This window comes from Nelumbo nucifera, chromosome 8, assembly GCF_055504915.1.
Source record: "Nelumbo nucifera cultivar China Antique chromosome 8, China Antique-T2T, whole genome shotgun sequence".
Lineage (NCBI taxonomy): Eukaryota > Viridiplantae > Streptophyta > Magnoliopsida > Proteales > Nelumbonaceae > Nelumbo > Nelumbo nucifera.
Window position 1 is genome coordinate 52,200,556 of NC_142656.1, and position 72,089 is coordinate 52,272,644.

The 72,089-nt window shown below is 36.9% G+C and overlaps 5 protein-coding genes and 1 pseudogene across 6 annotated transcripts in view; 3 read left to right on the forward strand and 3 right to left on the reverse strand.

Moving 5' to 3' along the window:
- The first annotated feature begins 5,235 nt into the window (after window positions 1-5,235).
- Window positions 5,236-7,886, forward strand: LOC104601567 (phospholipase A2-alpha-like). The gene is made up of 4 exons (XM_010264946.3): window positions 5,236-5,589; window positions 5,681-5,723; window positions 6,266-6,391; window positions 7,523-7,886. Exons 1-4 carry the CDS (start codon window positions 5,461-5,463, stop codon window positions 7,696-7,698), a joined length of 474 nt encoding a protein of 157 aa, XP_010263248.1. The 5' UTR covers window positions 5,236-5,460; the 3' UTR covers window positions 7,699-7,886.
- A 12,830-nt stretch (window positions 7,887-20,716) lies between these two features.
- LOC104601568 (reticulon-like protein B22) lies at window positions 20,717-30,357 on the forward strand. Its single transcript, XM_010264947.3, has 4 exons — window positions 20,717-20,958; window positions 22,635-22,776; window positions 25,011-25,080; window positions 30,066-30,357. The coding sequence occupies exons 1-4, from the start codon at window positions 20,777-20,779 to the stop codon at window positions 30,179-30,181; spliced, it is 510 nt and encodes a 169-aa protein (XP_010263249.1). The 5' UTR covers window positions 20,717-20,776; the 3' UTR covers window positions 30,182-30,357.
- Window positions 30,358-37,885: 7,528 nt separating this feature from the next.
- LOC104601569 (bZIP transcription factor RISBZ4-like) lies at window positions 37,886-43,054 on the reverse strand. Of its 2 annotated transcripts, none has more exons than XM_010264949.3 (6): window positions 42,659-43,054; window positions 39,594-39,714; window positions 39,144-39,318; window positions 38,978-39,053; window positions 38,737-38,862; window positions 37,886-38,550 (listed from the first exon to the last, which is right to left on the reverse strand). In XM_010264949.3, exons 1-6 carry the CDS (start codon window positions 42,971-42,973, stop codon window positions 38,221-38,223), a joined length of 1,143 nt encoding a protein of 380 aa, XP_010263251.1. In that variant the 5' UTR covers window positions 42,974-43,054; the 3' UTR covers window positions 37,886-38,220. The 2 variants fall into 2 exon arrangements, with proteins under 2 accessions (XP_010263251.1, XP_010263250.1); XM_010264948.3 differs by having other exon boundaries at window positions 39,144-39,354; window positions 42,659-43,031.
- A 20,186-nt stretch (window positions 43,055-63,240) lies between these two features.
- Window positions 63,241-69,105, reverse strand: LOC104601570 (F-box protein At5g07610-like). Its single transcript, XM_010264950.3, has one exon. It carries the CDS (start codon window positions 67,676-67,678, stop codon window positions 66,758-66,760), a length of 921 nt encoding a protein of 306 aa, XP_010263252.1. The 5' UTR covers window positions 67,679-69,105; the 3' UTR covers window positions 63,241-66,757.
- Window positions 63,540-65,177, forward strand: LOC104601679 (pentatricopeptide repeat-containing protein At2g29760, chloroplastic pseudogene; annotated as a pseudogene).
- A 1,684-nt stretch (window positions 69,106-70,789) lies between the features above and the next one.
- Window positions 70,790-72,089, reverse strand: part of LOC104601571 (F-box protein At5g07610-like) — a 1,548-nt gene continuing 248 nt past the window's right edge. The window contains exon 1 of the mRNA XM_010264951.3: window positions 70,790-72,089. This exon is cut by the window's right edge and continues 248 nt beyond it. Within this exon, the coding sequence (XP_010263253.1) occupies window positions 70,869-72,089 (1,221 nt within the window). The 3' untranslated portion in view covers window positions 70,790-70,868.

Genomic DNA, 72,089 nt, shown 5'->3' on the forward strand with positions numbered 1-72,089 from the left:
TTTTTCTACCATAAATGTTTTCAACCCGCTATTGACCTGGCTGGTCGGGCTATTCGAATTATTACCCAGTTAAGATTCCCAGTCCGGTTCAGTCAAGACCCATCAGATGATCAAAAAATGTTGACTTGGTCAAGAACTGTTCGACCCAGCTGGTTCAACTGTTGACCTGTTCGATCCGATCACCGAGTCACAAGTTGCACTCAATGTATGCAAACTTTCGGAAGCCATAACCAAGGTTTAAAATTTCAATACAATTTGCCCAATACGGGGCGTATCGTATCGTATTGTATCTTTGAAAAACAGATACGGGATACGCATAGAAATCAAGCGTCTCATCTTTTTTCATGTGTATCGGACCCGTATCGAGGCGTATTGGGGCTTATCCGGGGTGTATCGGGGCATATCGATAACATATCAACGAAAAATATATGCCAAAAACTGAAAAAAAAAATAAAAAGGAAAAGCAAGGTTCTTTTCTCTGAAATGACTTTAAAACTCCAAACCTCATTCCTAGAATGCTAGATTTACAAAAAATTGCAAGAAATAATTGTGAATTGTTTTTTTTTTTTTTGAAAATTTTTCAAAATTTGAAAAAATATGGCAAAAATAGGTAAGTTTTTTCAAATATTTATAATATCTTGTGATTATTTTTTCTTGAATGTTTAAATTTATGTTGATCTACATTTCTTACATTCAAAATCATAATTTATTTTTGTGTTATTAATAAATTTATGAAACTTTCATGAAGATATTTGGGGAAAATATAAATTAATAAAAAATTTAAAAAGTGTAATTTTTCTCTACCTATAAAGACTAAATATTTTTTAGATCTATGGATTTATCTATTATATCCATAGAGTAATTGAAATTTCTTCTTTAGTATTTTTTATTTTTTATATTTTTAGAATTAAAAAATAAATAATAATTAATTATATTTTATCATTTAATCATAATAATTGAATATATTATAATTCTATGGATGATCTATCAGATCCACAAACCAATTGCAATTTCTTATTTAATAATTATTTTTTATTTTTAGAATAAAAAAATAAATAATTAATTATATTTTATCATTTGATCACAATGACTGAATATATTATAATTCTATGAATGATCTATTAAATCCATAAAGAAATTGAAATTTCTTCTTTAATAACTATTTTTTAATATATTATATAATGTTTTATTAATTTTTATAAATTTTGGAAATAAAATAGTAAATAATTATTAATTCTATTTTCACTTAGAAGTTGTACCAATGCATGTTTTGTGATTGGATAGGAGAGTTGGGATTTTTGATTTTTCCCATCCCATAAAACATTAAAAATTAAGAATTATAATTTATAAATTATAGTTAAGCATAGGATTTTTAATGAAATTATAATTAAGTACAATGTATTTCTTCATAAAACCATTAAAATATATTAATTTAATGTATATACACCTCATTGAGGTCTTATATTTAGTATTATTGATGTATTTTTTGAAGCAATGAGAGATCCATCATATGGATGGCCAAACCCTACAGAAAGGTTGGGTGAAATTTCAAAATTTCTCTCTCTCCCATGTGGTAATAGCATTCCCTGTTTTAGAAAACTACATTTTCAAGGATCAATCTTGAAACCAAACCAGACCAAATCTGAAACCAAAAGGGAGTAGAGGGATATACCTGATACGAAGTAATAGTAAACCCCCAATAAAGGTGTTCACGCCCAAGGAGAATACCGAAGACTGTTTCCACCGAAGATGACACGGTGTGAGGTGAAGTAGAATCAGTAGGACGATTCTTCAACAAGAACCAAATTCTTTAGCAAGAATATGATGGAGGGCAGGTGAGCACGGCTTTAGATTGCCTCTTTTACCCAAAGGCAATATCAAGAACTGTTTTTGATCACTCCCATTGGTGGAGATCGAACTGGTAAAGCGGCAAGAACAGGAGAGAATAAGAGCAGAAGACAAGTGCAATCAAACTGTGTTGTCTCTCTCTCTATAATTCAGCAGACTGTGAGATGATTTGGAGGTTTGCCCTACTCTTCTATTTATATCCTTAAAGAGAGGTTCTCCTAATCTCATTAGGAGTTTCCTAATCCAAATCTTATATTTGGATCTAGACTCTCTTTAAGAGATAAGGATAATCCCTTATCTTATGTACAAATAAAGACCAGTCTTCCTAATCTAATTAAGAGTTTCTTGACCCAAATCTTCATTTGGATCTGAACTCTTTGAGAGGATAGGGATAATCCCTTATCCTATTATCTGATCCAAATCCCAGAACCGCCCCTTATTTAATTAATCTTATTAAGCCAGTTCAAATGGGCTTTAGGCCCATTAAGTCTATGTGTTCACTTAACCTCTTAATTTGCTGCCTAGTTGGCTATCCTTGTATGGCGTGGGACCCAAACATTGATCTACACATCAACCACATGGTGTCAGCCCAACCTCTTTTACAAGGCCTAGCCGAATTCACTGTAGGAGACAGTGAACCCCTGAGTCCATCACCATGGGCTCTTAATGGGCCCAAGAACTGTGGGCCCAAGAACTGTGGGCAGATGCAAGATTAGCCCATCAAGAAAAGTGGGTGAAGAGGAAGCATATCAGAAGCAGAAGCAAAATCTCGAGTAGACGGCACAGACAACAAGAAAAGTGGTAGCTGATTTGGAGGAAGGAGGAGGAGGAGGAGGCAACAACAAGGAATACTATGGAGGTTGAAGGGATTCTTCCTTTTTCATAATAGGTTAGATTGGAGGGGTTTTTTGTCCAAAAAGAAAAATGGAAACTAAATAGTAGAATGGGAATCGCATTCTAGAGGAGGGGTCGGGAATGGCCATTCCTCCACATTCCACCTACTCAGTCCCATTCCCGTCGACCAAACATTCAAAAACAGAATGACCCATTCCCGATTCCAGAGTCCTATTCCCTCGAACCAAACAGACCCTAAGTAATTCATTCCAATTCAAGCTCAACCTTGAAGTAGCCAACCAAAGATCTTTAAGAAGAACAAGGCCATTTCTGACAAGTTAGGGAGGTAGTTACGGGAAAAACTTTAGCTGTTTGGGGCCAACAGCAGAGAATTTTTGGGAATATCACATTATCATGAGAATCTCATGGGTAAATTAATAATTGCATATTAATTTATTTTTATTAAAAGCTAAAGCATGGGCATGAATAGGTTAATTGCCTAGAACATGCCCAGCCCAGAAACTGTCTCAACAGCCTATGCTGACCCTTAGTTACCTACGATGATGGCTATACATGAAAGTCGGCTTTTTAGCTCAAGGAAGCATTTTTGCCGCTTTCCTGAATTTTCACCAATCAAAGGCTTGATGATTTTCTACTCACTTTTTCTATCCATTCTTTGTCCTCTCAAATAAGTGTTTATTAAAGAAAAAGACTATCAAATGCCCAATATAAAATATGTATTTATTTTAAGTTCTTGAAAAGGTTAGGTGTCAAATGCCAATAAGTGCTTATTTTTAACTTAAGCACTCCCAAACATGGCCTAAATCCCTTATTGTTTCACCTAAATAGTAAAGCCTATGTTATTATATATAATAATAACTCATAATATGTTCATAGTATATATTACACAATATAAATAAAATTATTATTTAAAATATATTATCTGATCAAAAATATTATTTATTGATATAAAATATATCTATATTCTAATTCATAGCATTATTTGATATAATATTAAACATTATAGTATCATATAAAAAATTTCTCAAACCAAATATATTATACTGTTCTTTTTATTTCTAATATGGCAGAAAACTTTAATTGTTTCAGCACCTGTACGTAAGTGATCTGTAATAAATTGAAGGGGCAAAATGAGCCAATCGAAAGTAAGAAGGAAATGATTTAAGCGTCCACAATTTAACAATGGATATGCACCGAACAGAATGGATGATGATGATGACGATTCCTAGCTATTCTATTTTCAGCCAGAAATAGAATTTCTTTCAAGTAAAAAATAGGAAAACATAGCAGAACGAAATCCAAACCAAACATGCCCTTTTTAGAGTCACAAAGTAGTTTTCAATGTGAAGATGAGAATTATTCATAACTAAATTCAAGTTTTCCCTAAAAAACAAGTTTGGAACAAAGACTATTGCTTGCGAAAATCTTAGCTAGGTTTGAACTTGTCAAAACAGATTCATAAGACAAACCATTCATTGCTTTTGATTTGTAAACACCAAACACCACTCGTATAGCTCAGATATATATTTTTTTTGGTTTTGGATACAAAACTTGAAATCGCCACAGAGAGGGGTTTACTAATCGGATCAAACCAGAGCTTCCATCTATTCCTGTCATGTCAACAACTGATTTATTCGACGATCCAATCTGCCCATTGGGCAAGAGACCCTCTTCCTGTCACTGCTACTTAGGTTGTGTTTGGTAGCAGTACTGTTAAACGTTTTGGATTGATCAATATAATATAAATTGGTGAGGAATATATGTTTTCACATCACATACAATCGTCAATTCAACTAAATCAATTCATCTGTGCAACGTTTATGGGTTGAAACAGTATTTTGTATTATTGATTAACACAAAACTTTTCAGGTAGCTAAAAACAGCAATGCTACATAAGTTTTACATCGATTTTCAAAATGTAACAGTCGTTATATATACGGTTCAGTGTGAAACGTCATCAGTGAATGGCCCAGAACCACCACCTCTTCCAAACGTTTTTTACACTGATGACGTTTTTCACCTCTTCCAATCGCAGCTTTATGTTCATTAACAAAGTTAATGGCCCAGAACCACCACCTCTGTGAATGGCTTAACTGTAATCGTAATCAAAATTTACAGAAAAGATGGGACTACTCACGCTCACCATTGCTGGTCTAAGATAGCTCCCTCACCTTTCTGCAGTCGATATGACAGAGTTTCCATTAATTGCTTCACTGACCGTCCAGAAGATTGAGGCAACGTTAGACCATCAAGCGAATAACTACAGTTGTCTGAAATCTGAATCTTCATATTGGGCAGGCAAGATTCAACAACTCCCCCAGAGACGAAGCTCACACACTCACAAAGATGTCCCAAGTGAGTCTCATTTAAATCTGTTAGGTAAGATGTACCATTAATTAATTGTTTTTCCTTCCTCATTGATGAATGAGTGAGCGGCTATTGAATGAGCTGATCAGTTGGTTCAGAGGATTTTTCTCATTTCCATGGAGCCCAGAACTACTCCAGTTTCATCTTCTTTATGAGACGGTTTTGTAGGTAGAATGAGCAATGGATAGGGATAGAAACCATATAAAGCTCCAAAACAGGAAGAATTAATCCTCACCTTTCTATCCAGATCGACTACCCACAAAAGTCTCAGCCGTCTCAGCCCACTTTCACCTAGCTTTTCTCTATAACCTGAGCTTCCAATCAGAACCCAGCTTCATTCGCAGACTGTACAGAAGCAGTTTCTTCCTTCTCTTTGGCTTCTGAATCAAAATGGCTGGTGACCAGCAGCCATTGAAGTCAGTTCATCATCTCCTCTTCTGTTCCCTCCTTGTTCTTCACTTCTCTGCAAAGGGCATTCATGGACTTAATATCGGCGTTGAACCGTCAGATTCATCTGGGGTTTGTTCTTCTTCAAATCTTCTTAATGTTTTTATTAAAATGCTCGTAATGTTTCTTGTCCCCTTGATTTCGTTCTTTTAATTTTCTACAGGGCCAAAGATGCAGTAAAAGATGTGAATCAGAGTTCTGTACAGGTAATCTTTTAAGTTTTTTGGAGGCAGTAGTTGTAATTGACATTCTTTATATGAGTATTTTTGGAGTTAAATATAACAGTTTTTTTTTTTAAATGGAGCGGTTAGTCTCCGTTTGGATGATCTTTTGCTTTCGAGATTTGGGCCATAGGAATTGGGAAGCAAAAAATGTGCCAAAAAGTGTTTTGAGCATTTTGTGAGAGTTGCATTTATCTATATGCCCAAGTCAAAACACTTTAAGCCTCGAAACAAAAGTGTTTTAATTATATTGTGCTGTTGGGCTCTAAAAGCATATCTTCTGAAGCTTATCCAAACACAACTTCAGTTAATAATGACTGTTGATTATATTCCGTATTATTTATGCAAACGACGCTGGGTTTGGCTTCATAGAAACGAAGAGATCAGATATAAAAAGCTTAATTTCCTCAATTTTCTGTTCTCTCAGATATATTTTCTATCAAACGAAACACAGCCTGAATGTTTTATAGTTTGCCGTTTGCTAATGCTTTTGTTTCTGTCTCTCTTTGACTTTGGGTGCATGGCAGTTCCTCCATTTCTACGATATGGGAAGTACTGTGGACTTTTGTACAGTGGGTGCCCAGGGGAGCAGCCATGTGACGAGCTTGACGCTTGTTGTATGAAGCACGATGACTGCATTGGAATTAGAAACAGTGAGTTCAGCTCAGGCATCAAAAGTAACTTCTTAATACTAAAATTTTATTAATATTGAGAAATGATCTTACTGTAACAAATTTTTTCTTTGGGAAGATAATATTTAGTTTTGATTAAATGGTGAGGAAAAAGTTTGGCCAATGGCAAAGTGAGTCTCATGATAAATTACTTTACCTAATTAAATGGTATTCATCTCTTATCTGGGAGCTAATACTCATCTCTCGTAGTAAATCATTTATTTTTTCATTTAAGAGGAAAATTGTTAAAATATCATAAAATAAGATTGTCCCTTTTAATAATTTGATTTTATGGGTAAAAATGCCAAAAACAAAAATACATAGGCTCAGTTTGGAAGGAGTACAAATGCAAATTTATAAAGTGCAAAACCTTGTATTTTGTGTTATTTTGTATGCATTTGCACTTTACATATTTCTATTTGTATTCCTTCCAAACTGAGCCTTAGGAAACACAGTGCACTTCTCATTTAATGCCTTCCCCAAAGAAAAATGAATAGGGCGATACAGAGTCTATCCTCAACATAAAATCAATTTTGACTGGGACTTTATGATCTTGAAGCTACGTAGAAAGGTAGGGAACGTTGATTGGAGTAAATGCATGGAAGACCAAATGTAAATGTAAATGGGCCTGTATTTACACTGGTGTAAATGCATGGAAGACCAAATGTCAAATTAAAATGAAGGCAAGATGAGGGAACGTTGATTGGAGTGAAATAAAAAATAAAACATAACCCTAATTTTTATATGAGAGAAAATTAAAGGTAGGAAGAAGGTGGTGCAAATTTTACATGACTTTTCAGAATACAAAATTTGTACTACCAAGGAATACAACGGACAAAAAGTATAAATTTTTAGGTAAGAGTGCAAATCATAGTTACAAACAAATGAGTGCAACTCTTTCTAAAATGGGTGCAATTAAAATTTTTATCCCATTAAGATTTGCACTACAAATAAATAGAGATTGTTTAGACTCCCCAAACCTATGCCATGACAATAACATGGGAAGGTCCTAAGACCGTAGAAGTTATATGGCAAACTTCATTTATCAGAGTATAAATAATTTTCAATTTCTCTCTCTAACAATTTTGTGTTATGGGTTGGAATTGGTGTCAGATAACTACCTAAGCCAAACTTGCAGCGAAGAATTAATCAACTGTGTAAACCAAGCCAAATATTCAAGAACGCTTACGTTCGTGGGAAACAAATGCTCGGTTGAAGAGGTGGCTGATGTTATTACTGTTACAATCCAAACTGCTTTGTTGGCTGGAAGGTTTCTTAATGATCCTTGATGCATCAAGTTAGGCCAGTTGGCAATTGGGTTGAACGAGAAAGAGTACTTCCATGGGTTGGGGGGTCAAAAACTGATATTATTTATTGTTGTTTTCTTCTTAGATTTGGAGACTTAGAGGCTGTTATTTCCCATGCAACTTTTCCAGTTTTCTACCAAAAAAATAAAAAATAAAAAGATTGTTGGAAACGTTTACTCTCTTCAACAACCCCAAACTATTGTCAATAAATATCAAGTACTTGATATGGTACAGGTAACAGGCGACCATACTTCTTCTCTTTCATGCTTTTATTTGATTATTTATATTTATATTTTTTTGAGAATCATAACAGTAAGTTTTATAAATTATAATGATAATAGCAGTTTACAAGATATAAAGCAAGCATGAATCCACTTGATTCATATCATAATTAGGTTCCAACCTCCCTCCCATAAATGCTCTCATCTCTTTTACTCTTGCTCCAATAAACCATTAATCACAAAAAAAGTACGTTCCTTTGGCCTTGTAGAGGTTCTGCAACTAATGTTGCGTTTTGAACCGATGCAAATCCCGGTTTAGAGTAAATTTGCACTCTGGTTCACTTTTTCTTGTGTTTGGCAATATTACATTTTTGCATTGATAAATGATAGACCAATACATATTTACATTAATAAAAGGATGTAAAAGTACATTAATAAAAAAGAAGTAAATTTTCATTCAACTGGGCTTTTGATAAAAAAAGCATATGCTTAATGGAATTCGTGTTTGCATCCATTACAGCTAAAGGTCTGTTTGTTAAGAAGGTAAATTTGTCAATGCAAAATTAACCCAATTTCACAATTTATATGAACCATTTTACACTCTACATATTTGCATCATTTCGAAACGCAACCTAAGGTTGCATTTGGAAACGATGCAAATGGCATGTAAATCCCAGTTCAGGGTAAGTTTGCACTTTGATTTACTTTTGCCTGTGTTTGGCAACATTACATTTATATATTTACAAATGACAGAAAACACATTTTCCATTGCATATTTAATTGATAATAAGATGTAAAAAGTAAATTTGCATTTAAGTGGGCTTTTGATAAAAAAAGGCATATGCTTTATTGGAATTGGTGCTTGCATCATTACAGCTAAAAGTCTATTTAGTAGAATGATAAATTTCTCGGTGCAAAACTTACCCAACTTTACAATTTATATGAACCGTTTTACACTCTACATATTTACATTCACACTTATTTGCATCGTTTCCAAATGCAGCCTAAGGTACATGCATTTCTACTTGCTAGGACTGTAAATGATTTTTCCAACCAATTAAAGTTCCTGTTAGGGTTGTCCAATATTTTAAAGTTTAAACACTAGTTCTGGGTCTAGACCAGGGCCATAATTTTATCCCGTTTGGGCAATAATCTAGATTTCTAGATTTCCAAGTAGTTTCTATTTAATGAACAACCATGATGCTAATGAATTTTATGGAGTGCATTAGTTAAAGAATTTTGATCTACAATTTCTTATCCCAAGTTTCTAAGTAAAAGAGTGCATCAATTAAACAGTAATTTGAATCCTTAATGAAGCCATTATTTTATAGTACGACACATACTCAACAAGAATTATAACCATCTTCAAAAGAAGTTTCAAATGAAAATGAGGTAACAATTCTAAGGTGGCATTTGATTGCACTTTTTAGAGGTTTGAATCTGAAAATGTTGCTTTTTAGACCTCACCCCTTGTTTAAAGGATAAACAGAGATGATAGTGGAGAAACAGAGACATGGGAGAATGAAAATTTTGTAAAGAATTGTATATCTAATTGTTGTGTTTCTGTACAAGGGCATAGGTAAATATATATACAACTGGGTTGTACAAAAGAAGGAAAGAGTACAAAAGGAAACTAAATCAAATCTAGATCCAATACGTGATTACTGTAATCATGGCTAGATTCAATTTTGTGATTATAGTAATCACGGGAAGGCAATCAATATCATATCTTAACATCCCCCCTCAAACTCAAAGTGGTGCACTAGAACAAATGTTGAGTTTGAAAGTTAGTTCTCGGAAATGCCTTGGTGAGTAAGCTTTAGTGAAGATGTCGGCGATCTGGTCCATAGAAGAAATAGATACAAGATGAATAATGCCATTTTGAATATGTTATCTAATAAAGTGACAATTGTTTCAATGTGTTTAGTGCATTCATGAAAGACATCATTATGGGCAATCTGAATTGCACTGCGATTGTCACAATAAAGTGTAGTTGGACCATGGTGCTTGACTCTCATATCTTCTAATAACCATCGAAGCCAAATAAGTTCAACAGTGGTGTTTGCAATTGTTGTGTATTCAGCCTAAGTGCTGGATCGAGAAACAACAATTTGTTTCTTACTACGCCAGGAAATAGGATAATTACCCAAAAGAAACAATAGCCAGTTGTTGAACATCTATCAATGGGATCACCAGCCCAATCAACATCTGAATAAGCACTCAATTGTAAAGAAGAATTAGTAGCAAAGTGCAGTCCATAAAAAAGAGTACCATTGATATAACGAAGAATGTGAAGAACCGAAGCATAATGACTGGAGTGAGGAGTTGTCATAAACTGACTAACAATATGAACTGTATGGGCAATGTCTAAATGAGTGATAGTAAGATATACAAGACTTCCAACAAGTTTTATATAGAGTGTGGGATCAGAAAGAGCTATGCCATTAGTGGGGGTTAGTTTGGCATTAGTCTCTGGTGGTGCAGAGGTGGTTTTAGTATCTATTAATCCAGCTTGAGAAATGAGATCAAATGCATACTTAGCTTGACAAATAATACCCATCAAATCTAGTCGTAACTTCATGGCCTAAAAAACAATTGAGTAGACCCAAGTCTTTCATTTCAAATTCTTCGCTAAGGTGCATTTTGAGTTCATGGATGCCGAAAGTATCATCTCTAGTAATGATCATGTCGTCCACATAGATTAATAGCAGTGTTAAACCTCTATTAGATTTTCAAATAAAAAGAGCTAAATCATAGGAACCAGAGGTAAAGCCAAATCAAGATATAGTGGCACTAAACTTTGAAGACAATGCACGAAGAGCCTTCTTAAGACCATACAAAGCATGATGAAGGCGATACACTTTATTGGGTGGGTGAGAATAACCGGGCGGCGGTTGCATATATACCTCTTCTGTAAGATCCCCATTAAGAAATGCATTTTTCATGTCTATCTGAAACAATTTCCATTGACGTACTGCAACAACTATAATTAAACTCTTTACAGAACTAAGTCGAGCAACAAGGGCAAATGTCTCATCATAATCATTGGCATACTCTTGAGTGAATCCTTTAGCAACAAGTCGTGCTTTGAATGAGTCTTAATTAGACCTATTCAGGGTCGGGTTGGGCCGAGCTCGGACCAGGCTTTTGCTCTTTATTAACATAATTTTTTCAGGCCTAAGCTCGAGTTCAACCCAACCAACGAGCCTAAAACTTGATCCTGAGCTCGGCTCTCATGAAAAGCCTGAAGCCCGACCTGGGAGTCTGAGTGTCGGTGCCCTCTAAGGATTAAGAGAATGGTGCCTGCTGTGTTCGTCGATTCCTGGGAGTCTGAGAGTGAGAATAGAAACTAAGAAAGTGAGAAGATAGAAGATGACGACAGTGTCGACCAGAGAGAGAGAGAAAGAAAGAGAACTCACCGCTTAAGAGAGAGAGAAAGAGAGACGATCTAGATCTGGTGGCGCTAGCTGCCGGTGCTTGAGTTCGAAGAATGAAAATGGTGCGCCTGGGTTCTAGTGGCGCTAGTTGGAGAGAGAACAGAGAAGATAGAAGACTTAGTTCTAAGAAGAGAGAGAACTAAGAATGAGAAGAAAGAAGATGAAAACGGTGCTGGCTGGAGAGAGAGAGAGAGAGAGAGATCACTGCCAAAGAGAGAGATGACTACTTCTTGTGGCGTTGGCCACTGGTGACTGAGTTCACAGGTGCAGCTGGGTTCGCCGGTTCTGAGAGTTGAGAGGGAGAAATGAGAGCCGCTTCTGAGAGTGGGAGTGAGAAAGGAGAATGAAAAGAAAATTTTTAAGTATTTAGGGGTAAGGTTAGGCAGTTTAGGAAAAGTCGGGCTGGGCTGAGCTTGGGCCAAGCTTTTTTAGCAAATCTCGAGCCCAACCCATAAAATAGTCGGGCTCGGGCTTTTAGGCCCGAGGTCAAGCCCGCGGGATAAAACACATGCTCAAGCCCATCCGGGGGACCAGCCCGGCCCATCGGGCTACCCGGCCCATGAACAGGTCTAGTCTTAATTTTATAGACCCATTTACAACCCACTATTGATTTATCGGGAGGTAAATCATCAAGATCCCAAGTACTCGTTTTTTCTAAGGCTCGTGTTTCATTTGCCATTGCTTCTGCCAAAGGGGATCAGAATTGGCCTCGTGAAAGGTATGAGGTTCATATAGAGAAATGATGATAGAAAAACAATGATAATCACAAAGATGAACATGAAGTTTGCTTACCCTTGTAGAATGACGTAGAGGAACAACATCAAAAGAAGTTTGTGGAGTAGAATCAAAAAGTGTAGGATCTGCAAATGGAGCAGTGCCATTGGGAAGAGTCATAGTAGTGGGCATTGGACTGAGCTCACTAGAGAGTCCTACATCAGCATCTTCAGAAAATAGCTCAACAAAAGGATTAGTGAAGAAGGAAGAGTTTGAAGGAACAAAGAATCCTGGCGTGGTTGAAAACATTTTATGTTCCCAAAAAACAACATGACGAGAGATTCAAAATCTGTTAGAAATTGGATCCCAACATCGATAGCCTTTGTGTTTAATCTCATAACCTAGAAAACAACATAGTCGAGAGCGAGGTTCAAGTTTGGTACACTCATGAGGCTGAAGTTGAACAAAACACATACAGCCAAAAACTCGAAGCAAATTATAGTTATGAGGAATACCAAGGAGCTGTTCATAAGGAGATTGATTTCTGATTGTTGGAGAGGGAATGCGATTAATGATATAAACAGCAGTAAGCGCAACTTCTTCTCAAAACTGTTCAGGACAAGAGGCAGAAATAAGGAGAGATCGAACAGTACCATTCTGTTTTAAAAGGTTAAGATGGTATTGTTCTTTGTATTCCATGGCATTATCAGTTCGAAGGATTATGACTTTACAAGAGAGTTGAGTTTGAACCATGTTGGTAAAGTTGGAATAAATTTCAGGTAATTGAGATCTATTGTGCATAAGATATATCCATGTAAAACGAGAGAAATCATCCACAAAAATAACAAAGTATCGTAAGCCATTGTAACTGTTGGGGAAGGTCCCCAGATGTCTGAATGTACTAAATCAAATGGTGCATGAGAAATAGAATCACTAGTAGGAAAATGTAGTGTAGTTTGTTTTGCGACAAGATTGCAATAAAAATGATTAATAGGAACATTTCCTAATTTTCCACTAGAGACCAAAGTTTGTAACCTACTATGCGAACCATGTCCTAATCGAGAATGCCAAAGACTCAAGGAGGAAGAAGGTGATGTTAATGCAATATTAGTAGAAGGATAACCAACTTGAAGTGAAGTGAGTTCAAACAAGCACCCAACTTTACACCTGGTCCCAATTATCTGCTTTGTCTGTGGATCTTGTACAATACAACCATCATGAGAAAAATGTAACTCAAAGGCCATATCACAAAGTTGACCAACAGATAATAAATTGAGGGTAACTTTAGGAACTAGAAAAGTATCGCGAAGATACATGTTGGGAGTAACAACATGCTCAATGTGGCTAGTTGACATGGTTGAGCCATCAACAGTGCGGATATGGTGTAAGTGAAGACACAGGTGAGTCCTCTATGGTAAGTGAAGACACAGGTGAGTCCTCTAGAGAGTCAAAAAACCAAGCAGACTTACCCGGTGTGACAGACATGGCAGAAGAATAGTTACTAGAATTGGAAGAGTATTGATTGAGGAAGGCTTGAAGGTCATGTAAAGAAAGTGAAGACACAGGTGAGTCCTCTATGGTAGAAGTAGTAGTAGCAGCAGGACAAGAAGGTTGATATGCATTTTTGAACTATTGAGATTTGGCATGATTTTCCTTGTTAGCTTACGACAATTAGAAATATGATGCCCAGGCTTTTAAAATATCGACATTCCATTGTTGATAGAGAATTTGAACTAGGAGCAACTGCAACAGTACCGGTTGAAGAGGTTGGAGATGAAGCAATTGAAGAAATGGCTGCAACTAGATCTGAACGGTGAGATCGGAGAGATTCCAGACGTGTCTCTTCTAAAACCAACTATGCAATCGCTTGGTCAAGCATTGGTAGTGGTACCATATGAAGTAAGGAAGCATGAGTATTTCCAAACTCATCTCGAAGAGCCATTAGAAACCAAATTAGTCAATCTTCATTCCTATAAGTATAGTATTTTTGAGCATCAATAATAGTATTCCATACCGGTTCAGAAAGAGCCAACTGATCCCAAAGGGAACACACTTGTCCATAAAAATCTCATATGGATTAACCAGGTTCTTACTTTAGGTGACGAAGATTGCTTATGAGTTGATAATGATGAGTGAGATCTGCTGTGACATACTGTTCTTTCAACATATCCCATATATGTTTAGCAGTCTCATAATATCCAAATTCCTCGTGAATTAAGGGAAGAGAGGTATTTCTAAGCCAAGTAATGATTTGCTGATTTTTGCAATCCCAGTCTTCATGACGTTCTGAATATTTTGCATCATCTTCATGGTCCGCTTTGATAGGTTGCATAATGTCACCAATGATGATGCGCCATAGCTTTTTTCCTTTAAAAAAGCTACTCATAGCTTGGGACCAAGCAACGTAGTTTGAACCATTTAGCACAGTTTCAAAAGGTCTGGAAACATTAGAGCAAATCTCATCAGTTGCCATGATGGGATAAGTAATTGATCCCTATAAGACTTAGTGAAACTAGTTGTTAATTGAGGTTTCACTAGTGGGTATAATGAAATGGAAGCAGGGACATAGCTGAGATATTACAGCTCTTATACCATGATAAAGGATAAATAGAGATGATAGTGGAGAAACAGAGACATGGGAGAATGAACAATTTGTAAAGAATTGTGTATCTAATTGTTGTGTTTCTGTACAAGAGCATAGGTAAATATATATACAACTAGGTTGTACAAAAGAAGGAAACAATACAAAAAAAAACTAGATCAAATCTAGATCCAATCTGTGATTATTGTAATCACAACTAGATCCAATTCTATGATTACAATAATCACGCCAAGGCAATAAATATAATATCTTAACAAGTTTTAGCTCTTAAATTGGGTCTGAATCTGATTTTCCAATATGAAACTAATAGACCTTGGACTGGCTCTTAACGCACTTAGACGGGTTTCAGAGCCAATGCATAGTCCAAAATATCCTTACAATATTTTGGAAATGACACGTGCGTCCCTTGTCTTCTCGTGCACGACTCATTTGGTTTCTCTCTCTCTCTCTCTCTCTCTTGCTCTCTCTCTTTCTCTCGCTCCCTCCCCTTGTCTTCCCACCATTGCCACTACTTACAGTGGCAGCTCTCTCTCTCTCTCTCTCCCCTATTCCCGGTTCTCTCTCTCGCTCTCGCTCTCTCTCCCCCTTTCTCTATCTCTCTCTCTCGCTCTCAAGGGATTGAGGGTTTTATCATGCTCTTGGAGGCGGGTTACCGATGACCAATCCCTTGAGAGGGCTTTTAGTCCTTATGATGAGATCACCGAAAATGGTATGTGTTCATCTGTATCCTATGAACACAAATGGCTTCATCGGTGGGATCGCATGGCTTCTATTGAGAGAGCTTTAACAGTGTTCATGTGTATTTTGTTACCCTTATCTCTATTACTCTAATTGATCATCAGAAACGGTAGGTGTCTCTATCTTTTTAGAGGCGTATATCTATCGATTTGGGTTCAAATCTTATGTTTCTCTCTCTCTCTCTCTCCCACCCCTGTCTTCCCACCTCCGCCATTGCCCCACTTTAACATGCAACAACGGTGGTTTGGTGAATAATAATAATAATATTTTTATTTTGTTAATTATTAATTATTTTAATATTTTTTATTAAATATTAATTATTTTTATTAAATTTATTTGTGTTATTTATTATTTATTAATTATTTTAATATATTTATATTCATTATTTTTAATTTTAATCGTTTCATTTATTAATTAGTAATTATTAATTTATTATTTCTTATTTGTATTGTTTCAATATTATTTTGCAGTTGAAAATTATTTTTTATGAGATAATGCAAACTGATCCAAATAGTATGTTTTAGGGGTAAAATAGTAAAATAAGTAAGTTTCAGATGGTAAAGGGTTGATCCAATACAAACAAACTTATGGATTCATATCCTCTAAAAAGTAGAAAAGCATCATGCCTCTTTTTAGATTTCAAACACTTTTAATATCTTTTTAATTTTTCATATCTGAATTTTCAGATTTATCAAACACCACCTAAGTTTAACTAAGAGCATTCATTCAGTTGATAAGAAAACTCAATTGATACCGAAAAGAATATAGAAAGTGAATTGGTTAGAGAGTAGGAATTTGTTGATGAAAGCCCTTAGGATTTTATGTTTATGATTTTTTCTTGATGCAGCTGGCAGGATGCTCTGATCCTCTCATTGTATAAAAAAGGAATATAGAAAGAGATGTTTATTTAATGATGCTAGTAAACATAAAATGATATCATTGAGATAATAGTAGTGTTTTCAAATCATCGTTGACCCATCATCAACTTGGTCAGCGACCTATTGATTTGAGCAATCAAACCATTAATCCATTTGATCTAGACAATGGTTTTAGACCTTTTTTATTTTAATTATTTTTTAATTAATTTATTTTATAAATTAGAAAGGACCATCCATTTAAATCTGGTAGTGAAATTGGATCGGTTTTTAAAACCTTGTAATAAAATTTTCGTAGAAATGAATAATTAAATGTCATGTATCAGGTGCACAAAGATCAAGTTCAATGATGATCAAACACAAGGCTTGCCTTATTAAAGAGGGCAAGCCAACTATAAACCATTAAACCTTTTAATTCAGAGTTGATGAGGGTTAATTTGGCCCAACCTGTTAGCAAGCAGACACTTGGAATGATCTACTGATAGGATGATAATTCCACATTTCCTGCCGCCTCAGCCAGCCAAGTCAGCTTGGGTACCTCGGGCACCTCGGCCAAGATCGAGGTCCGAGCAGCTTGTGATGGCCTGACCTGCTGAGGAGACACGTAGCCCACTTCTAGAAGTTGGCCAGCTGTCTCCGACCTTCCTGGGATCATGACGCATGCTTGCAAAGCCTCATCCTCATCCCGCTCGAATTGGGCGGACTCGATAAGGCTTATCAGCTCACATGAAGTCCATCTTCAGATGTGGAATGGACTCCTGGTAACACGGGTCAGGGATCTTGGAGGTGTTTTGTAAGACCTATGACAACTCACATATATAAGAGATTCAACCCCAATGTTACAAAGTACATGCGATTATTGCTCACTAGCTCTCTTACTTATAAGCTATCAGCTCTCTCTAAATCTCCTTCACTAACTTAAGCATCGAAGTTCATGCACCATGAGAAATATACATAATGCCTTGAGCAATATTCTTTTGATTGGCAAAAAGGCTACAAAATAGGGGTAAGCCTCCCCCTAATTAGGTTGCTACTTGGGTTGGGTTGAAGTTAGCATTTGTCATATTTTGAGTTAATAAGCTAAACCCAAATCCAATGTAGTTGAAATTATTTAACTCGAACAACCCAATTTGCATTTGTGCCACAACCTCAAAAAGCCCCTGTCCCGGTCAATCAAGACAGGATTTGATGTTGGCACTATTGTTGTTTCTATCTAAAATGTTTTGGGTTGATAAATATAAATTATTGTTTCTATCTACATCAATACAAATTGTTATTTCTAATTCAAATATCGAAATTGACGTTTTAGATATAAGCATGAACCATCAGTTTCAATCATGCACGTTTCTATGAGAGTGACACCCATTATTAAAATGGGAATGGTCAACATAACCACTATATCATAACCATCCATTGTAAAAGGTTAGACATAAAGGTAGAATAAAGGATAGTGGCTGCTGCAACAAGGATTGAAAGTTCCTTGGCACAAGAATAAGAACATATGCAGGGGATGCTTGGTCTCCTGATTCTCCTCTCTATATATCCGGGTTAATTGTTTTAATTTTAATGAAAACCTTATTTTAAGGTAAATAAAATAAAATAAAATAAAATAAATCCAAAAGAAAGGTAAAAGTAGGCTTATTATCCCTAGTAGAACAACAAGTTGCTAAAGGGTTTTTGGAGGCCCAAGATTACAAAGAAAAAAGAAAGAAAAGAGGTCAAAATAGGTATTACAACTTCAAACGGCTATAATTAACTTTAATCTAGACACCCGTTTCCAATGGACGAATTAAAACATAACTAATTGTTTTTTCTTTTTGTGCTTTTTCATAAGGTAATTAATTATAATTACATAGTTATGTACAAAATTCATGTTAGTTAGTTGGAAAGGTGCATAAAGTGTGGTGGAAAGCTTATAACATTGTTAAAAGATATTAGACTCCGGTGGGCCTCATTAGAAAAAAAATTTTGTAAAGGGTATCTTCATATAAGAAAAATAAAAAAGTAGGGATTTTTTTTGGTTATTTAGGTATTATAATCAAAATTTTAAAAGGCTAAAGGCATAGGCATAGTTGAGGCGTAATAGCCCAAAAAGGTGAATTGTAGTTCTCAAAAATCAAGAAAAAAATTAATTAAAGTCTACAAATGAGAAAAACAACATATAATATACCAAGTTTAATTAGAATGATGGAAGGTATATGTATCCATAAAATAGAAGCTTATCTATGAGCAATTGTTCTAACTTTCAAGTATTAAATAAAATAATAATTACAAACATTTTACATTTCATGTTTGGAAATGAAATATTTTGAAGTTATTCAAATTATCAATTTAAAATAAAGAAAACATATGAAGAATCATCCATATAATAAATATTATAAATTTATTAGAAAAAGAAATGAGACAAATAATAAACTTGGGATGTTAGATTTAAAATTTTAACAAAAAAATGTTATATTTAGAATTTTAACAAAAAAAAAACATACCACTCGATTTATCCAAAAAAAAGTTAATAACTTGATTGACCCTTTTAGACAGTAGATGGAGATTGATCAAAATACACATATGGTCCATTGACCATACCAGGGAGAACCTGCAGTTGTACAAGTTTGATTCCTTGCCACCGTACTCAAAGGAATGTCAGCCGCCCACTCAGATATTGGGTCATTGGCAAATAGAATACAGATGGGGATTGCCTTCTCAAACCTTGAAATCCCAATCGCTAGAGAAGGTGGGATTCAAATGGGGTCTTTTTATTTATGTTGGGATTATAAAGGTATAAATGAAAAATTGCTAGTAAGGCGTTAACTATTTTAGTGGAAACTTGGGATTGAATCTCATCTAATGCTTCGTTTAGATCTGATCTAAAACATTATTAGTATAAAAGTAGATTGATATAATATCGATTTACGATGTAAAATTCCACTCCATCCGAATGCACAAAAAACAGAATCGGAATTGAGTTTTACATCAATCATAATTACACATTCCTTCCAAATGCCTATAAAACCGCGCCGATGTAAATTTTAAATGGATTCTTGATTTACATCACTTCGAAATGCAGCCTAAGGTTTGGCCCCAAATGCCAAATAGTCAAGATGGTAACTTGGCATATTTTCAAGTTCAATCCTAGGAAACCACAAGCTTTCCATCATTCCATGATGATTCTAGATCTCCTCTTATAGGTACATAGTGTTCATTTAATCCCTCAGAGAACATTCAATACCGTATTGATACCACATGGATGCATGCGATCAACCTACAGTTAATTTTTCTTTTGCGATTTATCCGCGATGCACGACAAGCCTACAATGAACCAACAGAGCGCATCGCAGGACCACGATGAGCCCACGGTTTACTGCACGCCCTTGATGACTTCACTCGTAGCCCGAACCAAGGCAAACCTAGGCTGAACCCACGATGAGACCCGTACACGCTTAGACCCGCAATAAACCCTCAACCGCTACGATGCCACGACCCGTTAAGAAACCGTGTCCAGGCACCACCTGTGCACGCAACATCGAAGGAACGAACGGTAAACCCACCAGACGGTGACATCATTAGTTCCACGTCAATTAAGGCACATAAGAGGTGGTAGTACACGTGAGTAATGAGGGATCTTGGGCGAAAGGAAGGCCGATCCTCAAGAAGATCCCCAATGAGACATGTGGCAAAACCTTAGTGGTGCACTTAATGATTGACAACAAGTAGAATATCCCCTTTTCTAATAGGAGACGATTGCCTCTGTTTCCTACCTTTTATGATCTCGGGGTCCCCCCCATAAATATAGATCATCCTCGTAGTGAAAGTCACTTAGCAATCAAGCACCCTTTGCCTTTCACTCCCAACTCTACCACTCAAACCCAACACCCTAGCCTGAGATCCAATCCTGCTCTAACTCTTTGTCTTTCTCTGTCTTTCAAAGAGACCGCTCCCCAATCTAGCCTTACCCTACCTATAGTAGAATAAAAGCTGTTCTAACACGCTCCAATGTGATTTGTATTAGCACATCTCAATCATGGTGAAAAAATAAAAACCCATTGGCCTACCAAGACCGTGCTCCAAAAAGATTTTTTTGTTGAAAGACTGCTCCAAAAAGACGTGAAAAGCTCGATTCGAGCTTATTTCAGGAAGTTAAAATTGGAACTTTCCATTGTTTTCACCTGCTCAAGTCTCTTATTTGCTGGAAAGATATGTTTCCAACCAAAGGATATTTAAGCTGCTAAGATCGTTATGCTCATTACATATTTCAAAAAAAATTGTCAAACAGTACCATAATGTCTTATTTGACTGTCCAGCCCGTTGAAATTGGTTTTGATTTGGACGGGTCCAACCCAAACCGGTCCATTGACATCCTATTCGGAAATCCGCCCAACGTCCGATCGGTTTCATACACTATTTACAATCAACTCCAAAGAGAGGACACGATCACACGAAGGACTGAAAGAGAGAAAGGCGAGCGGTGGAAATCGTATGGATTGCCGTTGCCGAACGGAGGTGGGGAAACCGTTGGTTCTGTTGATATGTGGGACCCTCGTCTACTATCACTGTGTCTACCGGAATTCGAGTCTCGTCTCGCTCGTCTCCGACGTCTTCATCGTCCTCCTCTGTTCTCTCGCTATTCTCGGGATGCTATTTCGACAAATGAACATATCGTATTTCCTCTCTGTTCCTTGGTTTTTCTCTTTTGCGTTTCTTTCATCTTTGTTAATTAGGGTTTTAATTGAGGCCTCAATGTCGAATTCCAGATAATGATATATGAAATTAAGGCCAAATTCTGGAGAGCTTTTCTAAATTCATTTCAATTCAAAGGGTTGGGGGAGGGGGTTAACGGCAGATGGAATTTCAGTTTATCTCAATATGAGGGTCTTTGTATAAATTTAGTTTGGGCTTTGGTCTTATATTAGATTGAATGCTGGTTTTTGGTTTTAATTTTGGTAAATCCTTTTCTTTGTTTCCGGAACATTTTCTAATGCTGGGTTCTTGTCTGAGGCTTAGTTTTAAGATTGAATGCTGAATTTTGGGTTTTGATTCTGCTAATCTTGGTTTCTTTGTTTTGTTAATTAAGACTAGTTTAATTCTAATTATTCCAATATTCATTGGTAATCTTAAAAGTTGGTAAATGTAAAAAAGACTCTTCAAGTAATCCTTTTTCACTATACAAAGGAGGGGAAAACGAATGTGGAAGTGCACAAGAGCAGCAAATATGTGTGGAGAGGAATGCTAGAATTTCTGAAGATAAGAAACAATCAAAAGCAACCTAATGAAAAGCATCTAAATCAAAGTCTTGCCTTGTATCAAAACTTTAGAAGCTTTCGCCTCTTGCTCAATAGATGATGTCATGGGGGGTGAAACAATGATCTACTACAAGATCTTCATGATGCAATGGATTTCTATGACTTTTAACCAGGTCAAACTAGACTTTGATGGCTGCAGAATTGGAAATCCGGTTCCAGGCCCATCAGGCTTGGCTTCTGTATTTAGAGACAGCCAAGGATGGGGGATTATTAGTAGCCATCTATTCAGGTCCTTTAGGCATTGGAGACTACATAAAAGCTGACATGGTGGTAGTTTTATGGGGATTGGAGTTGAGTGGGTCACTACACGTCAGAAGTTAAATTGTGGAGGGGGATTCCAAAGTGGTGGTACAATTTCTGAAAAACTATAGTGAAACTGTGTGGCAGACTGGCAGTACAGAAATGACATGACAGAATTTAGGAAAATGGAAAAAGATTTGTCAATTGTCTACTCAGGGGCTAGAAAATCAACAGTTGTTTTGGCTCGTTCATCAGCGAAGCAATGCACCTATAGGGAGCAAATGTTTTGGGGACTTTTGTAAGATTATCTCTGATGCATTTACAAAAGCAAAAGCAAAGGGTTAGGTAGCTAGTGCCATCCTAAATTTGGGGTGCTCATTGTATATTTGCAATTCCTTTAATCATAGTCAATAAAATTTTGCTATTGCTAATTACAAATTTCAGTGGACATTTGGTTTTTCTCATTGTGTATGTGTTAATGAGCTTTATATATATTTTGTGGTTTCTGTTTCTATACAAAAAATTTTGGTTTCTATTGTAGTTGGATACTCATGGGTTTTGAAATTATTTTGAATTTGTTGTCCAAATCTTCTAATTTAGTTACAAGAAGTTGAGATTGAACTTATTGCTTGGTTAGATTGTCAAATTTTCATTTTCATCATAATAAATCATAATAAATTCTATGTTATTATTTATCCCAAATGCTAAACACTCTTTTCTGGTGGAATGTTTTTTCTACTTGATTTAAATTCTAAACTTTAAAATTCATTAGTTGTGGTGGGATTTTGTCATAGGGTACCTGTGGATCCTTTAGAGTGGCAAATCTCTCAGGATACTGCCAATAGTGTTTTTGCTTGCTTGGCTAATATGGTTGGAGCGGCTGAGTCTGTCCTGAGGGTGGCTGCAACTGGACATGACAAGAGACTGTTTTTTAAGGTCGGTATTGGTAACAAAACAAATTTTATACTTGATTCTGTGTTCACAGTGACTGTTTTTAAATGAGTTACCATCCTATATATATATGTATATATATATATATATATTTGTTGTGGATTTTGATTTTTTAGTACTTTGTGAACATAATGGAAGATTAACAAACTCATGCAATTCAATAAAAAAATTGATCTAATCCATATAAAATGTTTTATTTTACATACATCATTCACACTTGTTATTTTTCTGCTATTTGTTATGCTTCAACCTTATATGAAAGCTATTGTATTAGAGATAATTTTATTTGATCGAATTCGCTATGAAGGATGAACATGAATTTTCTTTTCTATACATAATTGTATTGATTGGTTGGAAGATCCAGAGGGAGGGGGAACATATTAGTTAAGCCAAATTCTACTGCCTGAGGCAACTTTCGAAGCTTTCATTGTTTGCATTCTCTTTGCTAGAATCACATATGATACCTGTTTGATGAAAACAGTTGTGGTGGACTGTCAATATTGGCGTGTGATGATGTCAGACGTGTCTTTTTTCAACTGAAATTCTGCATAGAAAGATAGCCTGGCCCTAGTAGACAAGATAATGGAATAGGTGGTGAAATACTAATCCTGGAGCTGTGATACCTGGACTCTTTGTTTTGCTTTCAGCATCCATGGTGAGCTGGATACAACATGGGTGTGTGTATGGAATATGTATTGGATTGATCTTCTACCTGAAACTAAATTTTGATGCATTGGGGCTTTGGCAATATAATTGTTTAATTGGACATTTACCTGACAGAAATTATTAACCGATGTGTTTAAAGAAGAAAATATTGCAAACTTGCAATTAAAAGTTGAATCCTGAATATGTACAGTGCTCAACCAAATATTCTCAATTAACCTTACGGAATGTAATCTCATTCAATCACTAACCAGATCAAGGTATTTATCTCTGATCAGCAGGGGAATATATATTTATCTCAGATCAAGGTATTTCATTCAATCACTAACCAGATCAAGCGAACAACAAAACATGAAAGAAAATAAATAATAAAGAGAAGCACCCCACAGTTTAACTAGTCAACCCCAATAAACCAATAGAGAAATGGAAAACAGCCACTTATCACTGGTTGACTATTTTGATTTTTAATCTTCAAATTACAAGTTCATTTATTGCATTTTATTGTTGATACTTGCCTTTTGGATTTCAACACTGGACTGCATTCAAAATGTTAAGCTAAGCATAACTTACTTGCATGACAAGGTTTTGGAATCTTTCTTCTTTCCCACTTAATACATTTCAAATTTTATAATACATTTGAAATGTATTATAAATTTTATAATAAGGCCATGTTTTGGAATCTTTCTTCTTTCCCACTTAATACATTTCAAGGTTTTGGAATCTTTCTTCTTTCTTCTTTCCCACTTAATACATTTCAAATTTAATAATAAGAAAAGATTGAAAGGAATGAAAGAAACAATGGAAGCTAAATATGACAGTTTTGGGCTTAGATGCTAGTGCTACAAGCATGACCTGGATGCTGCCCCCTACAATTTCCAACCTCAAAACTAATAGATGAATTATAAAATTGGTTCTGTCTTTGGATCTGGAGTTATCTTACTTCTAAAGATGGCATAAGGGTTTTCCATTGAGATAATAGTTGTTATTGTTACCAATTGTCAAAACTTTGTTTCATCATCTCAACTGTTGGAATAGGGTGCAATTTTTTCTGCTTTCTACTTGTGGTTGATTCCCACTTTTGACTATACTTGTGTTGGATTTTCTTATAAATGGTTTGGGCTCCAGTTCAAGCAATATACAACCTTAATGGAACAAATGAAAAAGTCACACAAACATGTATATGTATGGATATAGTTACTGTTGTGTCTAATGTATCCAGACCAAAGCACTTGAGCTTACATGATATAAATCCAAAAATGTGTAATGAATGGGTTTGATTAGTAAGTTGACCCCATATAGTTGGGATAAGGCATGGATATTGATGATGAATGGGTTTGATTAGTAAGTCCTTGAAACTTAGGTTGATCTCAGGTTGGTAAGGCTAGGACTGAAGGCTTATTTCTCAGCATTGAGATAAGATTTTTCCCTTATCTAGCATCAGATGTAATTCATGTTATAATGTGTTTTTTCTTTAATATTGTTTTTACTTTCATGGATGAAAGGCCATGGTGGAAGACATGAGTTAGCTTGATACTTTTGTTTATATTTATTTTCAGGTGGTTATCATTCTTTACCTGCTCTCAGCTTTGGGACGATTGGCTTCAGGTGCTACAGTTGCTTATGCAGGTATCTATAACAGTTATTTTTCTTTCTAGGCTAACTGGTGATTAGTATGCAGATTTGCTGGCTATAGAATTTCTTTTTTCATTTTTTTGGTGTCATATTTTAAGGATGCATGTTGGTAACCCTATTTGAAGAATTTAGACTGCTTCAGGCCTGGTCCCTCAGGCTGAGCCCCTTAAAATTTTATGAAATGCTCAATGTGAGCCTGCCTAAGTTGCACTCTTATCAGATTTTTCTTCATTATGTGGTCTTCTGCTCAATGCAGTTTTAAGTCTACCATGCACTGCATATTCTCACTTCTCAGAGAATGTTTTGGATGTTAAACTGGTTCAGATACTGCTACTCTCCCTTCTAGGACTACTAACCCCATGTACTCTCATGGGCAAGCTAGATTTTTACACTAATTATGTAATGGTTATATTGTAACTATCTTCTGTTTTCTTTTGTTCTAATAAAGATGTGCAGTTTAAGGATGCTAGTTGTGAAGATTTAGTGAGGAGAGAGGAGGAAGAGAAAGGAGAAATTTCACAGGAAAAATTTGTTGGTCATAGTCCTCTCATTAGTCTTTATATTAACAGTATAACACACATAAATTACAATATTACTTGTATTGGCATAATGACTAAAATACCCTTGCAACATCAGCTCTCTCACAGTCGCACTTTCCCTCAATCTAGGCATAGATGTTACACCAAACTTACATAAGTTATCTTCTAACCTGGACCATGGTATACCCTCTGTTAAACAATTAACCAGTTGACCTTCAAACTTGACAAAAAATAGACATATTTCTCCACTGGCAACTCTTTCCTGAATGAAGGGCCTATCCACTTATGTGTTGGGTGCAAAGTGCAATCATGCTGTATTGTGTTATTGACATTATTTATAAGTATCAGTTATTTATCAAAAATAATATTTATAACTGCCTAATTATCATAATGTAGTTTCATCTAGCCCTTCGCCCAGGTCCTAGGCGCATGCCTGGTGCGCCTAGGCGTGCGCCTGATGCGCCTTGTGCCTCAGCCCAGGCATGCGCCTTTTTAAAATTTTGCGCTTTTTACTCTGAGAACCCCCTATTTGCTAATGTTGTTCATTCATTCCTTGCAATAAAATATCTTCTTAAAAGGCAATGAAAGTTATAAAATCATTATTTTTCATGTGAGAAATAAGAATTCCAGACCCTACATAGACTTGTTTGGGCTTGCCTCGAGGGGCGTGGTACAAAGGCGACTCATAGAATCAAGAATGCAATATGTTTTACATCACATTCACTACTTGAAGCAATGCAATTAAGGAAAAAAAGAGATTGTGGGTTTTACATGCTTGAAAATGCTTTATATGTTTGCTTTTATTGTTAAATTTTCACTTGAATATGCTTTACATGTTATGCTTATGTGTTTTAATTTTAGGTAATAGGTTTTTTAAAACATTTATTTTAAAATTTAAGTTTATATTTTTTATTAACATTATGTTTAATATTTTTTGAATTTTTTGCATTTTTAAAAATTTTTGGCATTTTTTTTGAATTTTCTGACTTATTTTTTTGATTTTTTAGCTTTTTTTTTTGTAATTATGCGCCTTGCTTAAAAAGGCACGTGCCTCACCTTGCACCTTGCGCCTCAGGCGCAAATTGGCCCTTGCACTTTTTTTGTGCCTTGCGCTTTTAAAACACTGAGCTAACTACACTAGCAGCATATGAAATGTCACGATTAGTGAGAAAAGGTATAGAAGTTTTTTCCCACCAGCCTATGGTAAACACCTTTATTTAGAACTACATCATCCTCATCAAACATACCTTACAATTATATTCAATAGGAGTATTAGTTGGCTTATCTTCCAACTTCTTGACATCTTTTAAAAATCAAGAATATATTTTCTTTGAGAAATAAAAATGCCCTTTCTTGACCTTGCAGCCATCTAAGATCCCCAAAATTCTTAATCTCAAGTTTAGTGGCAAGATATTACTTCATTATGGTAATCTCTAACATGTTATTTCCTATCACAATGTCATCAACATAAGCTATCAGAATGGCCACAAAGCAAGTGCCTTGTAAATGGAGTATGATTTGTATGATATTGCGTAAATTCATGAATTCAACCTTCTAAATAGCTCCTCTAAATCTGTCAGACTATCCTTTAGGGACTATTTCAAACCAAGGTTCAAAATGTCGATACAGTCCGATAGGCCTGATGGGGCATATCAGACTTTTCAACAGGGCTCTATATATTTTTTTTTAGTTTTTTCTTCAAAACTGTTCACAGTGGGGGGGGGGGAGGTTCTTATAAGGCCTATCTACTCCTGAAATAGGTAAAACCCTTTTGCGAAATTTTGATCCTTGTTTCAAACCATAAATTGACTTCCTCAGACTACATACCTAGCTCTAGCTTTCAGGAATAGAGACACATTGTAGATTTCTATTAAGAAATCTATTCTTCACAGGATCACAGCCATCTGATATGGAGCCCTAGAGACATGTGCAATAAAGGGACAATAGAACTAGAATAGAGTTAATTGTATCAACTAGAGCAACCATCTCTCATTCTCTTGATATATTTCCCTAATACATAAAATAAAGAGAGAAATGTTATGAAACCTTTTTTCTGAAAAATGGAAGTTGAAGATTTGAGCTTGACATGAGCATTATGAGACCTTTTTTTTTTTCTGAAAAAGAAAAAGAAAGCACAAGTAGTTAAGAGTAAAGACTTCATTACCTCCGTCATGAAGATATATTTCCTGATAAATAAGAACTTAAGAAGTAGAGGGCTTGCCACTGATAAAACTCTTCTAGTATATGGGATTATGGGTCTTCTTATGGACTACTGTGTGGCTTAAATTGGCATTCCTAAAGGTAAACAGGTTTTAAATAGAATATTGTAGTTGGTTAAAGTGTTGCCAAGGCATTTTAAGGTCCAATGTCTAGATGACCTAGGCAGGTAGGATAGATAACCTATTATAGTAAGAGTGAATAAGTTAGGGTCATTTAATTAGACACCCCCTATGATTTCACATATTTTTACTAAAACCTACCTTATAGTTTTCAACCACTTAACTGACCTTCCATCAGGAATTGTTTGTATTTTCGTGTGGGAATGACCATGTGACCTCGTGAATGGGCATGGTCCTAGGCTTTTTATTCCAGAAATATAACGTCTCATATCAACCTTTTAGAAACAAAATCTGGGGGCAAAATCAACATTTTTTTTCTTTTTTTTTACAGATCAAAAACATCATTTCCTACTCCAGTCAATGAAAAAAGTGATAAGTAAACTTTGGCAGATGGCTTAGCCAAGCAAGGGGTGGAGAGGGAAACTTTGTTCTGGGCACAGTTGTAAACAGTAGGTTGTTGGGGAGAGACAAGACTGTCTCTCAATGACTTTGTGTGTATCTTGTACCTTTTATATCTATCCTTTTTAACTTTTGGTATAAGTGATAAGTAAAACGGTTGCAAACTGTAGGGGGTGTCTGTAAATAACTTAATAAGTAATTATACTCTCATGCATACATTGAAGGGAGTGTGTATAACACATTTTAGGTTGATACAAGGTTAACTAGACCTGAAAATGGGGATCCTAATCCCATTTCACGTGTCTTACTTTGAAGTAGGAAGTTTGTTCAAGGATCTCCTGAATTATTTTCCCTGAAAATCAGGTGTACCATGGCTATCATTTAACCATCCAGTGATTTAATTTAACATCTATGATACCTAGGTACCTGTACATTCCTAGTGAACTGGTGTCGGACTGTCAGATACAATACTTATTGGATACTTCATGGATGTTTCTAGATGTACTTTATAGCATTAAAATTTTCAAAATGTGTACAAGTATTATTTTTTAACACATCATACTACAAAAAATCTGCACATATTAGCTTCATAACCAGAACAAATAGAGAAGCAAGAACAAGACATTTAACAGATCTAACGTTATTTGGATAAGCAGCCTATATCCATGGGAGAGAGCAACAAAATTCCACCCTCAATAGTCAAAACAGAGTCAAAGAGATAAATAGGAGAGACAACATGTTAGCCACAGCCCCATCCAAAATAGAAACATTACATCTCACTTTAAGTCACATAACCCAAACATAGCATATAAGTAAAATGACTAAAACTACTCAAAACCAAAGACCTGCTGATGTTTACTATCTAATCTCTTGAGTTAGAACTGTTGAAAGGTTTTGAATTAGGTAAGGGGGTTGGTGGTTCTCACTTCCAGATTGCTGATGACATCTATTCTGCATAGAGGTACATGGCCCATGTCTTGTCAACCTTATGACTCTTAATCCCTTGTCCTGCTAACTTTATAACATCCTGAAATATAATTAAAGGGTATCTGGCTTGTAGACAAATTCAGGGAAAGAATAGCATTGTGTTTATTTATGTAGGAGAGCATGAGATGAAAAGATTATGTTTACACTAAGATGTAGACAAGTTAATTAGCTACTTATCTTGGGTATTGAGTTGATCCTTTTTTTTCATTTCCATAGTGGGAGGGCTAGGTTCTTGTGGTTCTAGGATTTGGTATGTCTGTTCATATTTTTTGGGATGTGGACGTTATTTTCTGGTTGGCGGTTCTTCATTTTATGTACTTTTTGGCACATTACTGCTCATGAAGGGCAATCAAGCATCTCTTTTTAGGGGAGATAATTGGATAATTGGGTACTAAGAACTTTGTCTCAGCACGTTTAAATAAACCAACCTTTTGAGGGAAATGATGCATCACATGCCTTTTCATATGAAAGATGGATGATCCCCCATCAAGTGAAACAATATTCCCCTGTTAAATTCTCCATCTTTTTCATGAACCATAATGCATTTGCACTGAAGCTTTTACAAGACATGAGAGACTCCACCATTTTGTGATATTTGATGTTTTAAGCAGATTTGAATTATTTATGGCGTTTGTAATCTAGTATCAGTCTCAAACACTGTAAAACATATTTATAGGTTCAAATTCAATTTCTCACTGTATATTTGCTGGAACAGGGTTGTGCTTGTTTTGTTTGTACGTCTTTTGCCAAAGCCCCCAACCGATCAGCGCATGTGCATCTCAGTTTCGTGGGAGAAGAGATTCCACAAGTTCTGGCCAAGACATCATGTAGGCCTATTTTTTTGAGAATCGGTCATTGTAAGTAGTGGTTATATTATCATTGTTTGTATGAATACTTAGGAATAGTAAATAATTCTGGGTTGTAGCCCACCAGATTTTGAATTGTATCAGTGATCTTTCTTACCAGAAATGGACTTTGAAGAAATACTTAATGTGCAAATAAGTGTATTGCCACCGTACCATACTAGCAATGACTTGTGCGATGCATGGGCTGCTGTTTAAAAATGTATTTTTTTAAGGGAAAAAAAATGGAGGAACACCAGTTCACCAAAGTTTTAGTGGAGACATGGGATAAAATCCCACTGCCACTAGGGTTTGGGGATTAAGGAATTGGGGATGGAAAACTGTGCTTTGCATGAGATCAATAATTAAGTTTAAGGAAAATCAATTTCAAAATTGAACTGATAAAGATAATCAAAGGCTGACATAACAGTCCATGAAATAAATATACATTAAATTAATAAAAAAGAGAAAATTTTATAACTCATGGAAATAAGTAATGGTTTCTTTATACTTTTATCGAAGTTGGATCGCCCTATGTATTGGTGGGAAAATTTGCGTTTTTGACATCAGTTTGGGGTTAAGATAGGGTTCGTATTTAGGTTGGCCCCTAAATTAACCCAATCCATCTAATTTACACTATTTTATTTGAGAAAGGGGGGTTCAGAGAGATGAGAGAGAGAGAGTAAATATGGGTTTTATGAAAAACAATGTAGACCCATGAAGGTTTTAACTTTGACCTTTTAGTTTTTTTTTATTGATTTAGTTTAAAAATAAATATGTACAGATGACGTACGTGTGGGCTTTGTGGGGAGAGGGCGGGTATATAATGAATAAAAGAAACAGTTAATAATGCAATAATGCTTTAGATCTCCTATATGAGGCAAGCCAAAGGTCATTGTTACCATGATTATGCCAACTTCATTAACGGCCTGGAATCAAGGTCTAGAGTATTTATCATAAGAGTATTTGAAAAAATAATTCTAGGAAACATACGGTATGGACTTGGCAAGTGGATACAATGAAATGATTTAGGGCAAATGGGTATGTTATGAAAACTGATACAAATGCATCAACAACACTAAGCTTAAAGCTCAGATGATTGACACATAAGAAACATATAATAGTTAATATAAAGTAATACCCTTAAATAAAATGACTTCACCAATAATACACTAATCAATATCTCAACCTTTAATTTATTAAAATCGCAATAAGACACTTTGGTAATTATTATAAATTAAGGGGAGTGGCTTGGGCATGTCTCTGAAAGATGATCATGAAGTGATCATTAAATGCAAAAATCCTAGAAGTAAGAGAAGGTAAAATTCAAAATTTTTAATCAATTCTAAAGTTGAAATCTCATAACATGGGAGAATAATTTTCTCTTTTGGATCGTTTAGGTCTATTTAACCATGCAAAATCATATCTTTGGATACGAACTAAGTAAAATGCCTGATCTTTAATGTCCACGAGTGTAGAGAGATTTAAGTGGTAGTTCACACCCATGTTTTGATGCTGCTAAGAAAGATTGAAACATTTTGAAAATGGCACAACACTAGGGTTTACAACTCTAATCGATCTCCAAGATTTTCAGCAACAATGGTGATGTGTGTACCTACTTGGTTGGTTTTTCTTATTCAAAATGGTTCCAGAACAATGTTATAATGGGTGAAGATAGGTCTGGTTGAATGAGGTTCTAAAACCCTAGATAAGTCTCTCACAATGGATGGTCGACTTCAGCTATGTGGGGAGAAAGAAAACTTAACTTGACCCCCCCATGTTGATCTTCTTTCGTAGACAAGAAAGGGCTGCAAGAATTCTCTACTAATCCAAATAGGTTTTTTAAGTAATTAAGAAAAGGGTTTCTTGCAGATAAGGGCAATTTTTTGCCTTGAATATAGTAATTTTTTTTAAAAGATATTAAGAAACGACAATAACACTGTTCATTGTCTTCCTCTGCCTTCATCCGAATACACTGTTCATGCGAGAGGCGGAGTAGGGCACAGGCGCGTTCTTCTTCACAGTTACTATTCTAGAATCGCAGTGACACCGTTCACTTGAAGCTGAGCATCGCATCGGGTTTGAGGTTATCTCTCTCTTTTTGTTTCTCCCTGGATTCGATGTTGTTGCAGAGGGGAAGACTGAAGAGGAAAAACAGATCTTACAGCACACGTGGTGTAAAGAATGCAAGTTGGTTTCCAGATCCAAGAAGCTTCGGGTTTTCCAATTTCTGAATCAGGAAGCTTCAGCACGCGACGCCATGAGAGACGGAGACTCGCTCGAGATTACCTCAAACCCGATGTGGGACTTTTGAGAAGTTGAAGCTTCCTAGATCTTTATGAAACTTTTGAAGCTTTATAAGAGAGATAAGAGGCCTGAAACTTTAGAAGCTTCGGTGATATTTTTCAAAGTAATCACAGACGCAGAGGAAGAGGAAGACAATGAACATTGTCAAAGTATCCTAGTTAAATGTTGTAATCAAGTTTGACTTTCTTATTAGTAGTTTGACTAGGCCTGCTTAGAGAGACTCTTAACCAACCTACAGTGTCCATTAAATCTAGGAAACTCTTTTAATAATGGGAGGCACTAACTTGTATGGTGTGGGACCCATTACTAATGAGTGAATCGACTCTTAACCCTACCAACTCAACACTTAGTTAGTAGGGCTGGCTACTTAAAACAATTTGCCCATGTGGCTAATTTGCCCATATCTATTATGGGTTTTAGTGAATCGTTCCGATTAGTGTCTAAACACTTATATACTTGAGACCTTGTCATTCTAAAGGCCTAAGTCCAATTAGTTCGATATATCACTTACAATTAATCTCTTTGCTAGTAACATCATGTGGGGGAGGACTTTTCCTTTTTCCACCTCTAATGTATTCTTCTGAAGAATTCATGTAATCCAATTGTCATCAACTTCAAGTATCCATTATAGGAAACTCTATAAAGCATTCTCTATCTTAAGCAGATCATATACCATTATTGACTATTCCAACATACTTAAATATTTGACTCCAAAAAGATCTCACGAATTGGCATATCAAAGATAGACAAATCTGATATTTGCTTGATGCCAATATAAAGTCTAGGGATTAAAGGTAATATCCAATTGTTCCACCTATTAAAAAGTCTAAGAACTTATTGGGTTTTGTCCAATTCAGTGTTTTTTTTTTTTTTTTATATTTTTGCAAACACTCATTCTCACACCTTAAGTCACAACCTGCACATAGCTGAGATCCTTTACTCCACTTGCGTAGTGTGAAGGTGGCATCCTTGTCAAGATAAACTCCCAGGTTTATCCACTAGTTGTGAACATTAACTTATATTGCAATAACTATGTTGTTTCATATATAATACTAATGTGAACTGCCACGACATATGAAATGAATAAACTTTTATTCATAATAAAGGTATTAATAATAGTTCAATTAGAGCTGAGGGCATACACTATCCAATAGTCTCTAACAAAGTATCCATTGATGACAATGACAAAAGTGAAAAAGTAAACTTGTTTTTCATCTTTTAAAATATATACCATCTTTCTTTTATTCCATCGAAACATCTTTAATTTCTATGAAATGCTTAATTTAGAATATATCCTATTCATTAATCTTAATTTTAGTGTCATTGTCTCTGATATTTCTAATACTTTTACCAAAATTGCAATATATGTTGTCTTGATTCAATTGTCTAAAAAGCTTTTGATCATAAAGCATTCCGATTTTCTATTTTCTAGCCCGCATTGTCTTCTCAACCAATACTATTTGATGAACAAGCAACGTACACCATGGGACTTCCTTTTCTAAGTTCTAAGGTCTTCCATTTTTTACGTTCTCATGTTAGTTATTTCTTCTTTATACATATCTTAATGATATTAATATACTTTCCTGAAATATATTTATTTCCTAAGATTCATTAAATGATTTTTCCAGTAACCCTATCATACGATTTTTCTAATTATTCAATAAATATCAAGCGAAGATCTCCCTTTTGTTTCCTAATTAAATAAATTATTAATCTACTAAATAAGAAAAGATAGATTCTATCGTTGATCTCCTTGGTAGGGGTAGACACTAATAGAGTTTTTTGCAAGCTATTCAAGCTTGGCTCATAAAAAACTCAATTTGGCTTGGTGTAAGAGCCTAATATATAGGTTCCTTTGCTAATTGAGTTAAGCTCAAGCCCAATGAAGCTTGATTGATTCATGAAGCTCGCAAGTCTAATCGAGCTTATATTATATATAATATCTTTATTTTTTATATGTTTAGTTTTTATTTGTTTTTTTTACATGTCTATTTTTTATTTTTTTTTATAAAGTTTGGCCCATTGTTGAGTTCAAGCCAAGCTGAATTTGAACATATGAGTTTTGGGTCAATTCAAATTTGAGCTCAAGTCTCTAATTCAAATTGAGCTCAAGATTTTCTATTGAACTGAGCTTGAATAGCTAAATATTTGGCTCGACTCGGCAATATTCGAACTTGTCTTGGCTCGAATCCACCCCTACTCCTTGGAAAGAACCCAAACTAGTTTTTTTTTTTTGGTTTACTAATTCCATGTCTTAATTGTTGTTCAATCACCCTGTTTCAAAGCTTCATAGTTAGGCTTAGAAACTTATTATGTATCACATTTGTTCTTATATTTATATCATTACATTTTTTTCCTCTACTACTCATGAAGCATTTTCATTGCTTTTAATAGTCATATTTAACAACCTATAGGGGATGTTCACTAGTAAACATGATTTTGTTTTAACTCACTTATGCATTTTCAAATATCTATTATCATATCACCAAGTCCCAATCCTACATGCAGTTTTTAAGGCTTTCTTCTCTTGAACCCCAATTCTACAAATATATCTATGGTTCTACTCTCCACAGAGCTCCTAAGATCTATAGATTTATGCCCCTAAGCACAAATAACTTATTTTTGCAATTCTTTAGAAAAATCCATATATATATATATCTATATAAGAAAAAGTATCATAGTTCCAACGACAAAATGAAACATCCGCAACAAAATGCACAGAATCATTCTAGATTATTTCATGTTTTTGCTATGTACTTTGGGTCAAATATGTTTTTCAGAAACACAATAAGAATATAAGATACAAATGTGTATACACTTTATGGAAATATTTGTGATATATGGAAAATATATGCCATGTGGCAAAATTTGTGAAACATGGCAAATTATATACTATGTGGCAAAATTTGTGACATATGACAAAATATATATATTAAGCTTGATGTCTATCGCAATGTGGCAAAATATATGTCATGTGGCCTTAATTTGTGCCACATGTCACAATTATAGGTCATGTGATATTTTTGTATTCTAAATTTCAACATATAATAAACTAACATGTAGAATTTATCTTGTCCTATACTCCTATATAGTAAAGTAACATGTTGTAACCAAACATGCACTATTTATGCTTTTGCTTTCAAAATCTTGTTTTGAAAATAATATTTATCAAACTACGAAAGAACACAATAAAACACAAAACTTGCTTTATGCTTTTATATTTTGAAAAAAAAAGTAAAATCTCATCTAAACACAACCTAAATTAATTTTGGTTACTTTTAATTCAAGTTTGACTTTATTTTATTTATTTGTGAGATGTAAAATAAGAAGTAAAATGATATTTGGACAGTGTAGACAATTTGCTCCACTTCAGAAGGCAATTTGGTAACTTCACTGGATGACTTGGGCACAACGTACAGAACTGTAACGGTTGAACATTACATGTGGGCCCAGATGGTCAGACCATGAACGCCCATGTACTTAATGCAGGCTAATGGCCAACCATGTGGTAATGGTGCTGCCATTAGGCCCATTACGGGCAGAGAAAGTAGACCAATATAGGAGCCGTTATAGGATCTATTACCTCTAGGTAGGGCTGCAAGTTGGGTCAGGTTAGGTCGGGTTGAGGTCAATTCTAGTCCAATCCTAAGTTCTAAACCTCAACCCTAACCTTAACCCAATCCAACCTTCAACCCGACCAATCCAACCCAACCTTCTTCCCATCCTTTACAACCTTATAAAATTTCTCGATTTTAGATCTTAACTCAACTTTCATTATATATATATATATTAATCCTATGTTTCGTTAGTATTTGTTTGTTGACATTATTTTTTTGTTCTTTTAGTATAAAGTTTAGAAAAATAAGTTTTAGAAATGACTATAGTTTATTATGAATTATGACTTATGATAGCTCTTTCTTGGGCAAAAAACAATATAGAGGAGATGGAGAATAAAATTTTCAAAAAACATAAAATAATGTTATTAAGGTTTTAGTCTTTCTGATTAGGATTAAGTGAAGTGATTATCTTAAAAGAAATACATGATACTATGTGGGGCTATACAAATATCATGTATCTAAACAAATCAATGTATACAATTATATTACATACAAGTTGGGTTCGGGTTTGGGTTGACTAAGGGGTTAACCCTAACTCAACCCGAAGTAAAGTTGGGTTCATGAATTTCAACCCTAACCCTAACCCGAACGTCAACCCAACCCAACCCAACTCAACTTTTTTGGGTTGGGTTAGGATTGGATTTGGGCCGGGTCGGCCCAAGTTGCAACCTTACCTCCAAGACCACCACTAACAGCTCCCTCTATAAATAGATGAACTTGCACCTCTATTATTTACCAAGTTTTTCAGCTGATCCTCTCTTCTAATACCTTGCTAACTTAACCATTGGAATTTCAACCCTCAAGACATCACCCTGAGGCCTCTAACTAGGGGTGAGCAAATGGGTAGGTTCTACCTAGAATTGAATGGAACCAACCTCAAATCAGTCTTGAACCGACCCTATCCAATCTATTAGAAGGTTGGGTCTGGTTCCAAATTCTTGGAATTAACTAAGCCCTACCCAAGCCGGTTCCAAGGTCTAGGGGTTTACCCTACCCAAACTGACCCAATGAATCAACCTTGGTTGGCCTTGGTGGAACCTACCTTGAAATCAAACTTACCTTGAAATAAACCCCAAAATACATTTGGAGATGTGAAGATTTGAACCCAAACATTTATGGTTACAAAGGCCATGGTCTCATTTGATCATATGTTTTCATTTTAATATTTGAATGTGTACAATAAGTAATGTAAAAGGTAATATCTGTAAGATTTAAATTACAAGTTTTGAACCATATAATGATCATCTACACATTAAGTTACTCAATTTAATTAAAAATGATAATATAAGTTTTAAACCATATATTATATTTATTATAAAATCAAGTTTTTAAAGAACATGACTTTTTTTATTTCTGAATGGGAGAGTAAAGAAAGAATAGACTCCACGGATAAACCCTAGAACTGACCCTAAAACCACCAAGGCCAAAGAGTTTGGAACTGACCACAGGATAAGTTCCGGTTCCAAAAACCTGGAACCAGCCCTACAGGGTAGGTTCCAGGTTTTTTCCATGGAACCGAACCGAATCCACCCATACTCACCCCTATCTCTAACAACTATTTGTGATCATGGATGATATTTCCGCCATGATCTTCAAACGAATTTTCAATTTTCTCCCTGTTTGTCGAACCAAGCAGCATCAGTGTGGTCCCCACCTTATACCAAAGAAAATGTAGGTAGAACCATAGAAGGGTTATTTGTTTAGTGATGTAATTAGAAGTAAGATGGTATGGTCCCACTTTATATGAAAGAATAGAGGTAGGAGAAAGGTGATGTAAACTTTGCACATCATGTAAAATTTGCATTTTCCTACGAGTGCAAAAGAGACAAAAATTACAAAATCTGTATCAAAGAGGAGTGCAATCATAATTACAAACAAATGGATGTAAAACTGAACTGGGTGCAAATTTCGTATCCGGTTCAGATTTACACTCCACACAAACAGACTTTAAAATGTTTTAGACAAACAAGTTACTGTCCTTTATAGTTAACTATAATTAAGTAAAGAAGAAAAGCTAAACAAAAGTCTAATAGACCCAGAAAAGCAGGTATTAGGAACTTCATGAGCAGACAGAGCACCTATAGATGGACATCACATGTGATTCTCATGGCCAAAACTCAGCCATGCAGCTGAGATGGTCACTGTCAATTTTGCTCTGTAGATGTTCCAAGCTTGTCATCCTTTGGCATGGTGGTTGGTTCCAGTTCAGTCTATTCTTGATGCTTCCATCAGTATCACCATTCCCCGATCCAAGCGCTGCTATCTCTCCGTAAGCTGTGTCTTGACCTTGGTTATCCATGCTTGCTAAAACCTCTGACGCGCGAAATAACTGGTTGGTATTAAGTAACTGTGGTGAATTGGAATGGCTTTGAAGGAGATAATTCAAACTACAAGTTAGTGAGCCTCGAGTAACAATATCTTCTGCCAATCTAACCTGTAAATTAAAAAAAAAATGCAGTTTTGATTCCTTCAGAGAATGTTCATAAATTAGTAATGCAATGGAGCCACAGCATAATAATCAAATTGTAATGAGGCTGAGAGAAACCCCAAATGTATGGGATTGTGGATTCCTGTAACAGATGATGTAGAAAATTGTTGCATTCCGATGGTTTTTCCATACCTTCAGTCTCAAAGCTTCAATATCAGATTTGAGCACCCGATTATCAGTAGCAGCTTCCTTGAATTGTTGACTTGCATCGTTGAACTTCTTGTACAGAGTTGCATTTTGTCCTCTTAGTTGATCAACCTGGTACAGTAGAGAAAAAGAAAATGGACTCACAGAAGAAGAAGACAGAAGAAGAAAAGTAAATTAATGAAAGTTTCCTTTGAATCTATAATCACAGGTTAGGTTTAATTAAGACCTGCAACTCAAGTTGAGCCAAATGTGCTTGCTTTTTCTCCCTCGAACGTCTAGCAGACAATCTATTTGATACTATCCTGAAACCAAATCAGAAACCTCATTGAGAAAAACTGTAATAATAAATCAAAACCTATCAGTTTTAACTCATAAACAATATTGTAATGCACCTCCTAAGGCGTTTGGAGTCAGTGATGCTGTTGCTTTGTTCACATGACCCAGCTTCTATTTCGATGTCATCCTCATCTGATTGCTCCTGTGAAGAACCACTAGCTGCTCCCCGTCCTTGGGTATCTACACTTTTGGGTTGATTTGCAGAAGCGGGGCTTCCAGCTGATGCAGTTCCTGTGTACCCAAATGTTAAACTAGATGCAGGACCACCTGTAAACAAGTAAAAACCCGAACATACCCACAACAATTGGGTCCTCAGCCAAGGATTTGGTCTTCTCGTTCAAGTATTAGAACCAAAATCTAAGTCATTATGCAAGTAAATGTTTGTATCATCAATGGCCAATGTCTCTTACTGAGCACAAAGCCTTTAAAACATGTTTATGGTCTCAGATCAGATTAAGTATTTTGTAGACACAGAGTGATGTTTAATTACATCATCAATTCCTTACCGCATACTGATGACTGGGAATCCATGGTGGCTGAAATGTTTGAATGCTTTGGCGTGAGATTTTGAGCCCGGAATCCGCTTTCTGTTAATCCACCATAACTTATCAAGTCATTAACTGTGTCCTGCATTCAGAGACGGTGACAAAGAGTTTACATAAAGAATGAAGCAAGTCCTTTGTTTTGAGATACAATTTCAACACTCTTCTCATGAAGAATCGAAGTTTTCAGAATGCATCAGAGTTGAAGAATTTGGGCTGTTCAGAACAGATTGAAGGTGGAGCCAGTAAATTTATCCATGGGAGGATGGATAATCCTCCCATCTGAGTTCAGCTATACTTCTTTTTTTTTGGGATCTTACAAGCTTGAAGGCTTGACATTGCATCAAAGAGGTAAAATTGAAGATTTTAAACTGTTCAAACTTCAAAACAAACTAAAGCTCAATCCAGTTCATACATCCATGGAACGATGGATGATCATAAGCCAGTGGGTGTGTAACTTGGGCCTAGTTAACCTGAACTCTCAGGCAATTCCAGACCGAAACTAAATTATGCATGTATGTATGTATGTTTATGAACAATTTTAAGTCTAAAAGCTAAGATTTTTTGGTATAATTTTGTCACTATATGTGTAGATTAATGCTAAAGTTGGTCAACCCTAGTTGTCTAATCCCAGCCGGTCCAATAAGAAAGGATTCTTCTAGAAAAAAAAAAAAAGAAGAAGAAATTGGAGTAACCCAAGCCCACCAACCCAATGTCATCGATGGGGTGATGGTCAACACTGGTCGTCTTAATTTGGTGTTCAAACCTTTTCCTTTATGACCAAAGAGACAAGTTTTCTTCACTACTAAGTTTTATGTTCGCAAACAGGTTCTTTAACTTTTAAAACCAAACAGACAAATAAACTAGAAGGATACGTGTGATGCATTCTCCAAAGTTGCTTTTCAGAGTAGAAGAATGACAAGAAAAATTCTTGCTTTTATCTGAGTTGTTTTTTCCTTCTTTACTTTCAATAGCAGAAAAAAGTGAAGACTTTAAGAAAAGTGAACTTTACCATTGTTCATAAAGTCAAGATAAAGGAGCTAACTTTTATTTTCTAGAAACCTATCCAAATACACCCTAATTTTTTTTTTCATTTGCTTTTTCTTTGATGTATGTGCTTCTCCAAGCACAAGTCAAAATTTTCCAGGATGAGCAGTGAGAATCTAAAAGAAATTGCAAATTGCTTCCTAAGCTTTGAACCATGAAAAATGCTAAAAACCTCTCAAACAGGAAACCCAAATCATAATTTTCCTTATAAACCATAAACAAATGGAATATTGACTGAATTAGATTCATATTGGCCTTGCCCAAATGGCCAAATGGCTTGATCTTCATCTTAAAGCTAGCTCTAATGCTTACTTTATTATTGGGAACCTTGCTATTGGACTGGTTTCTTAGAATCACAGAAATAAAATTGATTCTTAGAATCATGTTCATCAGCCCCTAACACAGACATCCGAAAGTTTCCCAAATAATCAGCCGAGGAATCCAAACAATCAAAATTTATTATTGACCGTTGCTGAGTGTTTTCTTTCTTCCTTTCTTTTTGACCATATTCTCAAGTTAAATCAATGATTTTTGAACATAAAATAAGAATCCGAATATGATACCTGAAAGACATGACATTTAAAAATGTTTATAACCAATCAGGTAATATTTATCAAATGTCACAGGGTTTCTGATTGGTCAAAATTATTCCGGCATCATACCTTTCTAGCATCATAGATAGCTCGGGTATAGAGATATAGGGCTGTAAATATATCCATTTACCCAAAAACAAATTTGAAGCTGATCCATTTGGGAAGCAATGTGAAATCTGAATTCGATCCATTTATAATTTTTTGAATATGCATGTACCTTTGTTTCTGTTAATATAGTTGGTGTTAATTAATGTTGCATATATGTTTACTCAAAATTTATTCTTGAAATAGTGCTTCTATGGAGAGGAATTTTAACTAAAAAAAGCTTGAGCCATTAATTGAGTCCTCGAAACAGTTATTTTCAAATCATTTAACTCATAATATAAGAATATTTTTAACCATTTTTTAATCTATTAATTCGTTTTATTAACGCTTAATATACAATATCAAAATCATTTTTAATTCATTTGAATAATAATACAATGTCTGACCGATATGTTTAGATTTGAGTCATATACTAACATTAATGTATTAAATTTGAATTTCACGCTATCCAATTTCATTTATCCATTATATCTGTTTCATCCTCATATCGGGTCCGGATCTTTTTTTTTTAAAAAAAAAAAAGAAGAAAAGAAATTTAATAAGAAAGAAAGAAAAACGTTCCAACAAGTTCCGACGTGATCAAGTTGGAAGAGTGTTGGAACAGTTTTACCAGTATCCTATTCACATGATTACGTGGGACCAAACCAAAGCTCTAGCTGTTATTGTAAAAAGATGATGGTGAAACTGGGCCTACCGGTTACATGTACCCATGATCCTAAACTGGTAGTGGATTTCCCCCCAGCCCAACCCAAAAAAAGTTGGGCTTCTAAAGCGGGCCCATGTCCACAACTGGGATATCTTATAGGTCCCACCTCCACTGCTTCCGTAGCTCACAAGGCATTCCAACTCTGTTTTCTGCTGACACAACCACGCACAAAGTTTCTGTTTGCATCATCATTACTCAATCATAGTCAGACTGATCGATCATTCCACCGACCCAACCCACGACTACTCACTACCAAATCTCAGCATAACAGAACAAATTCCAAAAAGAGAAAAAAAACTATTCACCGTCAATTGCAATCGCAGTATTCCAGCGTTGAGACTTCAGAGCTTGGACATAGTTTAGCTCGGTACCTCGCAAAACACTAAATATTTCCTAATTCATGCTCTCAGAACAGCAATTCTACGTCAGTTGGAAATTGCTTCCTTTGTGTTTGCATGGCAGAATTCAAAGCGACGAGTCCAACCCCAACCGACGTTGAAGTTTCGGTTTTATTTTATCCATGAAAATTATAGCTCAAGAAATAAGAATAACTGAAATAACTAAGTTAACTAACTTACCCGGTCTCTGGATCCGAACCCCAGATCGCCGGCGGTAGCATAAACGTCGTTGAAACTATTGTCTTGCACCTGGGCTCCGGAGAAGCCGTCGGTTTCGCCAGATTTTCTCGCTCTCTGGATGTTACTCCAGTTCTCGTTCTCGCCGGTCTCCGGCGCCATTATCCGCCCCAGGAGCTCCTCCAGCTTTAGTTCCGACGCGCTTCGCTTCATGTTGCCGCCGAAGACGGAGGAATAATTCAGATTCTGTGGGCGAGTTGTGTCGCAGAAGACCAGTCCGCCGAATGTTTGTTGATCCATTGTGTGCTCGATGGCCATTTGATCGACCTAGAACTTCAAATATATTGAATTCGATTGATCAAGAGAGAGAGAGATGAATGCAGTTACAAGGAAAAACGGAAAAAGCAAAAGCACAGGGATTCGCAAAAGAAAAGCTGACCATAAATGAACCAACGTGCTTTATTGGGTAAAATCACAATAATACCACTGAACTCTCCGTGTATTTACGCTCTATACCTGCCTTTCTTGTAGTGTTTTTTCTTCATACGTCAGCTTCCTGCTGCAGAGGTGTTTACACGGTATTTGGCATTGTACAGTATTATCATGTGCACGACGTGTAGGTCCAATCTTTAAAGATTGAGTCACAGTGAATGCGACGTTTTAGACACGTGTTTTGCATACAAAGAGTTTAGCTAGGACAATAAGTGGGACCCCCTGGATGGTAATCATGCATCATCAATAATGACACGTGGCATAACAACTAGGCACCCGAGTGCAAGTGCCAGTTTGCTAGGGCCTGAAGAAAATGTGGATCACATCTTTAAATCTTCAAATATTGAGCCAAATTTGATGGTTGTAGCTAATTGTGCTGTATGATGGCTGGAGTAGTGGTACTTTGGTAATTAACAGGAGTAGCAGGGCTAATCTTTGCAAACAGTAGGATAATGGAGATTGATTTAGACTCCCACCAACGACAAAGCAGATGCCTTCGGTTCAAGACGCGAAAAAAGTAGGCCTCTCTCCGCTCTTGAGTTTCAGACTTTTTGAGAGACTGCTTTATCTTTTCTAGCTTGGCTAGTTAAATTACCAAAATGGCTCAAGTTATTACCATAACGAAGGAACTGATGGAATCTACGGTCAATTTGTCGTCAAAAAGAGTCGAAGCAGATGACGTGTACATCACTTGTACTTTTACCTACTTGATACGTGTCAATAACAATATGCAGGGACTCACCTATCAACCAAACGGACAGAAAAAGCCTCGACTGTTTAAGAAAAAATAGATTGGGATCTTTGAGAGTTATGGGCATGACACGTTATCCCATTCAATTCAATGTTTAACTAGAAAAATATTCATCGTAAATACTATTTTACCCCGCATCCCTGACAACGTGTCGCGCAGAAAATGGTAAGTGGAGGGATAGAATTTCTACGAATTGAAATCCAATCTATGTTATAATTAGATATTTGAATTGAAATTCAAAAATTTCAGTCCACATTATGAGTTTATACAACGGATAGTGCTAAATGGAGGAATCCATTATATGTGAAGGTTTGAGACTACATTTAAAAAATAAATAAAAATAATTTCTAGAGAGAATAAACCATAAATTTCCCTAAAACTTATCATGTTGTATTCATAATCAGTGCCACAATAATAAGTTGACATGTGGCCAAGTCAAGGAGAAGACATTCAAACTAGTTGAGGAGCCAATAAGTGTTGAAGCCGAGAAGTAAGGGTGCCAATGGACCAGTTTGGGGTCCAATCTAAAATCAATTTGAACGGATTGGACGGACCAAAAAGGCATAGTGGGCTGGATTAATCCAGTTCAAAATATTTATTAGACTGTACTGGACTTGATCTGTTCGTAATAAATTTATATTGGATTTGGTTGGATTTAATCAACATATGGTCCATTGATATAAGATAATAATATAGGTGTCAATGGACCGAATTTTGGTTAAAACCACTCTAAATTAAAATAAGTTTGAACAAATTAAACAGTTCAAACATTAAATTGAACCGATCCAAATTATTCATTGAATTAGATTGAACCTGATCCATTTGTAATGGACTCACATTAGACTGAATTGGATTGGACCAAATTCAGTCCAATCGACACCCCTACGGAGCAGTAGGGGTGTGATCGACAAGCTTGGGCCCACACCGAGGGATGGATAAGTAGTGAGCAACGAATGCTCAAGCCGATGCGACGGCTTGAACTTTCCACCCTACCAAGAGAGGGAGGGATACATGGGCCACATCAGAGAATAACTCAATCCATGCCCCCAACAGGAGGTGACATGTGTCCTACAAGCTGGTAACATGGCGATTCATTGAGTGCTTATGTAAAGGTTTTGCCCCCCAAGGTAAGAGTCTCTTGCACATTCTTGCGCCCAAAGGTATATGACTAGTTTTAACTTTTATATGAGGTTGGCCCTAAAACTGTCCATCTAAAACCATTGATTTGATCAATCGAACAGAATAAGGGTCCGTTTAATTCACAATAATAGTCTGTTTGGTTCTAGGAATGGCAACAGGGGGCGGAGGTCATATTTCCTGTTTCCGATCCCGATTCTAAAATTAATTTGCATCTTCATTCTCTATCTCATTCTAAAATTAATTTTCATTCCCGTTTTTATTCCTCGTCAGGGATAAAAGTTATCCTCCACCCCTGATCTCCAATGGGGACAGGTTCCCTGTGAGGACCCAAATCTTCGAACTATTTTAGTTAACAGTGTATTTTGAAAAATAAATTTACTTAAAATAAATAAAAATTTTAAATTATAAATAATATAAATAAGGTCCTCGCCCAATGGGATCAAGGCGGGGTGGGGACCTCAATCCTCATTCCCAACCTCATTGGGTCGGGGAAGTCGGATACCCGTTGAAAATGGAGAAAATTGCCATACCTATTTTGTTCAAACATGAATCGAATTGAGAATTGGAATTGGATAGAATGAGATTTCAATTCCAAGGGAATGCCATTCCATTAGAAATGAAAATAGGATTCTGATTTTGCTCAACCAAACAGTTGGAAATTGGGATGGCCCATCATTCTGATTCCAATTCCAGACCCCTATTCCCATGAACCAAACGGGCCTTAATTGTTGAACTTGAACTTAGGCCTTTAGCTTTGTTCAACAAACTTAAACCTAAGACCCTCCAATAGTTGTTCTCGTTGTCAACTACAGTCTTACTACCGCCATTGGTCAGCACTCATTACCTACAGTTTGGAGGCTCAAGCCATAGAGATCAGATAGAGTTACTAGCTAGCATTCATGATTCATCCCATTATTCTTAAACCTTCTTCTTGTTCTTGCTTCTTGAACATTTTCAATTTTCTTGTAGAGATTTAACATTTTCGTCTTCTTCATGCAATGTTGTAATCTTGTAGGAGCTATTTTAAGTTTTTAACTCTATCTTGGACTTCTTGGTTTTGAGGTGTCAAACTTCCACCAACTTCTTTGTGATTGTGCTTCTATTTTACTTCTTATTAAATTATATTTCCATATTAGTTTTGAGATCTCACATCATGAGGTATAGTCCACTTTGTTTTTCTCTTATAGCAGTCGATAATCCATTTGCAACCATAGAAATTAAAACTCAAAGTCCATAAAAACTTAGGGTCCGTTTGATTCGTAGTTGGAATCGGAAACTGAATAGTCCATCCTATAACCTGTTTAGTTTAGACAGGAATGGAAATGAGAATTAAAATCAGCAGGAATAAGATTTCATACCCAAGGGAGGGGCAGGGAATGGCCATTCCTTAAACGAGGGAATGTCATTCCAGCAGGAATGGAAATAGAATTCCGATTCTGCCCAACTAAACAGTTGGAATCGGAATAGCCCATTCCAATTCCAATTCCAAACTCCTATTCCTGCAAACCAAACAGGGCCTTAGTAGAGGATCAAAGAACCCTTGGAATAAAACAACGCTACACTAACATAGGTAAGGCTATTTTCCTTCTTCATTTGATGACTTGAACAATAGTTAATGATCGATTGTATCCCTAGAAATTAAAACTCATGATCAATTGATTGACTAAAGATATCATGTCCAAAAAAACTCAATGAAGGACCGGAACCCTCGAAAGAAAACCATGCAATAACAACATAACCAATATATATGAAGAAATCTTGGGAGGAACACTAAAGGCAAAATAGGAAAGTTAACATTCCTTCTTCACATAATGATAGTATATTTTTGAGGAATTAATGAGATTAGACTGTGTTTAAAACAATGCAAATGGAGTGCAAATCTTGGTTCAGGGTAAATTTGTACTCTGGTTCACTTTTGCTTGTGTTTGAAAATATTACATTTATGTATTGACAAATGACAGAAAACACATTTTTCAATGCATATTTACATTAACAATAAAATGTAAAAGTAAATCCATAATAAAGAAGTAAATTTGCATTCAAGTGGGCTTTTGATAAAAACATGCATATGTTTTATTGGAATTCATGTTTGCATCCATTACAACTAAAAATCTGTTTGGTAAGAAGGTAAATTTGTCAATACAAAACTAACCAAACTTTACAATTTATATGGACCGTTTTACACTCTACATATTTACATTCACACTTATTTGCACCTTTTCCAAGCGCAGCTTTAATGGGTTAGGTTAAGTTGTTTTTTTTACTCTTATTACTCCTTATAAGATCGAATTCTAATAAGCACAGTGAGAACATATGTCCAACAGATTTGAATCAAACTTGGACATAAGGCTGAGTTTGGAAGGAGTACAAATGCGAACATATACAGCATAAATACATACAAAATAATATAAATTATAAGGTTTTACACTATATATTTGCATTAATTTGTACTCCTTTCAAATTCAGCCTAATGAACTGTTTTTTTTTTTTCTTTTTCTATCAAATCGAACTCAAAGTTCATTTGAGCCATTTGAATCCCCACTAGTGCCTAAGCACCCATTTGTGAGGGCATTCAAGGTGGTGTCACTTTGTAGTCAACATGCTCTTGCACAAAGTAGAAGTTTAGTTAATTTGATGTATTTGGTATGAGCATGGGAGACCGAGTTGGCTGTAAATTATCATACCACAAAATATGAGGCTCAAAGGGAAGAAAGCCAAGTTCACAAATTAAAGGAGAGAATAAAGCCAATAGAAACTCCAAAGTGGCACAAGCAAGGTTGCGATACTTGACTCCTTCATGCTGGGCTTTGAGATGATCAGTTGCTTTAAGATTATTTCCTATGAAAATACAATACCTTCCTTGAAACCGACGATCATCAGGGAATCCAGCCCAATTGGCGTTAGAAAAAGCATGAAGTGACAAGTTTGATGTGGGAGTAAGCAAAATATAAACATGATTAGGGGTGCTCATGCTTCGGTTGTAACCAGTTGACCAATTTGGTTAATTGTCGGTTTGGTTGGTCATTTTTTTTGGTTTTTAATTTTTATAATATTTATTATAAAAATATAATATATAATAAAAATTATAAATATATAAAAATATTATATTTTAAATAATAAATAATATATCATATATTATAAATATATATTTATATATATAATGCATATTTATTAATTTATAATATATAAAAAATAATATATATATATATATACTATACATAAACATATATAAAATATATAGAAATATATGTATATTGGTTAGTTTGGTTAACCACTGGCTTTCTATATTAGTTAACCGAAACCGAACCGGTACCTTCAGTTTTTCTAAAACACCGAACTGAAACTGAACCGACTAATTTGATTAACCAATTTTTCGATTCTTTGATTTCAGTTGATTTTTTCGATCGATTCGGTTTTTCGATTTTTTTTGCTCACCCCTAAACATGATGGTATGCTTTAGATACCACACATTTCTATTGGTACATTGTAGTGTGCAATGGTGGGTATGTGTATGAACTGGGACCCCTTATTAACTGCAAGGCACCTATAAGCTGATGAAATGGTGTGGAATCAGTGAGGGGGTCACCATTCCCGTGTCACAACTAAATACCAATAACCATAAAAGTTGTAACAAGTTTAATACCTTCTAACCCTTCTTTAGTTAGAAGATCCAAGATATATTTTCTCTAAGAGAGAAATAATCCAGACTTTCTACGAGTGGCTTGAACTCCTAAGAAATAGTGTAGTGGTCCAAGGTCTTTAATTATAAAAGTGGACCCAAGTTGCAAAACCAAAAAGGAAATGATAGTGGGTTGAGGCCCTATTATGATAGTGTCATCAACATAAATTAAAACAAAGAGACAAAGACTGAGAAGAGAGGAAAGCCAGTAAAGTGTAAGAATGAAGTGAGATTTTGGTACCATGCACAAGATGCTTACTTTAGCCCATAAAGATATCACTGTAGACATTTTTGTCAAGAGAGCCATGCATTATGGACGTCAAGCTGCCTCAAATCCTAACCATGTGAAATAGTTAGAGAGAACCGCATGAAGAGTAGTTGGTTTGATTATGGTACTAAATGCCTCTTTGTTCTTGAGTCTAATCCGCTCATTGTACCTCTTGGACACAAGATTGGATTGGATTGGATCTCTCAACGGAATCATGGTTTTTAAAACTGGACTGGATTGGATGGTTGGACCAGAAAACTGGGAATTGATCAGGTGACCAATTCCGTTTTTCTCCAAAACTGGATTTTTCCCAAAAACCGTTGATATTGGTTAGCAAACTGTTGACTCAAGCGGTTAACCATTTGAACGGTTTTGACCATTTTTTATTTTTTGTCAGAATGGGCCAACTATTCGGTTTGAATGATCAAACTATTCGACCCGGGAACCGGACCCTGACCGGTTCATTTTCCGGGTTGGTTTTAAAAACCTTCAATGGAACCATTTGGTTTTCATTTTAGATGAAAACCCCATTTAAAACTTAAACGGTACACTTAGATTGAAGAGAATACAATATCTTTATTCATGAATGATCTGATATTTGCATGTAGAGATACAGGAGTTTTAGATAAATACAAATACTGGAATGAATATCTGCTATTCTATTGATACATAGAAGAGGAGATAAAGATAAACAATATGAGTACAAAAGGCTTATCGCAAATACAGAGGCTTATCGCAGGAAGGCTTATTGCAAGAATCATGGAGGTTGGTTGTGTGATTTTGGTGTGGTCCGACACCCCCCCTCAAGTGATGCATGGGGTGAGGCAATGCATAGCTTGTTTCAGAGCTGCTAGAAACAGGGTCTGCTTAATGGCTTGGTGAAGATGTCAACCACTTGGTCATGAGTGGAGATGTATTGAGCACGAAGTGTACCTTTGGCAACTTGCTCTCAAACAAAGTGGAAGTCGATTTCGATATGCTTAGTCCTAGCATGAAAAACGGGATTGGCACTGAGGTAAGTGGCTCCAATGTTATCGTACCGCAGTGTGGGAGAGCATGAAAGAGAGAAGCCAAGCTCACGGAAGAGAGAGTTAATCCAGAGAGCTTCGGAAGTTGCGAGAGCAAGACTGCGATACTTTGCTTCAGTGCTGGAGCGTGAGACAGTAGCGTATTTGCGAGATGACCAAGAGTGGAGATTGTTGCCAAGAAAGATGCAATAACTACCTTGCGAGCAACGATAATCAGGACATCCTGCCCAATCAGAGTCAGAGAAGATGTGCATGGAGGTGATGGAAGAGGGTGTAATACAAAGGCCAAACTCAACGGTGGACTTAAGATAACGCAAGATGTGCTTAACAAAGGACCAGTGAGCGAAAGTAGGGGATTGCAAGTATTGGCAAGCTTTATTTAAAACAAAGGCAAAGTCTGGTCGAGTGAGAAGGAGGTATTGTAGTGCACCAGCAGTACTACAATAAAGTGGAACATCTAAGAATGGGTCACCAACAGTGCGCTCAAGGAGATCTTGGGCATAGCAACGTTGATTGAGAAACAAACCATTAGGTGTTTGAATGACTTCGATACCTAAAAAGAAGGAGAGAGAGCCAAGATCTTTGACTGCAAAGTGAGATTCCATAGCTGATATGAGATCAGTAATAGCAGAATGTGTGGATCCAGTGAGGATGATATCGTCAACATATACAAGAATGTACAGGCAGTGAGTGTCACTTCGCAAGATGAAGAGAGAGGAGTCCACTTTGTTGGCTGTAAACCCATAATCCAGAAGGAAGGAGCTAAGCTTGGAGTACCAGGCATGAGGGGCCTGTTTTAGCCCGTAGAGGGACTTTCTTAGGCGACAGACATGAGAAAGTCGAGAGTCATCAACAAATTCAGGTGGCTGGGACATGCATACTTCTTCACAGAGGTCGCCATGCAAGAAAGCATTTTGTATATCAATTTGACGCAAGGGCCAGGAGAGAGATACTACAAGAGTGAGAAGAAGCCGAATAGTGGAGGGCTTGACAACTGGGCTGAATGTCTTAGTGAAGTCAAAACCTTCCCTTTGATGAAAGCCCTTAACAATGAGACAAGCTTTGTATCAATCAATGATACCATCTGGTTTGCGTTTGAGGCGAAAGACCTACTTATAGCCAATGACATTGCAGTGTGAAGGGGGAGATACCAGCTCCCATGTGCCATTGCGAAGAAACACATTGTACTCCTCAACCATGGCAGCACACCATTGTGGATCTTTGTTTGCTTGGGAGAAGCATGTAGGTTTAAAGACGGAAGTTGGAATTGGGTGGCATGTGGCAACAAGAGAGAGAGGTTTGCGAGGTTTGAAGATGTCGTCTTTGGCTCAAGTGCAGATGGGATGAGTAGAGACATGAGCAGTTACAGGTGGAGGAGGAGTTGATAAAGACAGAGAACTCATGGATGGAGATGACAAAGGGCAGTCTGAGGATCCAGAAGAGTCATTAGATGCAATGGTGGGAGCAACAACAGAGGTGGGAGCAGGAATGTAAGGAACAATAATAGGTGGTAAGCCAATAGGCTGGGTCAGAGAAGAGTGATGTGTAGGTATTGTAGACTGGTGAGAAAAGGGAAATTTCATCTCATGATAAAGAACATGAACAACAGTGTATATACGTCTTGAAGCCGAGTCGAGGCACTGATAGCCCTTGTGGTTGGGGCCGTAACCAATAAATACACAGGGAAGAAATCTGTACTCCATCTTGTTGGACATGTAAGGTTACAAGTAAGGAAAGCAGAGGCAGCCATATACTCGCAGGAAGTGATAATCAGGTTTCTTGGAGAATAGTTGTTCATATGGAGAAACACCACCCAGTACATCGGTGAGCATCCGGTTAATGAGATGCACTACAAAGAAGAAGGCATCAAACCAATAGCATTTAGGTACATGAGAGTGAGCCAATAATGTGAGTCTGGTCTCAACTATGTGACGGTGTTTGCACTCGGCAACACCATTCTGAGATTGTGTGTGCGAACACGAGAAGCAATGTACAATGCCTTGCTGTTCAAGATAAGGAGTGAATGTACGATATTCACCACCGCCATCAGACTAGAAGTATTTGATGTGAGAGCCAAAGAAATTAGCAACAAATTTCTGGAATTTGATGAAGATAGAAAATGCTTCAGATTTATTCATTATGGGGAAGATCCATACATAACGACTGTAGTAATCAATAAATTCTATGTAGTAACATAAACCATGAGCAAACGGAACCGGGGAAGGCCCCCATACATCAGAAACTATTAATTCAAAAGGAGATGAATAAGAATGGAGGTTGGTGGGAAGCGTTAACCGATGGCTCTTTCCAAGAGGACAGGCAGTGCAACGCGAAGAGGAATTATTAGTGATAGAAATATTGGAAATCTGGAGCACGTCCTTGACAACTTGAAGAAGGGATGACCAAGCCTATGGTGCCAAATATCAAGGGACTTTATTTCAGGAACTAAAGCAACTGGAGAGGAACTAGTTTGCAAGTGACAATCTGAAGCATCAAACACATATAAGTCGTCTCTACTTTCCCCTCGAAAGAGAATCTCCCCTATGGTGCGATCCTTGACAACACAATAGGAAGGGTGAAATTCAAATAAAGCATTGTTGTCATGAGTAAATTGTTCTACCGAGAGAAGATTCTTATGAATATGGGGAACATGCAATATGTTACGTAAGATGAGAGGTCAAGATTTCCCATGAAAAATAGATGTACCAGTATGTGAAATATGCAGACCTTGGCTGTTACTTGTGGTGACTTGGTCAGGACCATGATACTCTGAATGTAGTTGGAGCTTTCCAAGATCAACTATAAGATGGTTGGTGGCTTCTGAGTCAGGATACCTACAATCGTTTGAAGTAGGAGTAGTAAATGCAATGTAGGTTGTTGAAGTGGAGTTGTTAGTGGTAGGTTTGCGACTTTTGGGTTTGAAGGATTGATTGAACCAATTTTTGCACCAGAATGCCGAGTGATTCCGACCACCATAGATCTGATAGGGGTTTAATGCATACTTCGATGGTTTTTTTGTTGAGATGGATGATCCCTGTCAAAAGTAGAGTTATCCAACTAGGAAGAGGGAAAATGGCTCTTATACTTGTGAGTTCTACTGGTAGTGTTAGCCGAGGGAAACAACACAGAAGACTGAGAATGAGCTTCCATTCTGAGTTCTTGATTCAGTAACAAAACTTGCAAGTCATCAAATTATAGCTCCTCCGACCGAGTGGTTACTGAAGTGACAAAGGTGTCGTATTCAGCACCTAGACCATTGAGTGTATAGTGAGAGAGTTCTGAGTTAGTCAAGAGTTCTCCGGCAACAACAAGGTTGTCAGAGAGAGTCTTGACTTTCTGTAAGTAATCTAGCATGGAGCAGCCGTTTTTCTTGATAAGAAGCAGTTCATTCCGAACTTCGCTAATACGAACCTTGGAGCAAGAGGCATAAAGAGATTTGAGGGTGGTCCAGACTTCACGAGAGGACTTGCAATCGACAAGTTGGGCAATAACATTCTCAGTTAGGGATGATAGAAGCCACCCCATCAAAAGTTGATCCTGTTGAACCCACGAGGAGTATGTAAGATTTTCCTCGGTGCAATTTTCCAGCAACTGAGGTGGGCACTTGTGAATGCCATTAGCGAACCCAGTAAGTTTCGCTCCATTCAAAATAGGAAGAATGTAGAATTTCCAGGGGATATAATTTTTACCATCCATTTTAACCGAGACCAGATTTGTAAGACTGTTTCTAGAGAACACCGACAATGATGGAGTTGAAGATTGGGCTATTGAGGTTGCTATAGTTGAGAAATCAGAGACCATTGCAACACGAACAGGGGTTATCACCGATCGAATAAGTTGATGGCTTTAATACCATGAAATGATACATTTAGATTGAAGAGAATACAATATCTTTATTCATGAATGATCTGATATTTATATGTAGAGATACAGGAGTTTTAGATAAATACAAATACTATAATGTATATTTTCTATTCTGGTACAAAAGACTTATCGCAAATACAAAGGCTTATCGCAAGAATCATGGAGGTTGGTTGTGTGATTCTGGTGTGGTCCAACAAAAACCAACAACATTTTCTATAGAAGGTGGTGGAATGAGAGTCCAAGTTCCATTTTCCATGGGAGCATTATAGTTTTTTTCTCTTGCACGACACCAATTTGGGTCCTTTATAGTTTGCATTTGGAAAGTAGGTTGAGTCAATGAGTATTCAACAGGATGCTTGGGTTCCATAAGATTCATCACCTATCAATGTCTGAAGATACCATGTTTGGTATGAATTTCCATATGATGACCAATAGAAAGCAATGGTGAAGAAGTATGGGAGTCATTAGAAGAGACAATAGAACCATTCCTTTCCATTCCTATTAATAATCTAACTAGCGGGAGCCCCTGCTTCGAAGGGGTTAATGGCAATCATATTTAAGTTTTGGGAATTGACTCAGTATTTAATTTTATATGTCTATAGAAAACAAACTTCATATTTAATTTTTGGGAAGTGATTCAAAGTATTTTTTAAGCAGACATATTCTCTTTGGAAATGAGAGAAAATTTAGGAATTGAAATACAAAAACATTTTGAGTAAGAACCATCAAAGGATTCAAACCCATTAAAATCTTCCTAACTGCATGCAGATAGAGGGGTGGGGAAAGTTAGCAAGGAAAGAAACATATTACTTAACCAATTATGAGGCAATTATATAAAAGTTACAGAAAACACCTAGCAAAAAAAGTAAAATGTAGGATTTGATGCACTGTTTTGTAGCCTGACCTCTGGTTATGCCTGCTTGCCTCCTCCAAAATAGATATGGAAGGACTGTGTCGAATGTCAAATGGGAGGGAGGCATGATTGTCTCTCTTTGAACCTTAAAAATTTTCACATGAGGTTTAATTTTTTGTTATTTAATTATTAAAAAATGATTTTCTATAAAAATATGTACTACATCATTACCAATTGTAGGATACTTTCGTTGTAATTGGAAATTAATTTTTCTTGGAAGCTTAGTTGATCAAGCTACTAAAGCAATTAATGTTAGAAGCTGAAAATAAAGAAAATGGAGAAAGTACAGGAAAAAAATCCTTGAAAAATAGGATTTTGATTTTACAGTTAGAAATGTTGAAACTTTTAGTAGTAAGGGCTTTAAGTGCCCTCTTATGAACCATTGGTAGTATTGGAGAAGCAATAGAATCAATTTTTAGTTGACTTACAAGCATGTTCAAAGGATCCATACACATCATATGATATGTATACCTATTGATTTTTTATGTTGCCAATACACAACAAAATACAAGGAATTTGGGAATTGGGACAATTGTCAATTTTAAATAATAATAGTAGATGAGCAATAATGGCAGGAATAACGGGCTTTGATTGAAACTGAACTAATATAAGAATACATTGATACTTTGAACCATGCTTATAAACTTGAAATGTTCTAGATTTTTTCAGATGTTCAAACAACCTCGTAAAGTCTAAGGCTGACAAGCATAAGAATGTGGTTTGAGTCTATGAGTGACAACTTTTTGCACAAAATTGCCAAAGATTAGGTCCATATCAAGTCCATCCCTCCAAAGGCCCCAGATAGCTAGGACTAAAATTGGGAATCTAAATTATTTCATACATTTATCGATAATAAAATAGAAAAGGGAATCTAAATTTTGAATGCCAGATGTTGGAAACATAAAGGATAGAAAAGGAAATAAGCAAAGAGAGAAGACTGAATAAAAAATGAAGAGCAACGATTTAGTTACACCAGGGCCATTTATAACCATTATTCAGTTTTTTATGAATTGCCAGATTAAAAAATACAAACAAAACAATAAATATGATACATGGGGAAAACATATTGAAACTTGCAAGTATCTGCAGAAAATAATATTTTGATTTCATTCTTGCAAATACTTAACCCTTGATATTTAGATTAACTAAAGTCTTCTCTTTTTTTTAATAGGCACTGATTTTATTCCCTCAGGAAAAAGAATTTCCACTTTCCAAATCATACTATCATTTTTTGCTACAACCAGGAAACCCATCAAGCATTGTCTTCCAAAGATCACATCAAAGTCGTGGAAGTTGGTAAACAACAACAGCTGGAAGTTGAAAGATAGAAGTCCTCTGATGTAGATAATGTAGGTTAGGACTTTGATACAATGAAAAATGATTTTGTTATTTAATTAATTTTTTCCTTTTTTAAGTCAGCAAGTCCTAGAAGAATTTGTACCCTAAGTTGTAAGAATAGTTCAATTTTTGAATAGGCCTGAGCAAAAGAGGAAAACTAATCTAGTTTTGAATAGTTCAACCTATAAGAATAATTTTCTTACAGGTTAAAATAATTATTTTTTTCATATTATTTTTGCTCTAATAATTTCTTGGACTTTGGAAATACTCCTCCCAAAAACATAACCCAAGAAGACCCCTCCCAAAGGGAAATACTCCAGTGAAAGCTTTACATATTAGCAAAATAAAATATTGGGTTCAAAAAAATGATGACGAGGTAGACTTCTGAACTACTCATGGACTAACAGTCAAGAGTATAGTTGTTGTAGCCTAATGCAACACATCATCATCAGAGCTTCTCTTGGACTCAAAAACACTATAGTTCCCTTCCTTCCAAATAATCCAGCTGATTACTAGGGGAATCATACCCCACAGATCTTTACCCCTCTTGTTCAGCCCCACCAGCTTCCAAGCTTTTAGTAGATCGCACAAAATCCTTCGAAGACAGTAGCTAACATTAAGAAGATTACTGAAATGGATGAAAAGCAAAACTGTGACCCTATAATAGCGTAGACGTCCATGGGCCCATGCATGGCCCATGCACACCTACGTAAATCTCCAAGCCCATCAAGGAAACCTAATCATCTGGATTCTTGTGGATAACTAACTAGGATAATTCCAATCCTATCTCAAGATAACAAATTAGGATAATCCTAATCCCATCTCCAGATAAGAATTATCCTAGATAAACCTAAGCTAACCCAGATAAGCTTTATCTCTTGAACTCTCATCTATGTATAGTCCCACTGTAACTCAATCTCTATAATTACAAATAGGGTTGATTCGACCCTAGTAAATACAGGATAACCAATTCATTTCTCAGTTTATCTCTCTAGATCTCTATTTTTTTTTTCTGTTTTAACTTGGTATTAGAGCCATGTCGACAGAGACAGGCAGACATGGTAGCAGCCCGACAACCCTCCAACAATGGCTCAACATCAAGTAGTGTGCTCCCTTCAATCCAGAATGTTACTCATTATCTTCCTATCAAACTTGGAAGTGACAATTACTTGTTGTGGCGTGCCCAGTTCCTTCCAATCCTTCGACACCACTACCTGTTGGAACTTGTAGAAGGGAAGAAGAAGCCACCACCTGAAGTTATACCCAATCCAGACAGTACAGGGATGATTTTGAACCCTGAATTCGAAAAATGGACAGACATCGATCAACTTGTGTTGAGTTGGCTGATTTCCTCTATCACTGAAGTAGTTATGACACAAGTGGTAGGTCTGTCGACATCATCTGAGGTATGGACTTCCCTTGCTCACAATTATTCCACACACTCCCGATCTAGGGTACTATTGTTGCGAAGACAACTGCAAAATCTTAAAAGGGGTCTCTTTCTATTTCTACCTATATACAGCGAGCAAAATCCATTGTTGATAGTCTTTCTACAATATGTAAACCAGTCCTCTAGTCAGAACTGGTACTCTACATTTTATCTGGCTTAGGGAGTATATATGAGTCAGTTGTTATAGCACTTGCCAATCGACCAGATGCAACAAATCTTAGTATTGTTGATATTATGGGAGCACTTCTGAACCATGAGAGCTGGCTTGAAGACCTAGCTCTTGTGTTAGACACTTGAAGTGCGAATCTGGCAAGCGTCCCTCCTAAGAAAACTAATTTTCAGAAGTCCCCACAAGAGTTCTCTCCAAACTTCAACAACAATAGAGGTAAGGGGCGTAGACGTGGTGCTCCACAATATAATCACCAATCCGTTCAAAATCAATCACAATAATTTTCTGGAGGACATGGAGGTAAAATTAAAGTTACTTTTTGGATCTGTAAAAAATTTGGACACAGTGTTGTAGTGTAGAAAAGAAAAATATGCTTTTGGTTTTTCTGATAATTCTTGCAATGATCTTTTTGCATTTCATGGAGGGGTAAATACACCTCAAAATTAGTATGAAAATAACTTTGATCCCAATTGGTACCCGGACTCTAGGGCTATTCATCACATGACTCCAAATCTAGATAATCTGTAGAATCGTACTGAGTATACTAGACCAATTTAAGTGAAGGCCGACAATGGTCAAGGTTTGAATATTCATCATACAAGATCTTCTTCTATGATTTTTAATCAGCATGCTTTCTCTTTGAAAGATATCTATCATGTTCCCTCTATTTGCAAGAATTTACTTTCTGTTAGTCGATTTACAAAAGATAATGATTTGTTTTTTCATTTTCACAGTGATTGTTGCTATGCGAAGGATTATACAAGGAGAATCTTACTTTGAGGGTCCAGTAGAGATGGGTTATACAGTTTTCCTGCATCAGCCACAATCACTCCCGAAGCTCTTCTTGGAGAACATACTTCACTTTGTAGATGGCGTCATTGTCTTGGTCATGCAACTATGCGTAATGTACGGAAAGTTATTTCAAAGTTTGGTCTTCCGTTTATTAGATCCAGTGGTAACGAGTCTGTTTGTGAGTCCTATCAAATGGGCAAGAGTCATAGAATGCCCTTAAAGTAGTCCAGTTCTCAGTCTAAGTGTCCATTAGATTTAATTTTTTCAGATGTATAGGGACCTATTCTTGTTAAGTTGAATAATGGATTTTCTTATTATGTTATTTTTGTGGATGATTTTTCAAAATTTTCTTGGGTGTATCCTATGGCTCAAAAATCAAATGTGTGTTATTTATATATTAAATTTAAGAGACATGTAGAGGTTCTATTCAATGCCAAAATAAAAGTGTTTCAATCAAATTGGGGCAAAGAGTATCGCTCTCTTTCCCGGTACTTGGATTCGCAAGGCATCACACATCGATTGGTGTGCCCTCATACACAACAGAACAGATTAGTTGAGAAGAAGCACAAACATGTGGTTGAATCTGCTTTATCTCTACTGGCTTCCTCCAAGCTCCCCTTCTCCTTCTGGGCTGATGTGGTAGAAACTGCAGATTTTCTAATAAATCGACTACCAACAATGGTATTGCAAGGTATGTCCCCTCATGAGAAACTCTTTCAGACATCTCCTGATTACTCTTTGTTGCATTGTTTTGGGTGTGCGTGCTATCCCTTTCTATGACCCTACAATAAGAATAAGTTTTAGTTCCGGTCTCTTCAATGCATTTTTATTGGTTACAGTACCTCTCACAAAGGGTACCGGTGTCTCCATGTTCTTTAGGGGCGTATTTTTATAGCTCACCATGTGGTATTTGATGAAACTTTATTTCCAGGAATTTTTGAAGCACCATAAAGCACAACTCCTGCTTCTACAAGAACTCTCATTTCAGCACCTGCACCTCTGCCACCTACAACACCGCCAATACCTCCTTCGTCGCAGCCTCCATCTGCACTAGCTTCCAGGTCTAGTTCAATGCCCTTCTCTTCAGATTCAGGACCTTTGGAGCAGTCTTCTTCTGATTGGCCACAAAGGTATCAAAGTATGCAAGACTTACTAGACTCTACAGTGTCGGTTTCTCATCCGGCATGCACTCATTTTATGCGTACATGATCCATGGACAGGACCCTTCCTCGGTCCCAACTTGCGACGCGATATCCAATCCCTTCTACTCTTCTCACTTTCCTACAAGACCAAGAACCAAAAAATTTTAACCAAGCTGCCAAATCGCCAAACTGGCAACTGGCTATGTAAAAGGAATATCAAGCCCTTATTAAAAATGACACTTGGTACTTGGTTCCGTTCGATCCCTCCATGAACATCATTGGAACTAAGTGGATATACAAAACAAAGAAGAAGGCAGATGGAACCATTGATCGCTATAAAGCTCGTCTGGTCGCTCAGGGGTTTAACCAAGTCCCTGGTCTAGATTACTTTGATACCTTTAGTCCGATTGTCAAACCAGTAACCGTACGGACAATACTTTCCATTGCCCTTGCACAAGACTGGCTGATTCATTAATTGGATATTGGCAATGCCTTCCTTCATGGCATTCTTGATGAAAATATTTATGTCCATCAACCAAAAGGGTTCATTGATCCCAGATATCCGAATCATGTCTGCAAACTGAAGAAGGCTCTCTATGGCCTAAAACAAGCACCACGAGCCTGGTATTCGCGATTGAGCTCGGTCCTCAAACAGATGGGATTTTGCAACTCCACTACTGATCCATCTCTCTTTATTCTCTCCTCCAAACAATTGACCATGTTTCTGCTACTATATGTCAATGACATTATTTTGATTGGAAACTCTACGACTGCCATTAGTGATTTTCTCAAGTCACTCTCTTCAATGTTTCTACTAAAGGACTTAGGGTCCCTACACTATTTTCTAGGGGTCGAGGTCATTTGCAAATCTGGTAGTTTGTTCCTCTCATAGCAGCGCTACATCCTAGATCTACTGCGTCGAACCAACCTTGAAGGGGCCAAACCTGCAAGCTCGCCCATGTCTATCTCTGGACATCTCTCAAAAGATTCTGATGATCCCTTGCCTAATCCCACGAAGTATTGGAGCATTGTTGGAGCTCTACAGTATGTCACCATAACTCGTCCGGGTATATCCTTTGTAGTCAAAAAAGTCGGCTAGTTTCTTCAGTCTCCCACTGATGAATTGGACAGCCGTCAAGCACATACTTTGCTATCTCAAGGGCACTCTCACTCACAGTCTTCACTTTCGGGGATCTTCTTCCCGGCAATTAACTGCTTACATAGACGCCGATTGGGCCAACTATCCTGATGATCAACGATCTACAAGAGGTTATGCAGTTTATCTTGGCTCCAACCTGATTTCCTAGATCCGAGTTCAAATCTCTCGCCAACACAGTCACAGAGTTGTTATGAATTCAGTTTCTATTACGAGACATTGGCTTTCTAGCTCCTCCCCCTATTATCTAGTGCGATAATATGGGTGCTACCCACCTGGCCACCAACCCCATTTTTCATGCTCGTATGAAACATGTGGAGATGGACTTCCATTTCTTGCATGACCTTGTCACCCAGAAGCAGCTTCAAATTTGGTGTATTCCAACAACGGACCAGATTGCAGACATCTTGACCAAACAAATATCTTACTTGCATGGTAGTTTTAGAATGGATTTTCGTTTGTTTATAGAAATGAAAGAAGGTATACATTACAAAATGATCTAAACAAACAAATGTTGTAAATTAAACCATTCATAATTCTGTTGCTGAAAGATACGCTCCTGAAATGTTGTTGTAAATTGCTTCAGAACTTTCTATTCTGTTCTTCTTATGCTTCTTTTGTTGCTATAACAATTCTGTTCTAAGGGATTGAAAACTTATAAGTACTGAAAACAGTGATGGTTTGAAGGTTTGAATATGGTTCTATCATTGCATCGTGAACAAATATTGATACTTATATCATACTAGCAGCCTCCACACATGGAACCATTGGTTCAATAAAAGGGATCAATATTCTCCTTGAATGATAATTTGCTCTCCAAATACCCAGCATCCCATCTTCTAGGCTGAGGTTTTACATTATGAATATCCGATCCTTGAATGATAAATTTTCTCACATGCTACTACCAATATATAATATTTAGAGTTACAGGTTCATGTATTTCTCATTTGAAGACATGATTTAAACATAATATAGTACAATGCAGCTTCAATTGGATTTATATTTATTAGAATCGGCATGTTTTTATATTGGTAAGTTAGAGAATTGATTCTAAGAAATTTGGTGATGCCAAGCGTGATTCTATTTATTGAAAAATAGAAATCAGATGATTGTCACAAACACACTTGGCAATTATCTAGATGAAAATTCTCACAGGTCCTAAATGGAATGTCTAACTTAGTTTTCATGATTTTATTCCACAAAGTAATGACCAGAAATTTTAAACCACTACAAGGCAAAAGTTATGTGGGCCTAATGCAAAATTTACCTCCAAGGCTCTAATCAAGGCAAAAAGAATTTGGAAACAAACAAGTGTTCGGGTTCATTTGGTTCCTTTGGTTCCTTTGGAATGGGAGGTTGGAGTCAAAATCAATAAGGCATATTCCAATTCTAGCCATTTGTTTGGTCGGAATTGGATTCCCCTATATGAGGGAATGGCCATTCTTGACCTCTCTCTTGGGAATAAGATTCCCATTCTAGAGTTTCTAAAAATGTAAAGAACTCTTAATCAACAAACCCCAGAACATGGTTTTCAAAACCTGACCGGATGGTCGGATTGAAAAAACCGGGAACCAGCCAGGTGACCGGTTTCGTTTTTCCCCAAAGTCAGATTTTTGTCAAAAAATGTTGATTTGGTCAACAAACCGTTGATCCAGGCAGTTGAATCGATCGAATCGTTCAACGGTTTTGACCGTTTTTTTTTTAATTTTTTATCAAAATAGGCCAATCGTTTGGTTCTAATGGTTGGACCGTTAACCCGGGAACCTGACCCCTAACCAGTTTGTTGTCCGGGTCGGTTTTAAAAACCTTGCTCCAGAGCCTTAATACACCTAACCTTAATTTTATAAAATATTATTAAAGTAATAATAATAAAATAATAAATTATTAATAAAATTATCAGTAGAATAGTAATAAAATAATAATACTATAATAAATTAATAATAAAATACTAAGATATTAATTATTAAATCAATAATAATAATAATAAGGTAATTATAAAATAATAGAACATTAATAATAAAATATTAATAAACTAACAAAAAATTGAAAATTTTCGGTTAATTCAAATTCTAGTTTCGATTGAACCAAACATATCTGAATTCGATTCTTGTTTGAACCAAACTTGCGTTGCAAATAGGCAATTTCGATACCGAGTCCAGGGAATTCAATTTCGATTCCAATTCCGATCTCGACCGCAAACCAAACAGACCGTAAATGCTGGACCCGGGGTAAATTTTACATCTGCCAACTGCAATTAAGGTAGACATTTTTGGTTGATCCGGCCCATCCTCCGGTTGAACAAAGCCGATCACCGGCTCATAGCGTTGACACTTGACAGTTGACAATCGAGTTATTACCTAAGGCGGCTAAGCCCAAAATTCAACCCACTCTTCGTCTCTTCATTCTCCGTTTCCTCTTATTTACGCGAATCTCTGGCTTGCTTCTTAGTATATATATTCTGTCGACGATTGAGAGAATTTGAACATGAAGGTCTCAAACAGGAAGCAATACCATAGATAACAAATGCTGATTCCCCCTGATTCGGTAATTGACTCGCCCTGTTCTGAAATTAATTCTAATGGCTACTAGAAATGCATTACATTTCTTCCCTCCTTTCTTTTCGCCGACCATTCACAGCCCTTATCCCCAAATTCAAGTTTTCAAGCCACCAAACCATCTCTCTACTTCAATCCTGCAAATCCATGAAGGAAATGAAAGAAATCCACGCTCATATCCTCCGTACAAATCAAATCACAGACACATTTGTCGCTACTAAGATGATAGAGTATTGTGTGATGTCTGCTCGAAATATGGATTACGCTCTTCGTGTTTTTGATTGTATTGATCGACCTAATGCATACACATGGACGACCATTATCAGGGGTTTCATGGAGATCAAAATTCCCGAGAAAGCTATCGAATTCTATGGTTTAATGAGAGCGCAAGGTGTTGAGCCCAATAAATTCACCTTCGTATTTGTTCTCAAGGCTTACTCTTTAATACCCAGTTACCAGGAAGGAAGAACTGTTCATGGAAAACTCCTGAGGCTTGGACTTTGTTCTGACGTATTTCTTCATAATGCACTAATTCACATGTACTCAAAATGTGGAGATGTCAAGGCAGCATATTGTCTATTCGAAGAAGTTCCTGCTTACAATGTGGTTAACTGGAATACGATGATAAATGCTTGCTTTTCCTGTGGTGATATTGAGAATGCAAGGAGATTGTTCAATGAAATGCCAGAGAGGAATGTTGAGTCATGGAATGCATTCATTAGTGGATATTCAAAGTGTGGGCAGATCAGTGTTGCAAGATCATTGTTTGATGATATGCCTAATAGAGACTTAGTTTCATGGAGCACAATGATTTCGAGCTATGCCCAGAGTAGAAGGGCTATGGAGGCCTTGGATCTTTTCAAAGAAATGCAGCTTGCTGGTGTTAGACCTGATAGTGTTACAATGGTGAGTGCTCTCTCGGCTTGTTCTCAGGTTGGGGCACTAGACATGGGTAGATGGATCCATGCCTATGTCAGGAAGAATAAACTGATTAATGATGTTTTCTTGGGTACTTCTCTTGTAGACATGTATGCAAAGTGTGGATGCATTGACATAGCCCTTGAAGTCTTTAATGGCATGCCACATAAGAACGTATGTTCTTGGAATGCTATATTATGTGGACTAGCCATGCATGGTTATGGAAATGATGTATTAACACTATTCAAACAGATGGAACTTGCTAATGTAAGACCCAATGACATAACATTTGTAGGGATTCTGTCTGCTTGCAGTCATGTGGGTTTGGTGGATGAGGGTCGTAGGCAATTCAACCGCATGGTCAAGGAGTTCAGCATTGTACCAAAAATTGAACATTATGGCTGTATGATAGATATTCTTGGTCGAGCAGGTCTCATCAATGAAGCTAAATACTTAATTAAAAATATGCCAATGGAGCCAAATATCATTATCTGGGGATCTTTTCTTACTGCTTGCAGGATCTGTGGTGATACTAGTGCTTGCAATGATGTAATTAAGCATCTGGAAGAAATAGAACCAGGAGATGGAGGGTGCTATGTACTCTTGTCGAACATATATACATCTGGGAAACAGTGGGGTGAAGCTGAGAAGATGAGGAAGATGATTAGAAATATGGGGATAGAGAAAAGGATGCCAGGGTGCAGCTCTATTGAGGTGAATAGTTTAGTACATGAGTTTCTTGTGGAGGACAAGTCACATCCGCAGTGGAGAGAGATCTATGGGGCTATAGATAGGTTAAGCACAAATCTTGAAGCCGAAGGTTATGTGCCAAATCCCTCCTTGGTCTTGTATAATATAGATGAATAACATTCCTAACCAACCAAAAGAAGCAAGAAATGAGAATGAGACAAGTTGCACCAACTTCCCTCAAACAAACTTATCTCAAAATAGATAGAAAAAGTTAACCCTGAGGGGAAAGCGGGTGTTTTTGATGCAACAAGTTTGTTTTTCTTTAATAGAAAGTATATTTCTTTCATACATTATAATTTTACTGAATTGCTGCCATGCACTGTGCAACACTTAGTATTGGCCTCACATCAGTACCCTCTTCAAGCCGATTTAGGCCCATATTGTGTGCTTTCAGAAGGGCCAGCGGCTCTGCTTTGACTGTATAGCGCTGGTTCTGAAGACTGCCACAATCTCCACATCCTGGAAGTCTTTGAGTTTCCAGTCATCAAATTCTTATTTCATTTCTTTTCAAAGTTATCATAAGGATCTTTTTGTAAATTGTAGGCCATCTTTTTCTTAACTAAAACAATTTCTTTTTCTTTTCTTGTCCTTGTGTTATCCTTTTTTCTTTTTCTGAGAGAAAGACACACCATACATTAACATGCATGTTTCTTTTTTGATAGATAAAGGTAATTGTATCAATTAAAATAAATCACAGTATACATCATTCAACTCCCCACAAAGAGGCACGAGGTGCAGCCTCTAAACTACATCATAAAGCTTACAAGTGAGCCCAAAAGAGCTGATTCCTATGTATTACTTGTTTGGCTAGGAAATCTGCCAGCCCATTTGCCAATCTTCTTTCCTATTAAACTGCGACTGAAATATTTAACATTAGCCACTTAAATCTTCTCAATGCCCCCCTGTAGGGCCAGGCTGCCATCTCTGGTTCTTTTGGCCAACCAATAACCAACTTGGAGTCACCTTCAACCATAATCGGTTTCTGGTGCCTAGATGTTGGAACATGTTTCTGAATATTTGTTTATTCTTATAGGACACACCTCATTAAAGAGTTGGTAATTATGATGCTGAATTTGTTTTCTAGGAAAATCACTGTCATGAATATTTTTCTGTCACACAAACTAGATATTAATTTAGTCATGGTTTACTCTGAGCTATTCTGTTAACTGTTTAGGTTGTACTGTGGCTACTGTCGTTATAGTTTGCCTTGAGCCTAGGTTTTCTTGTTCAGTCTTTTTGAATCTTCTAGGAGCTAAGAAGAGTTTGGAAGAGACCCTCAAATTATGTGGTCATCTGGTCGGTGTCTATAGATGAGAAATTTTGATATCTTTCCATTACTCACTTACAAAAAAGGAAAATAAGTACTGTAAATAAGATAGATCATAACACAGTAAAACACTAACTTATGGATATCAAACGCAAGAGAGGGTCTCAACATACGGATACGAATCTGATCCATCATATGCCAACAAGTCCCCCAACGTGGGTGATAGATCATGAAGCTTCTTGTAGGTATTGTCCTGAACATTATACAAAATGACCTCATCAATTATGCGTAGCACCATGCAGGACTCCTCTTCTCTTCCCCGAACAAGACACAGTATAGAGAATGCATAAGAGATGAAGGATTCTCCCTCCAGGACCATATTTGGATAAATGATTGTGAATGCATCAAGTTCCACTCTGTATTTGACAAGTCATTGGGAGTAATCTCTCTCCATCTCAAACACATCAAAATGTGTAGTACAAGGAGCATTATATCCATCCATTTCAATGAGGTGCAGATGGCCTTGGGACTCCCCAAAGTACCTACATCTCTTTGTATCCCACTTCTCGGGTAGTGGAGGCATTGGCATTGTCTGCAAGCATTCCTGATCAACGTTGAAGTACAGGGAAGCTTCTCCAAAGCTGTACCAGTTGATTGCTCCATTCCAGAAAACCGCCTTGTCAAATTCCAAACTAAGTGGCACACTGAAAGATCCTTTAGAGAGTCTCCATGGGCCAGTCTCTGAAGAGTATATCTCTATTTGATAACTCTCACTGTTTGTATCAGATTTAGAAACGCAGACAGCTTTGTAGTGAGGTGATTTCTGTGGATCAAAAGCCAAGTGTATGCAAAACACACTAATGCCCTTGGGTTGGGGAAGCGTGGTGTATTGCTTGGTCACAGGGTTATAGATGTAATAATTGTGCTTACCTCTGTTCCGTCTGAAGCTTCTGCAACAAAGGAGACCATTGCAAGATTGCTTGAGATCAATAGCTTCATGGTCGTCAGAAAACATGAGAGACTTGAATGGGGCCATAGTCGGTTTCCCATCAAGGGAAATGAAATCAAAATTTGGTTTTTCTGGTGGTAAGGATATTAAGGATATTCTCAAGAACAATCCAGAGACAGAACTTGGATTCCGGAGGCAGTGGTTGTGAGTGAACCGTGGATTGGATATTTGAGAGAGCCATTGCTTGGACACAGACTTGAATCTAACAAGGGATTTTACTGGGAGGCGCAGGAGTATCTCAGACAAGAGGTCGTTGCTGTTTGTGATTACGGCTGATGAGTGCTGTGCTCCAGTGCTGCTGGAATTCTGATCACCAGTCCGGTGGAGCTTACAAGAAATCATCCTTGAAACCTTTCTGTTATGAGAAGCCTCAAACTCAAGCTCAATTTATGGTTAATACATTGTGGGGTGTGCATAGCAAGCTTTGACAGTGGAGAAGAGGTCCTGGTGTATGCTGCAAGCTTTGACTTTGAGTTGATAAAGGATTGAAGGTACATAACTAAATATTAAACTATGACAATAGTGCTATGGACCGGGCTTGGATTAATCCGGGGTAAGCCCAATCCAGCCCAAACCAAGCTGCTGGATTATTAATTGATTAAGGAACCCATCGGGCAGAAGGTAGCATATAAACTGGCCTAACTTGCAAACCAAGCAAATGGCATGTGGATATAATATAGTGTACTAGATCTGAATTGCATGTTGATGATCAAATTGTGTACATGTTGCACCAATTCTACCTGAAACAACGTTTTGGGCTGAGCAATACAAGTTGGTGAGAAATACAATTAGGAGGGCAATGTTTACAATCATAGATAATTTCTGCTTAGATCACGAGTCCCCAAGAATGGATGCCAAGGTTGTGCAAATTTGCACTCCTGTCTGGTTTTGCTCGCCTTTGGTAAGGTGTTAATATACATTGTAAATCGATGTAAAACTCTGTTCAAGTTATTACAACCATAATTGATGTAATGTTATCATTGGTTCTTTCGATGTTTCTCACCAGAGAGTTGAAGACGATATAATGGCCACTGTGTCTGTCTTCCCTGTCGTCGGAAACCAAGGTACATTCAGTAATCCTACCTAAAAAAACATTTCAAAACTTTGTCGGAACTGTGTCCATATCAGCTATGAACGCTGATTCTCTTTCTTTTGCCTCAAGTAACATCTCTAATGCCATAGATAATCTCCAAACCCATGGATAATCTCTGGTTAATATCATTGGCAATGGCCCTGCAGCTCACGCTACTGCCATCTATGCCTCTCGAGCTGTGCTCAAACCCATCCTCTTCAAAGGATGGATGGCCAACAACATATCACCTGGAGGTCAGCCCACTACCACCTCTGGTGCCGAGAACTTCCTCCGTTTCCTTGAAGGGATTCTTGGAATGGAGGTCATGGATTGCTGTTGAAACCAATCCCTTCGATTCGACATGGAAATCTTCAATGAAACTTGGAAGAAGGTTGGTTTCTCTACCAATCCTTTCAAGGTTTTCACCGACTCTAAGGCCATCTTCGCCAATTCTATTATCAGCATCACCGGTGCCGTCGCTAAGCGATTGAAGTTTCCCGATCCAGTGATGGAGAAGGGTGGTTTTGAAATCATGGGATATCAGCTTGAACTAATTAAAAACAGACTACCCTGTTGCAGGGTCAAGCTGGGGAAGGGAGACATAGATGACAACGACCAATGGTATATCAACCAAACACATGTAAAAATTGTATTGTCCATTTACCTTGTAGCCAAATTGGATGAATGTAAATGGCACAATGATCCGGTCCCCATTTTACACTCTCCTAAATCGGTGGTGACATAATTCCAGGTGTGAAAGTGTATGCACACTGCAGACAAGTACAGTCTTAGCCACTAAGCTATGTTTGGTTTGAAAGAAAAGGTAAGGAAACCCATACTAAAGGTTTCTCTACCTTTCCATTCCTTCAAACCAAACACAGCCTAATGAATGATTTATCTTTAATGATACCACATACACTTAGACTCACTTGTATTTGTATTGATTGTTTCTCAATGAAACTCAATTGACGCCTATTTTAAAACAAAGCCTTGAGCTACCTTCAGTTGGAGCTCTATGGTGTTAACTTTTCCAACACCACCAGCCCAGTAATTGTGAATCCGGATCTGCTCCCCAAACCAACCCTACAGCACATTGCAGCCATGCATTGAAAACATCTCCCTATGAATGATTACATACTTAGTATAGGAGATGTTCTCAATGTAAGGCTGTAATGTGTTGTGGGGTTGGGCTGGGGAGTGCTTTGTGGGAAGCATATCCGAGTTCTGGTGGTGATGTTTTCAAGAATTCATATATCCATAATTGCAAACCACCATCTAATACTAGTATTGTGGGTTTTTGAATAGGGGTATACGGGGCCTTGGGACAGGTAAATTCAATAGGGTCCTAACCTTTGGCATTATTTTATACAAAGTGGCAGCTCTCATGGAACCCAGATTCTCATGCTTGCCAGCCCGAGACTTCCCCATTACATCAAGTAATGGCCCCTATGTTTAGATAATGACTGATAGCCCAGACATTAGTCACATTCCTAAGTAGACACTCAATGTGTGTGTTGACGCCTATCCCACAACTGTGCTATTTATTTGGCAATCCAGATATATTGTTCATAATATATAGTATTGTTGTCAACTAAGATGTTAATAAAAGTAAATATTCGAGAAAGGAAGCATAGGGTTTTCAAAATTTTTCATTAAATCCATGGTGTGCTTTTCTTCACTCTTTCTTCCTTCTTTTAAAAAGACAAAATTATTCTCAATAAGACCATCCTTTCCACTATCGGTCACATAAGTATTAGAAGCTTAGCTTCCTGGCCCGCTTTTAGATGGGTTGGGCTTCCACTGAGCCCAGCAGATTTAACGCCTATTATATATTATATACAAATCAAAATGGGCAGATCCTGGATTGTGCTGATCCAATCCAACCCTTCCACTTCCAAGTTCCAACCAGCGATATTATTTTGCACATAATATTTTACTCAACTTCTTTTGGTGTAAAGCATATCTAATTAGGCCCATTTATCTATTCCCTCCTGAGTCTGGCCCAAAATGTACCAAACCTGGCCTGGTATTTGCAGCCTGTAAAATTGATAATTTGATTCCAAGGGTCTTGTCCATGTTGTAGGCTTTGATAATTTGATTTCACCCTCCTTGGAGGAATGATAATGGGCCAGGCTTACTTAAATTTAGCCAGGTAAGCCTAGCCCAACCCAAATATCGAAGCAGTAAATTGTGATCAAACATCAAAGGAAAAGGGATTTGGATATTTCAAAAGTGGATTGGATTCCACTAAGTCCAGCAATGCAAATCACAAGATATTAGTGGAAACCATGTGTTCAGTTCAGGATTAAAGCGATTTGCTTTCTGGGATTCCTTAGCAAATTGCAGGCACTCAGAGAAACTCAACCAGCAGATAATATATGAAAACAGTCAAAATGGAAATGGATAAAAGAATATATTTAAAGCGAGGAGGATCTGAATCTGAATATGAAACACAGATGATCAAACAACAGACATGGTCTCCATATATTGATGCGCAGAATACCAGAAATATTTTATCCTACTAGTGATGCTTTGATGATTAACATTTAACCTCGTTAAACAAGCACTCCTACCAGGAATGTTAATTCGATTAACAGTTAAACTCGTGAATCTCTGTTTCTTAAGATCATAACTGTAGATGCTATCGGGTACATACATCACAAGCGATGACTGCTCTTCTTCTTCCTCTCCCTGAACAAGATGCAGTATAGAGACGCACTTATGGCGTCTATTGAGATCGACTCTGTATTTCAAAAACCACCCGGAGTAGTCCTTTTCCATCTCAAACACATCTAGGCACCTAACCTGAGAATCATCACCATCACCATCACCATGGATAGGCTGCTCAGAACTGGTCACTATAAGATGTAAATGGTTTCGGGACTCCCCAAAGTAGAGATACTCCCCCCTTCTCGACCCTTGAGGCATGGTGGGCGTCTCTATCAAACACTCTCGATCAACATCAAAACACAGTAAAGTGTCCGGCCGGCAAATCCAGTGCATTGCACCGTTCCAGAAGACGCCGGGACCAAAACCCATACCATCTGAAGTGAAGGGCTCTCCGGAGAGTCTCCACTGCCTTGTCTCCGACGAGTACATCTCAATCTGCCAGCCATCACCCTCAGAAGATTCAGAGCCAATAATAAACACAACTTTGTAGTGAGCAGATCTGCGGGGATCGAAGGCTACGCTTACAGAAAACGCCATTTTATGACTGGGCTGGGGTGGAAGTAGTCTAAACTGATTCATGGCTGGGTTATAGATGTAGTAGGAGTCCTTGCAACATAGAAAGAGACCATTGCAAGAATGCTCAACTTCAATCCCCAGAACAGAAGAGAAATCCATCAAGGGGGTGGAAGTAGGATTGTTGCTGTTAAACGGAACAAATTCTAGTCCAGAGGCTTTCGAGGTTCCAAAAAAGAGCAGTCCCGAGACAGAGGTGGGGTGTCGACGGCAGAATTCAGAAATGAAAAGGGGGTCGGAGATGAGAGAGTGCCATCGTTTGGAGACAGGCTTGGCTCGAAGAACATCTGTCATGGGCAGACGTGAAAGGATATCAGTCATGAGGTCCTGACTATCGGAAACCATATCCCAGGATAAGGGCTGCTGCTGTTGAGGTTCGACTGGTTCTTGGTTGTCGGCAATGGGGTCGTCGTCCCTGGTAAGCATAGCTGAGAAAGA

Coding starts and splice junctions, on each gene's coding strand:
- LOC104601567 (XM_010264946.3), top strand. CDS start 5,461: ATGGCTGGTGACCAGCAGCCATTGAAGTCAGTTCATCATCTCCTCTTC. Junction 5,590..5,680: donor AACCGTCAGATTCATCTGGG/GTTTGTTCTTCT, acceptor AATTTTCTACAG/GGCCAAAGATGCAGTAAAAG. Junction 5,724..6,265: donor TGAATCAGAGTTCTGTACAG/GTAATCTTTTAA, acceptor GGTGCATGGCAG/TTCCTCCATTTCTACGATAT.
- LOC104601568 (XM_010264947.3), top strand. CDS start 20,777: ATGGATTGCCGTTGCCGAACGGAGGTGGGGAAACCGTTGGTTCTGTTG. Junction 22,777..25,010: donor ACAAGAGACTGTTTTTTAAG/GTCGGTATTGGT, acceptor ATTTATTTTCAG/GTGGTTATCATTCTTTACCT. Junction 25,081..30,065: donor TGCTACAGTTGCTTATGCAG/GTATCTATAACA, acceptor TTGCTGGAACAG/GGTTGTGCTTGTTTTGTTTG.
- LOC104601569 (XM_010264948.3), bottom strand. CDS start 42,973: ATGGCCATCGAGCACACAATGGATCAACAAACATTCGGCGGACTGGTC. Junction 39,054..39,143: donor GACTCCAAACGCCTTAGGAG/GTGCATTACAAT, acceptor ATTTGGTTTCAG/GATAGTATCAAATAGATTGT. Junction 38,863..38,977: donor TGGCTCAACTTGAGTTGCAG/GTCTTAATTAAA, acceptor CTACTGTACCAG/GTTGATCAACTAAGAGGACA.
- LOC104601570 (XM_010264950.3), bottom strand. CDS start 67,678: ATGATTTCTTGTAAGCTCCACCGGACTGGTGATCAGAATTCCAGCAGC.